We start from the raw sequence: 68,897 nt of genomic DNA, 5'->3' as shown, positions 1-68,897 counted from the left end.
AACCTCGACCTCAGTCTGAAATGGCGATTCTGCCTCCAGGAATCTCAGAATGAGACTGTGTGTTTGAGAACTATCTCCCCCCATTTTATACTACTCTCCAGGGCTGGGATTAAAGGTATGCACCACCGTCATTAAAGGCATGCACCGCCCAGTTTCTGTGGCAACTAGTGTGTCTACTGAGATTAAAGGTGTGTGTTACCATAATCTGGTCTGTAAGGCTGACCAGTGGGACTGCTTTACTCTCAGATCATCAGGCAGTCTTTGTTTATTAAAATATAATTGAAATGCCACTACATGCCGCCATGACTTCCCTGTCATGGCACAAACTGAGTGACAAGAATGCTGACTGAAATGACAGGGGAAGCCGTCTCAGAAGTTGGAGGGCTGGAGGCCATTTGTATGATATTTTAGCTAAGAATCTGGCTTCATTCTGCCTGTGTCCTGAGAACTTAATAAAGCTGGATTTGGGGGAAGTGGGCTAATTGTTTCTCAGAGGCAAAGTATGTGAGAAAGATTAGGGACCCAGTGCTCTGCACTGGGACAGTAGCAGGGGATGCCTTGAGGTTAAAGGCTTCAACTCATGAAAATACAAGATCGCGTACAAGGAGAAAGCCTGGGCTGAGACTGGGTCTCAGGGGAGTCTCCCCGCCCCTCAAAAGCAGCTCTAGGTGGCTGTTTCCCTAGGGCCAGAACACAAGAGCTCCTGCAAACTTCCTCCAAGGCTCCCAGATTCCATCCCAAGCTTGCAGAAGAACCTGGTAGTTTTTTCCAAATGTTACTGGTTTTGGAGTCAGAAGCTTCTTTTTTGTTTGTTTTGTTTTTCAGGAGAGGGTCTCTTTGTGTAGCCCTGGCTGTCCTGGCACTCATTCTGTAGACCAGGCTGGTTTTGAACTCACAGAGATTCACCTGCCTCTCCCTCCTGAATGCAGGGATTAAAGGCATGTGCCACCACCTCACGGCAAGTCATGAGCTTCTTTTTTTAAATATTTATTTATTATGTATACAATATTCTGTCTGCATGCATGCCTGAAGAGGGCACCAGATCTCATTACAGATGGCTGTGAGCCACCATGTGGTTGCTGGGAATTGAACTCAGGACCTTTGGAAGAGTAGGCAATGCTCTTAACCACTGAGCTGTCTCTCCAGCCCCAAGTCATGAGCTTCTATCACCTTTCCCCATCTCTGCTGTAACCCACTTCCATTCCTGGTCTTCATCCTTCGTCACCCTGACACATGTTGACACAGATTCTGCAGAAGGGGTAGTGACATTGGTCACACACACTTGGAAGGTGTAGACCCAGGGCCTCCGTTCCTCGGAATCTCATTTCTCATCTGAGGTGGGAGGCTGGTGTGTTAGGGAAGTGTGACTCGTGGGTAATCAGATAAGAACACTGGGGAGAGGCCCTTCCCGCACCTCTAGTGTCTAGGCACCCTTTCTCTTCCACTCATGGTGGGGGAGGAGACTTTGGCACCTGGAGATGCCCCAGAAGGCATTTCTACATGACCTCATCTCTGGGCCAGGCTCTCAAAATTCTATCCTAATCAGTTCTCCTCATTAAGCGTGGAAAGAGGGCCGGAATTCCAGAAGTTTCTTGTCACGTCTCAGTTTTTAGTCAGTTGATGCTGGAGAGTGAGCATCCTTGACCAGAAAGCTTCACTAAGGGTTGGGGGGGAGGGTGGTATTAGAGAGTGAGGTGGGGTATCTATCAGAGTGGTATGTGAGCTGCCTCACGTAGATCCTTCTGGCCCGGTTGAGCAGAGATAGAGAGCGCGTGTGTGCAGTTCACTCGCGGCGATCAGAACCAAGGACAGCTACCAGGGTGCAGAAGCGGTGCAGCCCAGACGTCCAGTCTGGAAGCCAGGCAGGGCGGGTTCTGAGGACACTCTCCCCGGAAGGCTGGTGATGGTGGGTGTTGTCTGGGAGTGTATTCAATGAGTCACCCATAAGCCCCACACTCGCCGCAGGCTGGGGAAGCTGGGGCTCTCTCTGCCATCTCCAATAGGGGTGGGGCAGAATGGCTGTAAAAGGCCCTCAGATTGTTGCAGGAAAGGAGGGACCAGGAAAATAGGGACGTGCTAGTGTCCCCCGCACACCCCCACCCTAGCCCGGCCCATTTCTATACAAGGCCCGCTGTCCTCAGCCTCCACCCACTACGAATACTCCACACAGGCACAGAGGGGGGAATTCTCAGGCCCTGAGTTCAGCAGGCAGGAATGTGACTGATAAATCAGAGATAACCCCACCCCCACTCCCGTGAGAGGGCTGGCCGGCCACCCAACCCTGGGGATAAAAGGCAGAGCCACTCGCAGCTGAAGAAACCAGAATACAATCTGCTTGAGCAGGTGGGACCAGAGAGAGAGAACAAGCCACTTTTGCAGCAGCCTGGCCCGTCACTTCTGCGGCATGGATCTCCAGAAGGTGCTGTCCAGAATGGTTCTTTTCCTGCTTTTTCTTTATCTGTCACCGCTAGGAGGTCGCTCTCACCCTCTGGGCAGTCCTAGCCAGTCTCCGGATCAAGTCAAAATGCAGGTGAGCACTGAGGGTCTGCATAGACAGGTAGGGTCGGCCCAGAGGGTTTGGGCAGCAGCAACGAAGAGGCCTCCTGTCCTTTGGGAGCTAGACTTGTGAGGCTCGGAAGCAGCAAGATTGGGTAACAGGACCTTTAACCCATGGGCACCATGGAGGAGTGGGAGAGCCAGGTGTGTTTCTGAGGCATGGGTTCCCCATCTCATCACAGACGCTGCTGGACCTGCTGAGGGAAAAGGCACAGGAGATGGCCCAGGGGCAGCTCCTGAAGGACCGAGATCCCACAAAAGCCCCTCCCAAAAGCACCCTTGCATCTCAAGACAGCACCCTCCAGGACCTGCAGAGACTTCGAAACACCAAGAAGATGCATAATTCGGGCTGCTTTGGGCACAAGATAGACAGGATCGGCTCCGTCAGTCGTCTGGGCTGCAATGGTGAGCTCCTACCTTGCCGTTTCACTGCAAGCTGCACCCCAGCACCCCACCCTCCCATCCGCATGCACGCCGCCAGCAGAGGCCCCTAGGTTTGCTACCTGGAGTCCTTGCACAGCCCTCCACTTTGCTGACAGTTTTCAGAACCAAGGCAGCCTGTCAGGAAATGTCACATGGGAGTTTCATAACGTTCTCCCAGGTGACCACCTTCCATCCCAGGGGTCAGATGCTCCTCAGGGTGCAGACTGCCTGTTGGTTGACCACCCCTCCATAGGGCAAAAGGAGTTCTGAGCATTTCCCCTATCTCCCACCCCCTTTCTCCAAACTGAACTGTCAACGGCAAAGAGCACAATCGACCTCCTTTACAGTAGAAACTAAGTCCCAATGAGGTAGCTTTTTTCCAGAGCCGTAAACGTCAACTCCCTCTGGGGACCGCAGGTGGAGGTGGTGTGTGGTAGAAGAAGCTCAGCCTCTGCCTCAGTTTCACTCCCATGCCTGACATCGCCTGTCTCTTCTCTCCACAGTGCTGAAGCGGTATTAGGAAGACTCCCGGCTGCAGATACCTGCTTCTGACTCCACCTGGGGCTCTTCCCCCAACTCTGGGACCCCTTTTTGAAGTGATCCTATTTATTTATTTATTTATTTTTATTTATTTGGTTGTTTTCTACAAGACTGTTTCTTACCTTTGAGCACAAGCTTTCCATGGCGTAATAAACACAGCATTTCTTGCTTTTGAAAAGGATTTGTCTCTCTGCGTTTTAGTCTCTCGTCTTTTTTAGTTTGTAGGGTTTTTTTTTTTTTGTGTGGTTTGTATGTTTGTTCGTCCATTTGTTCGTTTTGACATGGGGTCTCTCTACAAAGACCTGGCTCTCCTGGAGCTCACTCTGTAGACCAGGCTGGACCTGCACTCACAGAGATCTGCCTGTTTCTGCCTCCCGAGTGCTGGTATTAAAATCGTGCACCACCAGGCCTGACTCCAGTCTCTCATCTTAACAAGAAAAGAAATAAACCCCACAAAATATGCATTTTCTGCAAGGTCCCAGGGCATCTTAATGGCAGGCAAGCTGAGAACACAACTCAGGGGCTGGGCCAGGGAGATGTCCCGGCTTTCCTCTTCTTCCCGGTTTTTACCATTGTGAGATATCAATCCACACCAGAAACACTTGACTCTTCACAGAATCTGTTTCTCAAAGTGTGTGTTTGATTCCTGGGCACAGACCAATGGGAGGGCAGGCATCACAGTGCTTGCCCCCCTCCCTTGCCTGGAATTCCTTCATCAAACACTCTGTGTTTGATGTGTCAGAGTTGAGAGTTGTATGTGTGTGTACATACATGTGTGTGCTCAAGGGCTTATGTTTGTGTATCTGTGTGCACATGTGTGTGTACATGCATGTATGCATGCATGTATGTCTACAAATATGTGTGTGATGCTAGCTCACAGCCTTCCTGATGGAAGTGAACCCTCCATCCTATCTTAAATCTCAGCATCAAACCTCCAGTTCCTGATGATGTCATCTGAGAAAAGAGATTTCTAAGTCTGAACCCAAAGGTGCAGGGGCCTGACGGGGGCCCAGCCTTTTGGATGCTCCTCTCGTGAAGTCACAACATCACTTTTCTGTTACCATACAGAGAGGAGACGACCCTCAGAATTCTAATGTGTGAACTGGGTTGAAGTTGTGCCATGACTACATGGCTGGCACATGCTAATAATCCCAGCGCTTGGGAGGCAGAGAAAGGAGGGACCAGGGGTTCAAGGTGATCCTCAGCTATATAGTGAGTTTGAAGCTAGGCTGGGATACATGAGATCCTGTCTCAATTCCTCCCCTCACCCCAAAGAATCCTAGTGTGTGGTCTTACTTGGCAGGGGCAATGCTATAATAAGTAAACATTTGTATGCAGGTTTTATTTGGAGATCCACCTGCCCCGTCCCCTCGGTACTGGGATTAAAAGCATGTACCACTGTGTCCCCGGCTCCTCCCAAACCTTCTCTTCCTCTTCTTTTTGTCAGTTCCCCCAATCCTCCTCCCCGTACTCCTGGAGCTGAAGACCGAACCCAGGCGGGCCCCTTTCACCCCTGAGCTAAATCCCCAACCCCATCCTCCTCTTCTTTTTAGATTACCTTTGTTTATTGGAGTGGGAGAGGTGCAAGCTACGCATGCGCCATAGCGTGTGTGTAGAGGTCAAAGGACAACATGCAAGAGTTGGTGCTCTCCTTCCACAAGTGGGTTCCAGGCTTCTAACGCAGGTCCTCAGTCTAGCGGGCAGGCATCTCCACCTGCTGGCCTTGGTGTCATCTTTTCTATGTGTCCTGTGCCTCCACCATATGTCCTGGAACCTTGTCCTTTGAATGCCACCTATCATCTGTTTTATTTGTGTAAGTGTTTGGTCTGCAGGTGTATACACTTAGCACATGCATGCCTGGTGCCCACAGAGTCAAAGGAAGGCACCAGGTCCTCTAACACTGAAACTATTAATGGTTATAAGCCAGGAAGGGGCACTGGGACTGCAACCAGTTTCTCTGCAAGTGCTCATGACTCCCAAACCATCTCTCTAGCCCTGCACTCATTTTTTAATGTGGGAGCTGCGGCTCAAACTTAGATGCTCAGGCTTTGTGCCGCAAACACTTTTCCAACTGAGGTACTGTCCCAGCCTCATGGGGGGTGGCAGTTCACAGGCTGGTCTCGAACTCTCTATGTAGCTGAGGATGATTTTGAGTTTCCTGCCTCCACCTCTGAGTGCTGCGATTCTAGGCGTGAGCCGCCATGCCTGGTCTGTGCTGCACTTGGGATCGAGCCAGGATTTTGTGCGCGCTAGATGGACACGCCACCAACTGAGCCACATCTCTACCCAGCCTTGCACTTTGGGCCGGAGGATTCCCCTGGCATTCAGAGCGTACTTGACTCTCCAGCAGCAGCCGGGAGTACAGGGAAGTGACATCGACTAGTTCAGGTGACCAGCTGCTGAGAGGCAGCACAGGTTTTGCTAGCGTCTAGAGTTGGGGGAGGGGGAGGGGGAAGCCGCTGCTGTCCACAGTGGTTCTGACTTTGCTCTAGCCCTCCATCACAGCCCTCCTCGCCTGTTGCCGCTGCCTGTAATCATCTCCAAAATAAACCACTCGTGTTTGAGTCGTTTCCTGTTTAGGAAAGCCTAGAGCGAGAAACTCCCTAGTGATTAAGCTTTTGCCCAGGACCACACCCTTGATGAGGCAGCCTTTAGAATCCTTGGCTGGACCACCCAAGCAGGTACCACTCCCACTGGCTGACTCCCTCCTTCCTCCTTTCACTTCTGGTCCTGGTTTAGGCCCTAGGACCGTTTGGCTGTACCCGTGTCCGACATGTCTCTGCCCTCCCCGGGATCTCCCATCAGCTACTTTGGTCATCAGAGGAAGTTGACAACCTTCACACTTCAGCCAGATTGCCTCTAAGGAGGCATTTGGGTTTACACGGGGTGGGGGCTGGGTAGAGGAGTTAGAGCAAACAGTCATTCAGAAAGCATTTTTTAAAGAATCAGTGTGTATACACTGTGTACTCGGTGCTAGGACACAGTGGAGTCTTGAAGCTAACTCCTACCTGCTCCGCCTGCCCAGCCTCTGGTTTTCTAGCAAATGTTGTAGCTGCTATGGCATTCGGGTTGCTATCACACTGTCCACATACCAAAAAGGCCCCTCGGTTGACCTCCTTGTCTGATGAGGAGAAATTGATGAGTTAGCTCACAGAAAGAGCAGACCCAGCCAACCCCTTGATAACACAGACTAGGATACGGGAAAGTCAATGGTCGTGGGTAGATGTGAGGCTTCCACCAGCAAGAGATGAAGACAGGCCGGGCCCTGCTTAGACAGCTCCCATTAGAAGTTAACTACCCCCCAAAAGAATATGAAACGCTTCATACTCTGAGTCTCTGAGTGTGACCATAATAGGCAAAGTCTCACTCTAGTATAACTAGTGGCATAAGGTGGGGTCCCAGGATTCTGACTGGTTTCTGGCTGAGGATGTATCCAGAAGGTAGATTGCTTGCCTAACATGCAGGAAGCCTTGCGTTCCATTCCCAGCACCAAATAAACTGAGCAGGGTGGACAAAAGTCTGTGACTTAAGACTGGCATGGTAGAGGCAAGAGGACGTGGAGTTTAGGAGTTGAAGGTCATCTTTGGCTACACAATGAGTTCAAAGACCAGCCTGGGATACGAGAAGCCTTATGCCGCTTACATGCACACACACACACACACACACATGCACGCACTGGTGGCTTTGTAAGAGGAAGAAGACACAGAGGGAAGATGACAGTGTCAGAGGCTGGCACAATGCAGCCAGAAACCAAGCGCAGCCGGCATCTGGAAAAAGCATGTTTCTCTTACAGGTTCCAGAGGGAGCCTGGCCCTTGCAGCACCTTTGTCGCAGGCCCCCAGCCTCCATAACAGAGACAAGAGGTTTCTGCAGTGGTTTCCAGCTTCCATGCTTTATGAAGCTCTCTTGGTTCAGCCTGGGGAAACTGAGGCAGCACTGGACTCCTTCAGGTGCAGCCCTCTGGATTCAGGAGATGCCCAGCATGTTTGCCCAGACACTAAGGAGATTTTGCAGGGCTATGGCCATCCGGGTCACATGTTACTTGACATTTATTCTTCCTTCTTTTTCCCCCGAGGTGTGTCCCTTCCCCAGGACCCTTCAGCTCCTGAGACTCAGACTTTGCTGTAGTTCCTCTTCTCGTAGACCCCAGACAGGGCCTAGAGATGTCAATGGAATACATCACAAGGTGACAGACGCCACTTCTAACAGGAGGCTACAAAGGAGTTGTGTCTTCCATGACTCTTCCCTCTCCCATCGTTTCTCTCTCTTGCTTGAGTCGACGGAACCCCATTGCTTCTGGACAGAGAGGTCCAGAGAACAGGGAGCTGATGTCTCCAGGCCACTGCCAGGGGACAGCAAGGATCTGAGGCCTCAAAGGCCACAGGCCAGAGTTTGAGAAGAGACATTCCCCTAGCAGGTTTGCAATGACAGCAGCCTCAGTCAGTATCTCCATTCGTTGCAGCTGTGGGAGTACTAAGCCACGGACATGCAGCCACACAGCAGACTCTGCTCCTTCACGCAAAGGCTACCCACTTCCTCCCTGCTAACTCTTGCTTCATGGAAGTAGTAATATTATAAAGTTGTCCCAGGTCAACTCCTGCCTTGGGAACTTGTCCCCACTGCCAACTTCTAGTTACCTGAATATTCTAACAAAGAAATGAAATATTGCCTGCCTGCCTTCCTTTCTTTCCTTTGTAAACATAGGATAAGCCTCTTTCTTTTTTAAAAAAAGATTTCTTTATTTTATGTGTGCTCTACTTACATGTATGACAGAAGAGGGCATCAGATCCCATTATAAATCATTGTGAGCCACAGTGTGGTTGCCGGGAATTGATCTCAGGACCAGTGCTCTTAACCACTGAGCCATCTCAACAGCCCCTTCCTTCCTTCCTTCCTTTGTGTGTGTGCACATGCACATGTGGGTGGTGGGCAGAGGTTGACTTGATTACTGGCAATGTTATGTATTTTTAATTATTACTGTACCTGGGCATGGTGGTGCGTACCCTTCCCCCTTTTCTCCTTCCTTCCTTCCTTCCTTCCTTCCTTCCTTCCTTCCTTCCTTCCTTTTTTTTCTTTCTTTTTCTTTTGGTAGTTTTGAGACAGGGTCTCACTATATATCTCTGACTGTTCTAGAACTCACTACATAAACCAGACTGGCTTTGAACTCACAGAGATCCACCTACCTTTGCCTCTTGAGTGCTGGGTTTAAAGGTATGTGCCATGATGTCCCACCAATGGTGAGGGTGTGTACCTTTAATTCCAGTACTTGGGAGGCCAAGGCAGGCAGATAGATCTCTGTGGGTTCAGGTCCAACCTGGTCTACATAAGAGTGTTTCAGGCTAACCAGGACAACTCCGTGAACACAGTTCTCTCCTTCCACCTTTATGTGGTCTCCAGGGACCACACTCAGGTGTCCAGGCCTGTGTGGCAGGCACATTTACCTGCTTTAATGTTTGAGATAAGGTCTCTCAATGAGCCTGACTTTTACGTGGGTGCTGGGACCCAAACTCATATAGCCTGGGCTGGCCTTGAACTTGGTACACAGTGATGACGGCCTTGAGCTCCTGACCCTGCCCTCCCAGCCTCAAGGTGCTGGTATCACAGGTGTGCACCACAAGGCCCAGCAAAACCATTGATTCCTTGTTAGCAACAGCCATCCCTAAAGCACAGGGAGGCCAGAGGAGAACATGAAATGCCCTGTTCTAAAACTCTGTCATAGTCTCATAAGGCAGTGGTTCTCAGCCTGTGGGTCACGGCACCTCGGGGTGGAACAACCCTTTCATGGGGTCACAGATCAGATATTCTGCACATCAGATATTTACATTACAATTCATAACAGTAGCAAAATTACAGTTATGACAAAGCAATGAAATAATTTTTTTGGAGACAGGGTTTCTCTGTGTAGCCCTGACTGTCCTGGAACCCCCTCTGTAGGCCAGGCTGGCCTGGAACTCAAAGAACCATCTGTCTCTGCCTCCCAAGTGCTGGGATTAGAGGTGTGCGCCACCACACTGATTGCAATGAAAGAATTTTATGGTTGGGGTTACAGTATTAAGAATGCTGAGAACCGGGGGCTGGAGAGATGGCTCAGAGGTTAAGAGCATTGCCTGCTCTTCCAAAGGTCCTGAGTTCAATTCCAAGCAACCACATGGTGGCTCACAACCATCTGTAAGGGGGTCTGGTGCCCTCTGCTGGCCCGCAGGCATACACACAGACAGAATATTGCATACATAATAAATAAATATTAAAAAAAAAAAAAAAGAATGCTGAGAACCACTGCCATAAGTCAGGGTCTCTCACTGAACCCAAAGTTGGGATTTTGTTTTTGTTGTTTTTTTCTTGGCTAGGCTGGCAGCCAGTAGGTTCCAGGGAGCCCCATGTGTCCATCTCTCAGCACTGGGGGAACAGGTGCAGGGAGCCGTGCTGTGAATAGCTGAGGATTGAGCTTTAGGTCCTCACAACTGCACAACCAAGCATCTCTCTAGCCCCAGCCCCCCACATTTCTTTTTATCATTACTAGAACTAAGGCTGGATGGCTTCTGGACACCCCAAAGTGGAGTAGGGCCAGAAATATGGAAAGAAATGTCGCATTGAGTTGCCTTCCGTTTGGGGCTCAAATCAAAGGCTTAAGGATTGGGTCAAGTAAGTGCTGGGCTCCTCCGCCTGACAGACACAGAGCACACACAGTGTGGAATATGGTGGCACAGAGGTATGGAGAGCGCTCAGAGCATCCTTCATCCCTGCCCTTTAATGGAACCGAGAACACAGAAACCCAGAGGATGACACTCATGTCCTCTCCGGTTCCACTCTGGAAAACTGACTTTAACCAAAAAGATGGGCAGAACTTGAAAGTGCTGTCCTGGAGCGCTGGTTGGAACTTTAGCTCTGCTAGGGCCACCTATGGACTTCAGATGCGGCACAAGACAGGAAAGTGGCAACAGTCCTCAGGGGCCACCTGCCACAGCCGCTCCTCAAGTCTTCGCCCGATTCAAAGGGCATTTCCAGGAGATAGGTCATGTGATGCACACAACAAGGAGCCCAAGTCCCCCCAGTAGGGATGCTTGCTGAGTCTTCTTTGCTAATAATAATTCACAGCCACACAATTAATCAGTGAGCACATCCCAGGGGCTCATCCGGAGGCGACAGTTTGAACTCAGCTCCTATGTAGGCTTGCACTGACTTCAAATTTCAAATAGAGATTGGCCAGCCCAAATTGGTAGTCTGCAACTCCCAGCTTTCTCAAAGGGCTCGCTCGCTCTTTCTTCTGGCTTAGACAATTCACCACACACACACACCCAGCTATGGTGGCCACATGACAACTTCATTAGGCAGACCCAGGGTCGGCACGGCTGGGGATGAAACTAGCCAATCTGAAGACAGCCATCCAATCCATGAATGCCAGGACTGGAACACGTGGGGATGGAACTCAGATGTGCTGTTGCCCCAGGCAGTCAGAAAGGAGAGAGTAGTAGGAAACACACGTGCTTGTCAGACACACAAAACATACACAGTGTTGAATTGTGGTCACATTGAAGCAGAGAGAGCAATAAAGACTGCCTATTCACGCTCCGGAGGAGGCCAGAGGAATCAAAGCCTTCATGGCTCACTTCCTTGGCCTCGGAGGTTGTGAAGGACGTTATGAACTGTGTAAGCCCCTTCAATCCCTTCACCTCCCACCCACCCCCCTCTATTTCCCTGGGACATTATACACTTCACACTCCGAGTCAGAGCTTTTGAAACCAGCGAGGCTGAGAAAGAAAAGTAGTGGCATCCTTCGAGCCTGTGTGTCCCCTTGCACCTTGGACGCAGTCTCGGGAGACAGGAGCAATGAGCTTCAGAGGAAGCAAGCTCTTCTGACATCCCTTGGTGCTTACACTCCAGCTGCATTCTTGGGGCCTGTATCATGTTGGCTTCCTGGCTGACTTCAGACTCTAAAATAAAACCACTCTTTCACCTGACTGCTTGCAGGGACATCTAGGGTGGGGGAGGGCTGTCTGGGGCCAGAGGTCCACCCACGAGGCCGATGAATCAGGTGTGAAGCTAGCTCCAGCATGTGTACTCCCTAGCCATCTCGCTGGCCTCCCAGCTGCCTGTCATGTCCTCCCCTCCCGCCCTTATTTGGAGCCCCTGACAGCTGAGCTGCAAGAAGGGGGAGCTGGGTGCAGGCCAGCCGTCACCCTCTGCTTCCCTGCATGGGTCCTGTTGCCAGGGAGAAAGAATCCTGAGGCGTGCGCCCCGGGAAGATAACCAAGGACTCTTTTATGCTCTTCTCACACCTTTGAAGTGGGGGCCTCTTGAGGCAAATCAGCAAGAATGTGGCTCTTGCAGCCGAAGGTCCGGGGGTGGGGGGGCATTGGAACTGCTCAAGGCGAAGGGGCTGTGACCAGCTCTGCTGAACTGATAACTTTAAAAGGGCATCTTCTGCTAGCTCCTCACTATCCATCGCTTTATCACTGCAAGTGACAGAATGGGGAGGGTTCCAGCCTTCCTGCGTTCTCAGAGAGCTGGGGGGCTATAAAAACGGGAGGCACTGGGCAGCTGGGAGACAGTGACGGGCAAAGGCTGAGAGAGAGAACCCGGAGAGGAGTGAGCAGAAGCGACAAGCATCAGATCGTGCGACCCACGGAAGCATGGGCTCCTTCTCCATCACCATGGGCTTCTTCCTCTTTCTTGCCTTTTGGCTTCCAGGCCATATTGGAGCAAACCCTGTGTACAGTGCAGTATCCAACACAGATCTGATGGATTTCAAGGTAGGGTCAGGAAGTGGGGTACAGACTGGGTCTCTTTGGTACCGAGTCCATTCCTCTGAGACATTACCCTTTCCCTGTGTTTGTTTTGTCCTTTGTAAAGAACCTGCTAGACCATCTGGAAGAGAAGATGCCGTTAGAAGATGAGGTCGTGCCCCCACAGACCCCGAGTGAGCAGAACGATGAAGCAGGGGCCGCGCTTAGTTCTCTCCCTGAGATACCTCCCTGGACAGGGGAGGTCAACCCACCTCAGAGAGATGGGAGTACCCTCGGGCGCAGTCCCTGGGACCCCTCCGATAGAGCTGCTCTCTTGAAAAGCAAACTGAGGGCTCTGCTCGCTGCCCCTCGGAGCCTACGGAGGTCCAGCTGCTTCGGGGGTAGGATCGACAGGATTGGAGCCCAGAGCGGACTAGGATGCAACAGCTTCCGGGTAAGAGGAGCTATGGATGGAGATGAGATGGGGGTCAGGTGGGGTCGACAAACTATGATCTTGCTAAGGCTCAAACCTTGCCAAGGGATACTAGTAGGGAGCATCTCTGGTAGCCAAGAGACCAGTGCCAGTGTTGATTCCTTCTGAGAGTTCTGCCCCACTATGGTGGATGCTCCCGAAGTTTTGAGACAATACCACAGCTGCTACAGTTGCTGAGCCACAAGCCGGGAAATCAGAACACAAGGCCAAGCGCCTTTGCATTGCCGACTGACCAGCAGCTAGTGTTCTTCCCACAGCTGTAGGAGCCTGGTGGATTTAAACAGAATGGACTAAGACTTGTTTGCCAGTTTATGGCATTGTGGCTGGTGGGAAATAGCTCGTCACTGTCAAGCTGAATGGTTTAGCATGGTAAAGCCAGATCATCAGACCAACATATTTTTCTCTTTGTAGTACCGAAGATAACAGCCAGGGAGAAAAACCAGTCAGATTCACTGGGGCAGAGTGCAGAAGACCCTAAGCCCCTGCGGTGTGTCTGTCACGCTTGGTCTCATTGTCACTGAGGTGTGGTGAGCACCCTGCTGGAGCGGCTGCTTCCTGTCTTCATCCTTCACGACTGATGCTAAATGTAGATCAGTGGTTCCAGGGGGGCCTTCCCCCTCCCACCCCGCATATTAAGGTAGAGCCTCACCCCTTTCGGGAAAGCAGCTGGAAAAAATTTTTTTGAATAAACTTCAGCACCAAGGACAGAAGCCGAGGTCTGGGTGCTTTCTTTCGCGTCTGTCCCCAGTCCCTGGTTTCCCCAATACCCTGTCCTGTTATCTCTCCCTCCCTGACTCTTCTTGGTGAGTCAGGGGGACCTCGAGACGCAGTGCTCACCGTGCTCGGCCGCTCACTCTAGCCCAGTCACGGGAGGCAGAAAAGCCGCCCAGACTGAAGGTCATTTATTTTCAATTCCTGAAAAAGAACACACACTTGCCTTTTCCTGATGACGCTTGTGCTCAGGGGACACTTTTCTTGCGCCCATCTCACTTTTTGGTTGCAGCTCTGAGAGGACCAGGGACTTCTCAGATCTTCCCTGAGCACGAGCTGCTGCAGCCCCATGAACTACACTTTTGGTTTGGGTGAGAGTCCAGTGGAGGGCGGGTTGCACAGCTGAGTGCAGGGAAGGACGGGTTACAGGTTCAAATGCTCTGTGAAATACCACACTGGGGCGTCTAGATCCATCATCTGTGTCCATCAGTGCCAGAGATCAAACTCAGGGAGCCAAATGCATTTATAATACAGTCATGGCTTCCCTACCCCGGGACTGTGGCGCCTGGATTGTACACTGCACGCAGGTGATAGCCACCAGGAGACAGCTTATTAATTTACTCATTTTTGGTCTCACTATGTAGCCTTGGCTGGCCTCAAACTCAGGGAGCTCTGCTTGCCTCTGCCTGGCTGCACTAGGACAGGACACCAGGTTTCTTTTCAACAAGGGAGGACTGCTATTTTCTCACCCGTTTCCCTGGGCACACACCTCAGATTCCCACACCGACACCCCCTTCACCCACACACTCACCTCCAACCCGGGATGCCACCCTCCGGTGCTCCCTGCATCCTACCTATTCAACCTAAGTGGGGACACCGCTTCTTCCCTGAAGTCCCAGGAAACAAGTGACATCACAGGTGCATCTTCTAACTCCAATAGGACACAGTTCTCTGTGTGTGTGCTCGTGTCCCAATCCGTGCTGGGCACATTGTACAGAAATGGGGAGAGGAAGCCAAGTAGTAAGTGCACACGTGGGTAGGTGGGTAGGCAGGTATCTGTGAGTTCAAGGCCAGCCTGGTCTACAAATTGAGTTCCAGGACAGCCAGGGCTGTTACACAAACACCATCTCAAAAAAATCAACTAACCAAACAAGTAAACAGAATTAAAAAAAAAAAAAACCCTCTTATCTGGATCTCAAATCAGTAGGTGAAAAAGTGAAAAACAACAACAAAACCAACCAACAAGAAACAGTCGGTGGGGAACAACTTACAAGAACCAGCGTGAGACGGGAAAGCATCAGCCTGTACTTGGGAGTCCCAGTGCTAGGGAAAAGGAATGGGCTGCTGGGGGTGCCTTCCAGTGTTATGGCAACACAGGGTTGCCACTGAGTGGAAGGGACACAAAGGAACACGGTACAAAGTGCCCCTAGGACCTGGTGAAAGCCGAGGCAGAAGGGGCCTGGTGGGCGCTGTCTGTGACTAGAGGCAATGATAGCACAGTCACAGCGAGTGGTATTTCTTATAAAATAAGAGACAAGTGGACAAAGAGCAGACAGATGCGGGCACGTGCGCATGTGTACGTGCATTTGGACACACACACACACACGAGAGTGGTGAGGGCTTCCCCTCTTCCAGCTGCTATCAAGCTCCTGACTGTGGGCTGAGTCCTAAAGCAGGCAGGCAGAACAGACTGTCAGCTCTTGCCGTGGTGCGCTGGCAGAGAGAGAAGACCGACAGAGCAAAGGGCCAGTGTTCACAGGTGAGTCAAACCACAGAAGTGCCAGGTGCCGGGGAAGAGCCTTGACAGGTATGGGGACAGGAAGTTACAGGGTGGGGCCAGCAGATTGCCTTCTGGCTGGGCACGATGGCACACGTCCCTAATCCCACACTTGGAAAGTAGAGGACAGCTCAGGTCATCCTTCATGACAGTGAGTCTGAGGGTAGCCTGGGTTACACAGGGTCTGTCTCACAAAGAGACTGCCTTCCAGCACCCTAACTCTTCCCTACCTGAAAGGGGGAGGGAAAATGAAAGCCTAGGAAGAGAGCGCGGTGGAGACAAGGTCTACGGAGAAGGAGCAGACATTTTATTCTGACTTCGTAAAGTTACCACAGAACTTCCTCCTTCCAAAGGGTCAAATAAAAATAGAGTTTTACAAATTAAAAAAGATACAGTTCATCTCCACAGCGGACCCAGCTAATGTCACCACATAAACAGTGCAAACAGAAAGGCGGAAGCTGCAACTGGACAATCACCGAGGTCCATCGGAGCCAGGGCAACACTGCGTGTCAACACTGCAGGGCTGGCTTTTCCGGAAGCTTTCTTGTCACCAAGGTCTGCATCAAAATGTCACACGGCTGGCTGAATCAAGCTAACGTCCATTCCAGCTGGAACTGCTTAACCAAGGTCACATGCAGACAGCTCACACAACACCAAACTCCCACAGCAGGACCAGAGAGCCAAGTAATGCCCAGGTGCAGAAGGCAGGAAAACTGCCTCGATCCAACCTCAGACGGTCCCTCAGGGGTCCCTCCCTGGAGCTGTGGTGACAAGGTGCTGTGGCACTGGGGGGGTCACTGAACTGTGGCAGGTGAGATACTGTACCACTGGTTCCAAGGGGCAGCTGTGGGGAGGGGTCCTAGGCTTACCGCTCTAGTTTATAGGTGGAGAAGCTGTTGTCTTTGGGCTTTTCTGGATAGGCAGGTTGTGGGGAGGGACACAGGGGTGTCCTAGAGGGGCAGAGGGGCAGAGGGGCATGGGCTCCAGCTCCAGGGTTACACTGGCGGGGTGAGTCATCACACACGTGGGATGAACAGAATGCAGTGGGTCATCAGGGCTACCTCGGGGGCAAGTTGTGGACTCAGGTCCTCGGCAGGCTGCTATTCTGCAAACCCACAGGCTGGGAAGAAGATTCTGTAGTGTGTCAAACTTTTCTCTTGGTGTGGGCAACTGGTTTCCTTCCCGATAGAAGATACAGCAGGGCAGACACTCAAGTCAGTTGTAAAATGAAGCTGGCAGTTGGCCACACAGATCCCGGCTTAGAAGGGCTATTTTCCAACCAGTTTCAATCCCCACCCCCACCTCACAGGCCAGAATCTGGAGAACAGATTGTTCTGGTAAAAAGATAAGTAAATGGGGAAAACGGAGGGCCAGGGTCACAATCAGACGACAAGACCCAATGTAAGCCCCGACTGAGGTCATGGAACAATTCCTCACATGTTGATCAGAAGACTCTGCCAGGCCCAGAGACCCTGATGCTAGAAGCCAGACCCTGGCACAAATGCCCTCCAGCAACTTCCATGATTTAAAAAGTATCTTAATGCACCAGGTAGTGGTAGTGCACATCTATAATCCTAGCATTCAGAGGCAGAGGCAGGTGGATCTCTGAGTTTGAGGCCAGTCTGGTCTACAGAGCGAGTTCCAGACAGCCAGGACTACACAGAGGAACCCTGTCTCAAAAAACCAAAAAAGAGAAAAAAAACAGTATCTAATGCAAATCAAAGTCCCATGGTATCCAAGGACAGCCACCACAGGGGCCCGAGGGTGCCAGAAAGTGAATTCTGATGTTCCCTGAGGTACCACCCAGAGAGGACCAGCAGCCGTGAGGCACAAGGGGCAAGAGCATCCACTCCCTCCCCAGCCCCAGTCCAGCAGCTGCAAAAGCTCCTCTCCAAGTCCTCAGGAAGAGGGCTGAGCAGGGAGTGGCGTGGGAAGCCAGGAGTGAGCAGTGACCAAGAGAGGAGCCACCAGCTTCCTCCTAAGGCCGTACCTTTGATTGGCCCTGGCTCAGGGCCGCCTGTTTGCCGGCTTGTAGAGCCATTCCAAATCCTCTAGGGCTTGGGGTAGCGGTTCTGTGGAGGGGGTTCCTCAATTTTGGTTAACTCTGGGAATGAGTCCAAGACACAGCTGGGGCTGCACCACCAGAAAGACAAAAATGAAGGCTTGGAAAGTCCAGTGGTTGGGGGAGGAATGGACTGAGAGTGGGCAGAGAGCACGGTACTGAAGACCGGGTGTAACGGGTGCTGGGACTACTGAATGCCTACAGCGAGGGGAGAAGGTGCTGTCCCCATGATGGGATTTAACGGCTCAAAGGCTGTTAGCTAGGGTTTTAGTGCTTCATGGGTCTGATCAGAACTGATTCTAAGGAGACCAAGTCACAGGGCAAGCACATGCCCACTCCCAGGAAACAGAATGAGAAGGCCAAAGGAGAGGCAGAGAGCTCTAGAGGATCTGAGGTCCCGGGCTTGATCCTATGCTTCCCTGAACATGGGGAACTGTTCTCAGGCCCAATTCCTGAATTCAGTAATGAACATGATATGCAAATAACACCCCCGATGTTTGCCTCTGCCCACCCTTCCTAGAAGGGTCTGGGCAACAGCTGGGTTCTCTGAGAAACAGCAACAGAGAAGCACCAAGTGCCTACCCAGGACCCAGCCTGACTTCTCCCTGATGTCTCTCCACGGGAGCCTGGGGAAGGAGAAACAGAAAATTCTTGCTGAGAAGTTAGTAAAACTCCAACTTTCTGCTCAACACATCACTGAAACCTTTGACCCCAATCCTCCAGGACTCCAGGCAAGTGGGTGACCGGGAGTCTTCATGCCAGCTATGGGGGCCAGTGTGTGAGCAGGCCACCTGCAGAGGCATCTCTGGGAGAGTGGGCTGGTGGCAACCAAGCTCAACTGTCAGAGGGTCTGGTAATGCTGCCGAAGCCGGGCCTGCAGGAACTCATACGTCAAGTTGTGTCGAGTGATGATCCCCACAATCTAGGGAGGGAGAAAACACCCAAGTCACTAGAGCGTACAACCCACATAAGGACATGTGTGAAAAGAACCGTCTCTGTCAATGTTCCCCAGGATGTAGACACAGAAAGACAACTGGGGCAGGACAGGGTTAGTGTGTCCATGGCACAGACTGCCTACTTTCAGAAGGCATGGGGACAGATAGAGCTGCACGAAAGGAACCAGTGAGGCCCTGCAAGGGGAGTGAAGTGGGAGCAGAGAAAGAAGGGGTGACTAAAAGGGGACCCTGTCCCTTTGGAAGGGACACCTGCTTTCTCTCAGCACAGATCTATGTGTGGTCCAGACCTTCTTCTATTGTTTTTGGCTTGGGTGGAGACAGTTTCATTTACAACATAGCCCAGGCTGACTTGAACGTACCATCTTCCTATGTGCTGTGCTGGAATTACAGGTGTGTGCTACAATGCCTAGCAGAACTAGCCATGTTTTATTTTGTATACTTGTTTATGAATAATTCTAGGCACACGCTCTATCACTGAGCTGCACCCCAAGGTATGCCATGTCCTACCTTAGGGTTTCTATTGCTGTGACAGAACACCATGGCCAAATTGGGGCGGAAAAGTTTATTTTAGCTACATCATTATAGTCTGTCACTGAGCACAGTCAAGACAGGAAGTCACACAGGGTAGGGACTTGGAGGCAGAAACTGATGCAGAGAACATGAGGATTGTTCTCTACTGGCTTGCTCCTCCTGACTCACTCAGCCTGTTCTGTGATAGCACACAGGACCACTAGCCCAGGGATGGCACCATCTACAATGGGCTAGGCCCTCTCACATCAGCCACTAATAAAATGTACTACGGTTTTGTCTATAGATCACTAGTATGGAGGCATTTTCTCAATTCAGAGTCCCTGTTCCCAAATGATTCCTCAAGTCAACATAAAACTGGCTGGCGTATATCCTTAACCAGGGCACATGCCTATAACAGCACACGACAGGCTGTGTCAAGAGGAAGGGAAGGATGGAGAGAAGGCAGGCGGTCCCATAAAGAGGTACCACTTCCTTACAGGGTCATTCTGGTGACATGTACTGAAGCTCAACTGGAAGAGGAGGGCATGGGCCACACAGCCATGAGGCCTGACTGTCACACAGGTGGGTGGAGCGTTGTAGTTCAATGGTAGAGTAACCTCCTAGTATGCCTAAGACAAAACAACAAGCAGCAGAGCCGAGCACCTACAGAAAACCCTCGTGAGGACCTCTAGGCACAGAGAACCCACACACAGGGAAGGTGACAGGGCAGCGACTTCAGCAGGGCAGGGGGCAGGGTTTATTTTTATTTGTTTTCTTATTTTACTACAATATAGTATGATAATGTAATAATAGCTATGTAATTAAAAAAAATTAAGTTGGGGACTAGAGAGATGGCTCAGAGGTTAAGAGCACTGGCTGCTCTTCCAGAGGTCTTGAGTTCAATTCCCAGCAACTATGTGGTGGCTCAAAACCATCTGTAATGAGATCTGGTGCCCTCTTCTGGCCTGCAGGCATACAAGCAGGCAAAACACTGCACACATAATAAATAAATAAATAAATAAATAAATAAATAAAATCTTTTTAAAAAGAAAAAAAGTTAAGTTGAGCTGACAAGCTGGCTCAGAGGGAAAACACGCTTACCATGCAAGTCTGGTGACCAGAGTTCGATTCCCAGCTACTGAAGGTGGAAGGAGAGAACCAGCTCCACAAAGCTGGGCTCACATCCACCACAAATACAATTAACTCGGAAAAGAAATGATGGGAGAGCCCACGAGAATAATCACTGGGTGTGCTACTTTTTAAAACCCTCTGAGAATTTCGCCTTAAATTCTATTAATGCTACAGATGCCCGGAAGAGGTAGGAGCAAGGAACACAGACTAGGGGGAGGTAAGAAGCCCTAGAGCTAAAACAAGAGCAGGCAATGGAGGAATGGAAGGTAGATCACAGGGCGCCCCCTGCTGGACCGATGCAACAGACAAGAGACAGGGTGGGTGGACAGAGCAGAGGCAGTCAGGGACACTGGTCTCCACCCAGATCACTCACCTCTCCCACCGCATTCACCACAGGCAGGTGGCGCAGGCCCATGGTTCTAAACAGGTTGAAAACTTGGGAAACATGGGTGTTGGGGGAGACAGTGAATGGTGAAGGGTTCATATATGGGGTGACATCCTGCAGAAGAGAAAGCAAGGATCACCCACAGCCTGGGATAAGCATGGGCATAGCACGTGGGACAGCCCCGAGGGACAGCCCTCCTCACCACAATCATCCGGGGATTCAGCAATGTGAGATCCAGGTCATGTATGTCCGGATACCGCGGGTAGTCCTCGGCCATCTCCGCATAAGAAAGGCGTGGCTGGCTGGCACTCTGCAATTCCAACCAAGATACACAGCAGCCTTGCAACACAACAGCCGCCAGGAGGGTCACTCTGACAGTCCCTCCCCAGTTCTGCTAGCTAGTGTCTTCCAGTAACAGGGGCCACAGCGGGTGCTAAGGACAGACACCCTGATAGCAAAGCAGGTCCTAACAGATGAGAAAACTGCTAATAGGGTTATGGGCTGAGTGTGTCCCCACAGACAGAGACAACCTGTAAACCTATCAGCTGTCTTTACTGGAAACAGTTTCTCCTGATGTGCTTACAATGAACTCACACTGGACTAGGGCGAATTCCAGCATCAGGTATCCCTACAGAATGGGGATAAGAAGAGGAAGAGGGAGTGGAAGGGGGAGCCCCGCGCATGCACAGAAGTCAAACTGAAGTGGTGTTTGCAGGCAGCAAGGCCAGGAGTTGACAGCACCAAAGGGAATGGAGGAGGCCGGGAAGGCCCCTCTCCTAAGGCCTTCAGAGAGCTGCGCCACACGCTCTCAGTCTGGTACTTATGGTCTTGAACTAAGATAAATCCTGCTTCAAGCTACCAGGCTGATGGCAGTTGGATGCAGCGGCTATACAGTAGGGTCCCATGGGGTGCTATCACCACCCCTCGATCTCACTGCTGTTGTCACAGGGCAGGGAGGTCAGTGCAAGGGCTCACAGGACAGCAGAGGAGTCACAGTGCCGGTTGGCTATTGTCCTCAGTGGGCCCCGCTCCCTAACTCCACTCTGCCTTCACCTGGCTCATAGCTGGCTCCACTATGGGGGAGTCCCAGAATCTATCTGCTTTAGTAGCCAGGCAAAGTACTTCAGGACCCAAGCTTGGTTGCCACTCCAACTTCCTTGTCTCTAAGGTCCCCACGGTTTTCTCTACCCATGCAAACCAGGCTGGTCACCCACACTCCACCCAGGCCCCTGCCAGGGTAACAGCTCTTCTGTAGGCTTAGCAGACCACAGAGGGGCTCAGGGGGCTACATGGTAGAAACCCCAACTCCCAACATCGGCAGAGTCACTCTGGAAGCCAGGGCTCTGGGGGACTTGCTCAGCCTCCTGCTGAAAAGAAGGTGTGAAGGGCATGGACTTGGGTGCCATGGGGATACCCTAAAAACCAAATGAAAGAGAGAAGGTGGCTACAGCAGAGCTGGCAGGGGAGGAGGTACCTGTCTTCCACTAGGAAAGCGGGACAACAGGAGTCAACTAGTTCTCACCTCCCTCACCTGGGGGCTCACACAGACCACCTCTCCCTCAACAACAGGGCCTGCCCATCAAATTCCTGCCTTGCAGGACACCAGGGCCCAGACTTACAGATTGACTTTCCGAATAACACACTCCTCGGACAAGCAGGGTGACGAGCTGCGAGCGCAGGACGAGGCCATGGAAGGTCAGCGGGCGGAAGCGCTCCTCCATGGTCCAGTCTTCACTCGGGGACTGGTCAGGGTATAGGTTGGGGTAGGGAGTGTATCTGTTACACAAAAACCAGATGCTGCCTCGTATCCCTCAGCAGGGTCACGTCTGCCACAGCCTCGTCACCTTCCCATGATCCCCAGCAAGCTCAAGGGCTCACTCTCACCCACTGGGTGCAGAGTGCTCCACCCCAAGGCTGCAGAGTGCGAGGACCTCACCTCCTCTCCAGCATCTGCTGCAGTAGATCCTCCTTCTCTGCGGGCTCCTCTGAGGCCACATGCTCATCGCACACATTTCGAAGCTCGCTGGAAGGGTAGGATTTCATGGACTGGCCCCGCTTGCGCTGCTCACCGGCACGAGTGAGGATACTGGATTTCTGTGGATGGGGTGTGGGGACAATGAGTCCTTACAGGACAGGGATGGTGGTGCTGGGCACACAAACACAGGAGCACCCACGGGATGATGGAAAAGAGCACTTTCCATGGAGCTCAGCAAGCCTTTCAGAGGTGCAGGTCAGCCAGTCCTTGGATTGAATACAAAACTGATAGGGAAGCCTCTACCACTGCACTACAGCCCCAACTCTGCCCAGCCCAAGGTGTAGTGATATGGAAGCAGCCTCTGGGTGTCTGTTTCCATAGGACCAGACCCGGAGGGCTTTGACCTCACAGATGGATGAAGAGGAGAAGCTGGGGTCTGGCTGGGGGAAGTAGGGTCACATGTATATGCATGCATGTCTGTCTGGTTCTCGGGGCCATATCTTGCCCTGGCTCCTTCCTGTACTCGTCTGTCTGCTTCCTCCCCACCATGCTGTTGCTATTTCCCCTGCACATCTTCCTGACCCTGACGGACAGAAAGACATCTCAAAAGGAGTCCTTCGAAGTGGTTTATTTATTGTTTTGTTTTTTTGAGACAGGGTTTCTCTGTGTAGTCCTGATTGTTCAGGAACTTGCTCTGTAGACCAGGCTGGCCTTGAACTCAGAGAACTGCCTGCCTCTGCCTCCTGCGTGCTGGGATCGCAGGCGTGTGCCACCACCGCCCGGCCTTTCTAGTGGTTTTATGCCAGACATTTTGTCAGTGATGCAAAGTTATCTACTGTACCCAACCTCATGGCTTTGCTGGCCTAAGACTCCACCTTCTCTCATTTGTAGAGGCACCCCTCAATTCTGCAGAGGGAAAACAACTTTCCTCTTACAGCCTCTTGGAGGGACTGTCAATGTGTGTCTGCCCTTCCCAAAGACAGCAAAGGCAATGAAGGCCACATAGTCTCCATGAGGGATGGGCCTGGGCTGTGACCTCAAGCTACCCAAGGGCAGAGACCAGCCAGTGCCCCATTCCTCTGGGTACCCCAATGGCATTAGGAGGCCAGTATCTGCATCCCTAGAGCCCAGAGCTATGTCTACAGCTTCTAGTCAATTTCTTTCTCATTCTGTCTGTGGTTTATTGAGACAGGGTTTCTCTAGGTACCCCAGGCTGGCCTGGAGCTCTCAGGGATCCTCCTGCCTAGGCCCCCATTTTCCTAAGTAGGTCAGAGTCCATTTGTGTCAGCAACTCTAGAACCCTCCCAGATGCTTGCATATGGTAAATAATTAACACCAAGCCTGCTGGCTTTAAAAGGGGGCCCACCCACCTACTTCCTGCTGCCCACTGGGTCACACAGGAGGGTGCTACAGACTTTCCCTAGACTGACAGAGTCCGCGTCCACTACAGCTTCAGAGGCAGTATTACATAGTATGAGTGTTAGGCCACATGGTCCTTCCTCACTGGCCTTCCCTTTGGGGCCATTTTTTTTTTTACCTTGAACTTAATGTTGTTGCTGATGAGCTGATTGCCCTTCATGAACTCCTTCTCGTTGCCCCGGTTCTCCGTGACCACTGGGAAGGCATGGTGGACGGTGGTGCGCAGGATGCTCACCAGAGACTGGATACGCGTATGTGGGTAGACATACGTCAGGTTGGGCTCCATGATGTCACTGGCTCTCAGCCTGTACAGGAGGAAGCTGTAACAGCCTCAAAGAGACACCACCACCAGGGACAGGCTGGACTGGGCAGTGCTGCTTCTCCATCTCCACTTGGATCACTGAAGCCTGTCTTCCTCAAATTCCCACCACCATGCCTACTACACTGCTCCCCACTGTGTCATGATATGGGGTCACTGTTACCTCTCCACGAAGCCCTTCCGCTTTCCCAAGGGTTGGCCACCACTCCTTGAAACGCCACATCACATGCCACGTATCACTGCTAGTATCTAATTATCTAGACCAGGACGACAAGCCAGAGCTCATGGCTGTAGTGACAGCACTGTGGGGCTGACAGGCTCACAATGCTGAAAATGCTTGCTGCAGGAAAGGCTGCTGACCTGCATTAGCTCATTAGGCCTGCCCGATACCCAGATAAGCGATCGGAAACACCTGTGGACGTCCCAGTCGAGACACTGTGGTGCTTGGTGGGGTGTGTGGGTAGGCTGGTGCCACTGCCAGGACTTTGTACAGTCTCAGTGTGGACATCTAGCCAAGTAAAAGCTTGATCCTGTTCGCACAATTTACTTGGCCAGGACACTAAGGAGCCAAAAACTCACAAAGCAGCCTTGCCTCCAGGTCCCACCACGCTACCCAGCCTGCTCTCCAGACCCCTAACCAACTCAAGCTGCTCAACATCCCCAAACACACAGGGGACGTGAATGTGCCTTCTTCTAATCTGAGCAATGTGAGTTACCGTTACCCACCCTGAGAGGCTCTATAGCCCTGAGCTTAGAGACTCTGGTGCAAAGATGGATGAAGTGGCCAGCTCTTACTTGTCCATCTCCACCTCTGTCTCCCACTCCAGAAGAGGCACGCCACGCAGGCCCACGTGGATGTCATAAATGCCCTTATTGAAAAAGTCCCCCGTCCACTTGGCCACCTGGAAAACAGAGCAGACACCTGAAGACAGCCCTTGAGCTGAGCCTGGCCTGAAGCCCGCCAGCAGCTGGGGGAAGTGCTCACCATCAGAGTGATCATAATGGGAAGCCCGTATGTGATTTCATTGGTAGACTCGATCAGGATGACTGTGAGACTGATGGTCATTCTCACAACCCCACCCAAGAAAGCTGCTGCACCAATTAGGGCAAAGGTCCCAGAATAGATGTGGCCCAGTCCAATGTAGCTGGTAAGAGAAAACAGAACCAGGCTTAGACTCACACTGGTGGTGTGCGACCACACTTGTAAATGGGAGCACACATACACTCATTACCACACTACCTTTTCAGGATGTTGGCAACTAAACGTCCAAAAGCTGCTCCACACAGCAGGGAAGGCACGAAGAGGCCGCTGGGGACAGAAGTGCCAAAAGTCCAGCATGCCATCAGGAAATAGAGGGTGAAGAACAAGGCCAAGGTGATGGGGCTGAAAGTCCCTGCAGGGGAGAGCAGACCGAGTCATACTAGTAGATGCCTGCACAGGCCCAGAAGTCTGCAGTGGGTCCCCCCAGGTCCTCTGCACCCCAGCCTAGTCACACCATCCAACACTGGGCTGCCGTTACAGAGGAAAGCCCTGCACAGGAGCTGACACCCGCAGCACCTGACACTCACCGTCCTGATGGAAGAGCTGCAGGATGGCAGACTCCTGGGAGTTGAAGAAGAGTGTGGCCATGTCATTGTACGTATCATTGGGACAGAAAAACGTCTTGATGGTAGAATTCACATCTTCTGATGTGGCCTAAAGAGGGGGATCAAAAAGTCAATAAAAGGCACCTGACCGGGACATACAAGTCTTCAGTGCCATTTCCTATGAAGTCAAGATGTCGGGCTGGAGAGATGGCTCAGAGGCTAAGAGCACAAGCTGCTCTTCCAGAGGTTGAGTTCAACTCCCAGCAATCACATGGTGACTGGACAGCTCTACCTACGGGAAGAGCTGGGGTCTAGCCGGAGGAGGTAGGTATCCATCTATGCATGGACGTTGGATGGCTACTACGAGGCTCGGCTCGTGTACTCTGAACGTGGAGTGAAATAAGCAGGGTGAGGGTGAAGGCCTTGCTCATCCACACCTTTTTTTTTTTTTTTTTTTTTGAGACAGGGTTTCTATGTGTAGTCCTGGCTGTCTTAGAACTCAATATGTAGACCAGGCTGGCCTTGAACTCAGAGATCCACCTGCCTCTACTGCCCAACAACACTTTTTAAAAAGTATTTGTGGTCGGGCAGTGGTGGCGCACGCCTTTAATTCCAGCACTCGGGAGGCAGAGGCAGGTGGATCTCTGTGAGTTTGAGGCCAGCCTGGTCTAGAAGAGCTAGTTCCAGGACAGGAACCAAAAGAAGCTACAGAGAAACCCTGTCTCGAAAAATCCAAAAAAAAAAAGTATTTGTGTATGTCTGTGTCTGTGTGAGTGTAGGTGGAGGTCACATGACATTGAGCTGGGGTCTTATTCTGCGCTGCACATGCCTGATGCCCCCACTTCCTGTACGCACCTCCCATCTTGCTGGAGCAGCACTAGCACTACAGACACCAGCTGCATACAGCTTTTCTATGGTCATGGGGATCTGAACCCAGGGTCCTGAACTTGTATGGCAAGTGCCATACCCGCTCAGCCACCTCCTCGGCCTCATCCACACGTGTCACTAAGCACAATAACACATCCGGGGTCACTACAGACTTGGTTTCCTCCTTAGTGCAGATTCTGAGCTAAGAGCTCAGAATGAGAGCCCCAGGGACTGTGGGGTGTTGATGCACATGAGAGAAAAGTGGCTGGCCAGGTCGTCACTCGACTTAAAGCCCCAACTTTGGTTCCAAATAAAGAAAAAAATGCTTTATTCTGGATTTTCTGCAAAAGAAACCAACCGCAACATGCAGCCTGGCAGCAACACCATGATCCTGGCCACCTTCCCTCCAGTGCCATAAAAGAACACAACCAAACAAGGAAGAAAAGACTCTTTCCTAATGCCGCAGGCTTCACATTCTTGACACCCTGTGTCAGCACGGCATCTAGTGCCACCCGACTTAGGAGCAGAGGCAGGGCATCTGCAGACGGACAGTCCTGATTTCTGGTTGGTGCTGAGCAGTGGCTGGGCTTCACCTCACTGCTGTCCCTGTGGACATGGACATTAAGGATACAGGATCACCCGAATTCTACTTCACTAATGATGCTGCAGAGATGCCACGTGTGAACACTGTAGCACTGGAGAATGGTGTCTATAATCCTAGCAGGTGAACCCAGCCAGGCAATACAGCAGGATGTGGACTATACTAGGAGGTAGGACAGCACCCCCTGTTGGCAGAGAGGCATGAGTGGAAGGGAACAGTGGACACTTTTGGCTATGACTTTAACGGACACATTCAGGGTTTCCCAAACCATGTCTGGAGGGATGTCAGTCCCAGAGGTTCTCTGGAAAAGATACGAGATCAGCTGCACTGCTGAGAGACCACCTGCCGGCCAGCAGAGAACAGACCACAAGACCAGATTGTTTCAAAACTAACTCTGCCACTCTCTAAAGACCCTGGGGAGCTCTTTTATTTTGGAAACTTAGCTTTTCCTCATCTATAAAATGAAATAATACCTTCCCCTTCATGCTGCATGTTACCAGCTGAGGGATATTGGTCAAGACCTCACTTTGCCTCTGTTTTCTCACCTGAAAACTGGGGATACTATCACCAGCCAGCACAGTGAACAAGAATAAAGGCGCGAGTGCTGTCAGGACACGTGGAGACCCGAGACACGGAGCGCACGGGCTTCACTAGTACTTGCTGACCCGCCACGGGCCCCAGGAGTCCTCCAGTCAAGAGGACACTTCACTCTAGGACAGCCACCCGCTTCTCATTTCAGTTCTCGCTTGAGCACAGAACGTCTTTTGTTTGTCTTATTATTAGCAATTCTATAACAAAATACATTTTGAGAAGCTTGGTCTCACAAATAAAATGTCAGCCCACTTCCTCTACGCTGCCAATCACACAAAGCCTGTGTGGTACCTCTTGTCCCAGGCATCTGAAAGGTCACCCTTTGCTTGGGTGCTGCTGCCAGGGCCAGATGAGACCCTTGCCTGTCATGGGCCTCTCATCTAAAACACCCTAGGGCTTCACAAACTGCTTCCTGGGCACTGAAGAGTCAGCCTTCCCAGACAGGCTCCCAGGGGCTCCGAGAGCTCCGGGCCGCAACTGAGAAACAAAAAGAAAGAGTTCACAGACGTTCAGCAGCTTCCGCCTTGGTGACCAGGCCACATGCTGCCTCCTGGATCATCAGAGTGGACCAAAACACGAAAGTAGCGTGCACTCCCATGACCCCCGAAGGCTGCAAAGGACAAGTGTAGAGTGGGACGATGCCAAGGAAAGCAGCCACGCAAGAGCCAGACGCCGGGAGGGGTGTCAGCATCACCCCACAAGTGACTCTTGTGTCACTGAGGCAAGGTGGTGGGTGTCATGGCCCTAGGCCAGTGTGTTCCTGCAGGCCTGAAGAGGGACGAGCGGAAAGGGGTCTGTAGAAGTGAAGAGTTAGCTACTGAGCAAGGTTCCCATGAGTGTGGTTCCCTAGAGAGTGGCCAGAATTTTTGACAATGTAGAAAAGACAAGGCAATTGTGCACATCCTCCCAGCTAAAGGACCACGGCACATTCAGCTGCAGGCATGGAACAGCATGGCTCCAAAGAGACGCACGTTTCTGGAGAGAGGATGAAGGCACCACGTTTGCTGGGGTTACCTGTAGCTGGAACGAGCCATTACCAGTTTGACTCGCAGAAGACAGCTGTCGGCATTCTCCTAACACCATGGAGGCCACGAACACCAGCACAGTGGTCACCAGGGACACCAACAGGCTCTCTAAGACTCTGGAAAGCAGAGCACAGCTGTCACAATTCAATCAAAAGATGTCTAGGCTTGAGCACGCACAACCACCCTATCTGCCCAACACCCCTCTCCCAACAGGGCAAGCCTGGCAGCCCTGGTGAGGGCACATGCATCCAGAATTCACTCCAGACTTGCTCCATCTAGCTAGCTGCAATAAAGGGCAGGCAGCGGAAGCAGGGAGCTGCTGCACACACATCACTTTTCTCTAAGGAGCTAAATGGCTTCTCTTCTCTAAGTCCAGGGCAAGGGCAACCCACGACAGACAGGTCTACAGCGGACTTGCTGACCCTCCTGACCATGTGTTAGCAGCAGGCAGAAGAGGGTGAATCACCCAGTAACTGAGATGTAAACTCGGTGGCAGCTTCTCTGGCCTTCATAGGGCATATAGGGCATATTTATGAGCCTGTTTATAGGCTTAGTCTGGGAGGAGAAACCGAATATGAGAAGCAGGGACTGTTCACAGGGCCATCTTCCTTGGGAGAGATGGCCTGCCCACAAGGGGCTCACTGTAGGTACCTGACGAGCTTAGGTTTCGGGTGCACGTTGCGCATACGGTACTTTGCAAGCCTCTTGTTCAGACAGTTGAATGTGGCTCCCAGCAGGCCCCCAATGACCCCCATCACGACGAAGAAACCCAAATCCATAGCTGTCCAGAGGTGACATTTTTTATCAGAGTCAGAGCACTGAGAGAAGGGGGAAGGGAGGGAGAAAGAAAAACCAGAGTGGCCATGAGAACAGGAAGGGAGAGGAACAGAGACAGGAACAAGAACAGAAAGCCTCGCTTCCCTGCTGAGGGTTCAGGCTGCCCAGGCACACTGCTCATGGGAGCAGTTATGTGTGGGAACCATAGCCGTTCCAGGGGCCACCTACGCCTCTGATGTTTACTCCAGAGCAATTTTTATGGGTCACGTAAAGCATCCTGGGAGGAAGGATAAGCCATACCTTAAATTCACCAAAGTTCAGCAATCCGGGCAGCTGGAAAGAACCCCAGCTTCCAAACTGAATCCCAGAACGGAAGAAGTTGAGGGTGAAGGCGGCAGACATGGAACAGAAGAGCTAAAGGATGGGTAACAAAAAAGCGAGAACTCTGGTGACATCACCCTCTCTCCTCGACAGTCATCTTACAAGTATCTGCGTATGTGGCAGTCAAAGGACAACTTGCGGCAGTCAGTCCTCTCCTTCCACCATGGGAGTCCCAACACCAGCCTGGTGCAGCAGCAAGTGCCTCTACCCACTGAGAACATCTTGCCAGCCAGGGAGTCCTTTAAAACCCATCACTCCCCTTAAAGGGCAGAGATCTCTGTGAACCAGCATCAATCTGTCTGATGCTGAGCGCTCCCTACAGAACAGGCCCTACGCCCAAGAGGAAAGAGGCCACAACAGGTGACAAGATCAAGTCACAGTCCTGCCATTCCTCCCTCCCCAACAGAGACTTGCACATTCTCATGGCAGAAGTTCACAAAGACAGAATAGCAGCTGTCTGGCATGCAGTGTACAGTTGGGGGTGGGGTGGGCTCACAGCAAGAGCACAAAAGCCCACTGTTTGGAGGCTGTGGCTGCCACGACAGGGAAGTCCACAGAGTCAGCCTGCCAGCTCCAACAAAAGCACAGTTACATGCTCCAAGTGATGTCCAGGTACACTCTGGACTTGTGCTTGCGTCCACGGACAGGCTCCTTACCACTTTCCACGTGAGCCCCTGATTCCAGAAGGACGAGCCCTCCTCCAGACTAAACAAGGTGCCCCCTATAGGGGCCCCAAAAGCTGCAGCAACTCCAGCAGCTGCCCCCGCTGATACAAAGTCCCGCTTGTCTCTATGAGGAAGAGGAGGGGAGGGGGAGAGAATGTGCCTGTTTATTTAAGAAAGAGCCTTCAGAACATGTCTTTACCCATGAACCTTCTCCCCCACAAAAGAGCAAGGTCCTGGGCAGGCAGTCATAGCTGCCTGTGAGCCAAACACACCCCACAGGCTTGAGCTTGAAGGTGAGAAACTCTCCAGTGTGTTCACGGCCTTAACCCTGAGGCACTGCTGGAAGGTGGTGGAGTCTGAGAAACAGGAGTCTAGTCGGAGGAAGTTAGGTCAATTGGAATATACCAAGAGGGTATTGTGGCATAACCACCCCAAGCCATAAGATGAAGGACACCAAAACCTTCAAAACCGAGTGGAGAGTAAGTCTTTCACCCCAGGGACTTGAGGTCAAAACACTCATCCCATGCTTTCAGGGCTAACCTCTTCACCTGAGACCAGGAGCTCCCTGACCTGAACATCCTTAGGAACATGGAACAGGGCTCCTGGTTCAGGGAAGAGGATGTGACATCCAATGGATGCTACTGAACCACGTTTCTCCACCAAAGGCAGAGTCCCGTGAGAACGGGCATGCCTTGTGGGAATATAAAAATGAAGGTGTTCCATAATGTTACGAGGGGAGCAGGGCAGGACAGCGACACACAGACCCACAGGGCTACGGAATCTATCTGGCGGGTGCCCTTCCTGGTCTGGGTTTTCAGTCTTTGGCCATCATCTTTGCCTGAGCACGGTCCTTTGGTTTCTCATTCTCAGGAGAAAAGCAGAGGCCTTCCTTTTCTGAGTCATAGGGAGCCAGGCTAGCATGGCGTGAGGGTGTGCTGCGCCTCCCAGAGCTTACCTGTCACTGCGAAAGTAGGGGAAGTTGAGCTGGATCTTCCGTAAGGAGATGCTCTGAAACTGAAATGGGGGAAACAAAGTCAGAGAGGCCGCGAGGGCAGAGCACAGGAACCCATGGTCCCCAGGGAGGCCCGCCTGTCTGCACAACTGCACAGGTGTGGTCCCCAGGGAGGCCCGTGTGTCTGCACAACTGCACAGGTGTGGTCCCCAGGGAGGCCTGTGTGTCTGCACAACTGCACAGGTGTGGTCCCCAGGGAGGCCCGCGTGTCTGCATAACTGTACAGGAGTGCTGCAAGAAGAAGCATCCAGGACAGTAAGCTGCAATACAAGAAGTCACCTAGGGTGTGGGAGCATCAGGATATGCCCTGCGCACTGTCAACAAATCAGGAAAAGGGGGACAGCAGAGCTGGGGGCTGGGAGGGACCTAGACCTGCTGCACAGGATGGCACTAGCTCTTTCAGGGAATGACATTGGCGACCTAGATTCTCACACAGGCCCCCAAGCCATGTTTGGCCTCTTCCCACTTCCAGGCTCATTTCTGAGAGGCCTGGTACTTGAGCAAGACAGCAAACAAGATGACAAATGGGCCCTGGAGTGAAGGGCCTTTGTCCTTCTCCCACAGCTCTCTTCAAGTCTCTTTCTTGGAGCAGGGAGCAAAAGGGTCCACAAGCAATGGTCCTCAGGGGACCGAGACTTCTCAGACAAAAGCCCAGGTATCTAAAAAGCCCTTATAAATATGAGCTTTGACCAGGTGTGATGGCCTACAAGTAGGAGGCTGAACAAGAGGCTCTTGAGTTCAAAGCCAGTCTAAATACCTAGTGAGACCCTATCTCAACCAATCAATGAATGAAATCCAGTTTTTTCAAAGGAGATATTGAGTCCTGAGCTAGCCCTTCAGCCTCCTCATCTACACTTAGGAGACTAATCAGTTATGTAACTACAGGGAAGAAAGGAATTAGGACCCACAGCCCAGTGCACAGGTGACACCTGCCTGGCCCTGAGACTAGGGGTTGCATCACTGTGTAGAACGAGCAAGGTGAGCCTGAGATGGTGTCAGTCCACTCTTCCAGCCACACACACTTGTAGCGTGTCAACCCACCAGTCACCCGCTCAGTTCTTCCTCTCCTTCCTGTTTCTGTTCTCTATACTTTGAAGAGAAACAGGTGCTTTGCTGGGACAGGCCACACAGTTTTCACCTCAACTCCATAAGGCAACAGGTTCTGAAATTGCACCTGCTGGGCTTACCCAGGAGGCCCATTCTGATGGATGCATACCCTGGCCCACCAACCCTTACCTGAGGGAGGCCAGCTCCTACCACTGCACCACTGTGGATCATGGGGCCTTCCTTGCCCACAAAGAGCCCTGGGAATGGGGAGAAAGGAAGGGCACAGTCAGCAGAGGGCCTCTGGCCTGGACTTTGCTATGTAAACCTTCCTCTCAGAAACTAGAAAACACAGGCAAGCATATGACTGACTCTAATGTAAAAGCAGAGCCAGGGAGGAGACAGTTCAGTCAGTGAAGTACTTTCTGTACAAGCTTAAGAACCCAACAGAAAAACCCAGAAACAACAGAGTGCATCTGGCCTCCAGCACTGGGGCACTGAAGGCAGGACCCCCAGGGCTCCCTGGTCAGCAAGCCTAGCTTAGCCTAACTGGAAAGTTCCAGGTCACTGAAGAGATCTTGTCTCAAAAAAGAAGCTGGGTAAACTCCTCAAGGCCAACATCTAAGGTTGTCATTTTGTGGTTGTTGTTGTTGTTTACTCCGAGCTCCACCTCTGTCCCACACACCTGGGACAAGTCAAATTCCCTTCAAACAAAGGATAATAGTTCTTATCTTTAAATTCCAGTGCCAGGAAACCACGGTCTGTAGGTGAGGCCCACCCTACCTGCTGACTCCCTCACTATTTACTGATGGTGCTGTCAATCAAACCCAGAGCTTTGGTATCCTGGGCAAGTGTTCTTCCAGAGCCCTCTATCTGCTAACTTCTGGTTTTTGAAGTACATCTTACTATGCAGCCATGGCTGGCCTTGAACCTGCTATGTAAAACCAGCTGGGCTCAAACTTGAAGCAAGTCTGCTATCTTTGCCCCAGGAGTGCTGGGATTACAGTTATGTGCCACTGTAAGGCATGGTTTAGTTTGATTTTTACATAGGGTCTCATTATATTACCAAGGCTGTCCTTGAACTCACTCTGTCTCCTAAGCAAGCACTGAGTTCACTCTGTTCTTGAATGTTGTGAGATATTTTGATTGCACTCTGACATTCCTAAGATTGCCCAAAAGTTTACCTTGAATCAGAGGGTGGAGCCAGCTACTTGCTGACCAATATTAGCCATAGAGGTTTTGGAAGATGAGGACATATAGAGATGTAAGAAGTAGTAGAGATGGCTTCATGAGAGACTTGTGGCATTACTTAGATTAATAGAAATGGGTTAATTTAAATGTAAGAGCTAGCTTGTAATAAGCCTGAGCCATCAGCCAAGCATTTATAATATGAAGCCTCAGGAACTGGCAGGCAGGAGAGAAATGTCTAGTTATACTTCAAGGTGGCCCTTCAAAGCTTAATCCAGCCTGGCTCCTGCTTCCTGATGCCCACAACATACTCCCTCTATCATGAACTGCCCATGTCTTTCCAGATATGATGGACTGAAATCCTTCTGAAACTGATCAAAACCAACCTCTGCCTCCTTTGAGTTGCTTCTGTCATGTACTGGGTCACAGAGACAAGCAACTAACACACACAGTAAGTACAGGTACCAGGTGAGGAGCAGCCATGAGCCTACATCTAATCAATGCACAAGATGGCAAGAGTAGAAAGCCTCTCCTCACCTCCAGCCACACTGAACAGCACCCCAAAGACTTTGCAGAGCAGGGTCCGGAGCCGGACGATTCCTGGCACCTTAACGCCATTCAGATAGCACTTGATCTCAGGGATTCCAGAACCCGCTGCCACTGGCTGTCGGGGAAGGAAACACACAAACAAATGAAAAACCCACTCTGCTGCTTACACCCAACAAGCCAGGGAACTAAGCAGGGACACCCACTGTCGTCCTCTCGGCACCCGCTCCCGAGGACTTGTTCAGCTACAGACGCTCGACTGCAGCCTGACCTCTGCCTCAGCGTTTTTTTTTTTTTTTTTTTTTTTTTTTCGAGACAGGGTTTCTCTGTGGCTTTGGAGCTTGTCCTGGAACTAGCTCTGTAGACAAGGCTGGCCTCGAACTCACAGAGATCCGCCTGCCTCTGCCTCCCGAGTGCTGGGATTAAAGGCGTGCGCCACCATCGCCCGGCCTGCCTCAGCGTTTTAACAGGTTCCTGCCTGTGGATCTAACCATGCGGGACCTTTCAACAAAACTGCAGAACCACTCCCCAGATTCTGATCTACACACCAGTAAACTGCTCCCTAGGGGATTTCAGGGTGATGAGGATGAAAAGCAACTTGACCATCCATGCATTCCTCATTAATCTCACCAAGCACCAGAGGCTTTTCTCCTAGAAAGACCTCCAGGGGAACAATAGAAAATTTCTACAAAAACCTACAAGCCAACCTGTTTCCCAGCATGTGGCTGAAGAAGATTAAGTGCACAGATCCAGCCAGCCTGGTCTACAGAGTGAGTTTCAGGACAGCAGGGCTACACAGAGAAACCCTGTCTCCAAAACAACAACAACAAAGTACATACAATGCTCATAGTCAATTTCCAAACCACCTCACCTCTATCAGGACGAGAAGACTCGCCAGGAAGACAAAGGTCAAGTTAAAACCCAGGAGTTCAAGGAGGGACAGGGCAAGGCAGCCTTTCCGACTGCACTCCTCCACCGCTAGAGGCTGGGTCAAGGAGAAGGCTCTTGGACACGTGCCCACGGAAGCGGGGCAGCCAGACAGCTGCTCAGCGCATACCTCCCTGTGCCCCACATACAACTTTTAAAAATTTACTTGTGTGTGTGTGTGTGTGTGAGTGCACGCGTGGATATGTTGTAATAGGTGTATATGCACTTGTGTGCAGGTGCCCAAAGAGGCCAGAAGAAGGTGTTGGATCCTGGGAGCTGGACTTACAGGTGACAGTGAGCTTGTGAGGTGGTTGTGAGGTTATGGGTACAGGGCACGAAACTCTGGTCCTCTGGAAGAGCAGCAAGTGTTCCTGAGTGCTGGGCCATCTTTCCAGCCCCTATAACAACAACCACTTTAACTGGGTGCAGCAGTGCGCATCTTTACTCCAAGCAGAGGCCGGTGGGTCTCATGAGTCCAAGGTCAGCCTGGTCTACATAGGCACATTCCAGGACAATAAGGGTTAAACAAGATCCTATCCCAAAACAAACTAACAAGAGTCACTTTAGGGGCTGGTCAAATAGCCCTGTGGGTAAAGGTGCTTGCTGCTGGGCCTGACAGCCTGTGTTTGATTCGAGACACACATGTTCCTGAGATGACAAGTTGTCCTCTGACCGCCATACACAACACCATGTATACATCCAACCCCATACACAAAATAAATTAAAAACTTTAGCATATGGAATTCCCCATCCCAAACATTAAAAAAGTGACCAACCCACCCCCAAGCCCAACTTGAACAAACCTCAACATGACACCCTCTACGGCTTTGGCTATCACTAAAAGTAAAGCTATACCCCTCAAAGCCTCCTCTTCCTCCCTCCCACTCAGGACGCCACTAACCTGAAACTATTGTGCCCCACTTGCCGAGTGCCTCGGGTCCCCACAGCTCTCCACTGTCCCGTCACACGGTGTCTCTCAGTGCGACACTGCCTGGGAATTAGCCATGTTGGTCCACACAGCTGTGGCTTGTTTAGTTTAACTTCCGCATACAATTACAGTGTATGAATGAACCATAATTTCTCCTTCCCTCATCTGGTGACGCAAACTTCAGCTGTCACGAAAGCTGTCTTTAATGAATATAAAGTCCACATCGGAGAAGGGATTTAACAGCCACAACAAAGGGATGCGAAAGCTCCTGATCCTTGCCAGTTTTCTGGCTCTTTCATGTCTTCCTCTGGACACTCCTGGGAGGGTTGATTTTATTGTGATATGATGTGGGCATTCTTCTAGATGTGTGGAGAGGAACTGTCTGCCTGTCTCTCTTGTGTGTACCAGGGACTGAAAAGAAGTCTCTAAACCGGGTGGTGGTGGTGCGCGCCTTTAATCCCAGTACTCGGGGCAGAGGCAGGTGGATCTCTGTGAGTTCGAGGCCAGCCTGGTCTACAAGAGCTAGTTCCAGGACAGGCACCAAAGCTACAGAGAAACCCTGTCTTGAAAAACAAAAAAACAAACAACAGCAAAAAGAAGGCTCTATCCATGCTATACCCAAGAGCTCTCCTACTGTTAAATCCCTAGCCCTCTGTTCTGCTTTTCATTTTGAGACATGGTCTACATTGCCCAGGCTGGCCTGGGATTTGCTTTGTAGCCCAGGCTGGCCTTGAACTTGCACAGCTCCTGCCTCAGCCTCCCCAGTAGCTAAGATTACAATGCACACCAAGAGGCTTAGCTCTGCTTCTTAATGCAGGGAAAACCTACCCCAGGCTGTGAACCTGGGTTTTCCTTGATCTACAGCATTTTCTTGTTGTTTGGGAGTTTCTTATTAGATTCAAAGATCGAGTATTTACTTTAAGTTAGAGTATTTACTTTAATGTGGTCAAGCTTTAAGATCAAGGAAGATGAGGTCTTTGTCTCCGACCTGTGCCTCTCAAGTTTTAAGAACTTACACCTGCCATCAACTAAGTCTCTTGCTTTTCTCTTTTACATCTCCAACCCAAAACCAGGACAGGTGGTGCGGCCTGTAACGTAACCCCAGCATTTGGGAGGCTGAGGCAGGCCTATCAGGGGTTTCAAGCCAGCTTCTGCCATACAATGAGTTTGAGGCCAGCCTGGGCTACAAGAGACCGTTTCAAAAACACAACTAAACTAGAAGACAACACTGCCCTCAGTCTATCTGGAATTTAGCTTTATGAACAGGGATCTACAATCTTCCATGTGGACAGTGACTACCAAGGCCCAGCAGCCTGTATTGAGCATCCAGGCCTTTCCCGCTGCTAACCTTGACTCTAGGTCTCTACACTTCAACCTGCGCGAACTGCGCTCTGCCTCTCTAGCTGGTGTTCCTGTAACAACAGGCAATGTTTTGTTGAACTCTGTTGTAGTAGGATTGCAGGCCTGCTTGTTATTCAAACTAACTCAATGACCTTGGCTTCTTTCTGAGGGCTGTAAAAAGAGCAGGGCTGAGTTCTGTGAAGAATTCTCGGGAATTCTGATTAGAACACTGAATGCAACATGGCCTTGGGAGCAAAGACTTCTCTGGGCATTTATGTCTTACCCGCCTAGAACATCAATACACTAATTAAAGTCTTTCTTTCCTAAACTGGACATGGTAGCGCACACCTTTAATTCCAGCACCTGGAAGACAGAGGCAATGGCAAAGACAGAGACAGAGGCAGGTGGATGTAAGAGTTTGAGGCCAACCTGGTCTACATAACAAGTTCCAGGACAACCAGGACATGAAATTCTGTCTCAAAAAGGCCATGCTCTCCTGTCCTTTAGTGAGAATTAAAAACCTCTTGGCTGAATAGCTAAGTCTTTCAAATACCACATTCACTGTTAAAGTGAGTCTCAGGAAGCCATGGGCCTGAAACAGTGGAGCCGTGGAAAGGATACAGGTTTGAACCACTCCGAACTTGAGCTGGGTGAAGAGTCGCACAGAGAAGTCCACAAAGAGACCCACCTGTGAAGAGGAAGAGACAGTCACAGTCTTCACCACTCCGCTCTGGTAAGAGCCTCACCTTCCCTCACTGCACTCCCAGCGGTTGTTCACTGCACCAGCAGCAGGGGGTGAGCTCTCTGCTTGTCCCAGATCTGCCCCAGTCTGGCCCCACTGCCTCTCCAAAGAAAAGAGGAAGAGGAATAGAGTAAAAGAAGAAGGTACAGAAAGGATGTGGAGAGTCACGCGGGGAGCCAGTCACTCAGCAATGTTGGGAGGATTCAAAAAAAAAAAATAGCCACAATGTCTTCAGTGGTGCCTAGCTGGACAAGCATATCGCTTCAAATGCTACTTAAAGGACATTTACTTGGGCATAGGTGATTTGGTATTCTTATTTTCTAAGTCATTATTTTGACTGAGAATCAGTATCAGTCGCTGGCTACCGAAAACCTATACGCTACTATTCCACTGCACAGTTTAAGGGAGGCCCAGGAACCTTCTAACTTGGGAGAGCGGGAATCAAAGGCTTCTTGCTTAAACTCTGTCCTCCCTCCAGCTAATGCCTAGAAGGAGAAAGTGGAGACAGATCAAAGGGTGAGGGAAGGGCTAGGGCTGCAGCGGCTACAGAATAGAGGAGGCTGCCTTCTTAGCGCCTATGGGGATGAGGATATTGATGAGGCAGTCAAAAGCCTAGGACAGTCACAGGAAAAACTACCATCTGCATACAAATGATGCCACAACTGGAAATACACAGGACAGATGCTTTTGTTCAAGTTCCCACCCCCACCAAGCACACTGAATTATATAAAACAATTAAACCAACCCAATTCCATCCCCCATGATACCCTTAGAATATTAGCAAACAGGCCTCCCGACTATTGCTGCCACTAGATGGTCTGTGTGAGTTCACAACAGTAAAAATCTCATGGGTACCACGTGAATGGAAGCTGGTTGTCCCTTAGGACTGTGCGACATGAAACATGTATACATTACCTAGGTGTGTCATGGAGAGTTAAGCCTTGTGGCCAAGACCTGAGAAAGGCAGTAACAAGGCTGAGCCCCTCTCTGCCATTTTCCTGACAGACTTGGCATACGTCTTCCCGCTGGATGTTGACTTTTCCAGCTTCTCTTCTTTGGTTTTAGTGATGTTTTAAGTCCATAGTCACGGTCCCACACGTAACTGCTACCATTATCTTGGTGATATGCCCAGCTTTCCCTGTCTGTGATCCATCTGTGAACCTGGGGAATCCAGGAGCCCTGTTCATCCTGCCATACCCCTTCACCTACCACGGCCAGCACAATCGTGAGCTGGGCTCTATCTGCTATGTGCTACCTGCCACCGCCTCACTTAGCCAGATTGGGTCATGCTCTATAATCATATCATCGACAGTAAGCTCTGACCAAGCAAGCCTTGAGTGCTTTGATAGCCCGGCGCCTGTGACTCATTTCTGTAGCCCAAAGCAAAAAGTAATGTGAAAAACCAGAAGGAAAATTAATCTTCAAAAGAACAAGGAAAAAGGAAAGGCAGTCCACCAGGGTGACAACTGTCCTGATGCTACAAATGTCACAGTGACAGATGGCAAGGGGATTCACCAAACAAGGCTTTCCCTCCGATCCCCCAACCCGCCCAGCTTGCCATCTCCCCACATCCCACTGCTCACCAGCCCGGTGCAGACGCCAATGGCAAACACCACCATCCATTTCACTGCCTCGTATCTTCGCGCTTTCTGTTCACAAGGGAAAAGAACAGGTCCATTAGTGACAGGAAAAGGATGCATCTTGGCTAACCAACTCTAGACTAAATCTACAGAGACAGCAAGCTTGGTGAGGAAGGACAACCTCAGGTGCCTCACAGTAACACTGATGAATCCCACTGGGCTTCATATACTGACTGGAGGAATACTGGATGGCAAGAGGAAGTCTAGGGATTTTGGATATATGGGTGGGACACACAAGTGCCACCACTGTGTGTGTGACCATCTGGGTCCTGGGGATCAAATGCAGGTTGTCAGGCCTGGCAGCAGGAGCCTTTTCCTGCTGAGACATCTCAGCAGCGGGGTCTAGACATTTAAATGCCCCTCTTTCACAAGAAGACTTAAAGAAGAAAGATAAAGGACACTTACTGGGTCCCAGGAGGACAGAAAAGAAGCTGTGAAGACCTCTCAGCCCTAAGAGACCAAGAGTTGTGGGCTCACCTTATTATCCATGGTCTCCAACACCTCCAGGTAAGGGTCATTGATGCAGCGGTCATAGTCCAGACTCTGAAATTACAGAGTGATAATGGCACACACGAAGAATAGACATAACCTAACACTAGAAAAGCTCCGCTTTCCTCCTGCAGCATCTGCAGTGCCAAGGAGGGCTCAGTGGAAATGCAGGCTCTGCCCCTGTGGCAAGCGGCAGGATCTCCGCGTGACTGGGATCCCCAGGTGAGGCACATGTACAGCGAGACCCAGCACACTGCTTCTGGAGAGCACCTCACGCTCCGGAGAAAGCTTGCAGTGGCACAGCTCTAGGGCCTGGGAGGTCATGCCCCAGTGGTAGGGTAGGGTACATGAGGCCGTGTGCCATCCCAGCACTGGGAAAAAGAAAAAGGCAGACTTTCCTGTTTCTACAAAACAGTTAAAGATCTTCAGCTATCACCAGGCTTGTCCAACTTATTCCTTAAGAGTGAACAAACTTTCAACTAACAGAACCAAGTTAACCCAGACAAACTAATTCTAATTCTCTTCATAGGTGGCTTCTATGAAAACAAGGCTGGCCACAAGGCAGACCCAGACGGGCTATCTTTAAAGCAACCTGTCAGTTATGTCAGAAGAGGCCCAGCTTCAGCCCAGCTCCTCCAATTTCTACACCTAAGGCAGTCCTTCAGCCATGCTCCAGAGACCAGACATCTCTGACCATGAGCACCTGCGCTAAGGACAGCCTGAGCGACATCCAGAGGGAAGGATGACTTCATTCTAGGTACCGCAAGAGAAGTGGCGATCTGTCAACAAAGAAAAAGCCCAGCTGTGCTCTCCCCTGCCCTCAACCACCTCCATGGCCACATCAGCTAATAAGCAAGTGGACATTGGCCTGCGGTCTTACTCCCAGGCGCGAGTTCTAGATCAGTCAAATAAAGGAGTGATGTGTAATAATTTAATCCATCCGTGACTGCTGGGAACAAGTCCAAATTCCTTTTTTTGTTTTGTTTTGTTTTTCTGAGACAGGGTTTCTCTGTAGCTTTGGAGCTTGTTCAGCAATTCCCTCTGTAGACCAGACTGGCCTTGAACTCACAGAGATATGCCTATCTCTGCCTCCCAAGAGCTGGAATTAAAAGCAAGCGCCACCCCGCCACACACACACACACACCCAAATTCCTTATAAAAAGTTATAGAGTAACAACAGATAACTAGTAAATCAATTATCGTACATCTCAAGATTGGTAGCAATCAAACCATTAAAACAAAGTCATTATCACCAGATATGGAAAATGTTCAGACTCATTAAGGGGAAAAGAAGTGATTTAAAAAAAGGCAAGGTGTAGAGGCTGGAGAGATGGCTCAGCAGTTAAGAGCACTTGCTGCTCTTGAGGCCTGAGGTCAACTCCCAGCATCTACATCAATAGCTCACAACACCCTCAGCTGACACTACTCTTACATACACAAATCTATACATATACACATAACTTTTATTTTTTTATGTAAAAAATTTTTTAGATTTACTTTATGTATATGAGTATTTTGCCTGTACATATAAATATACATAGATATACACACATGTATGTATATGTATGTGTGTGTTGTACCCATGCACAGGCCTGGTATCCTTAGATGTCAGAAGTGTTGGATCCCCTGGAACTAGAGTTTCAAATGGTTGTGAACCATCATGAGGGTGCTGAGAACAGAACTCATGCTTTCTGTAAGAACAACCACCGAGCCAACTCTCCAGCACTATATATATAATTAAAAATTTTTCTTTAACGCAAGAAAAAAACGGGTGTGGTGGCACATGTATTTAATCCCAACACTTGAGAGACAGAGACAGGCCTCTGAGTTCAAAGCCAGCCTGGTTTACATTGTGAGTTCTAGTCTAGTTTGGGCTACATAGTGAGACCCTCTCAAAAAAACCGAACAAAAAAGCAACATGCAGAATAAAATGTATAACCAAGGGCCAGGGATGTAGCCTAGGGAGGTACATAGAGAGGTTGGTTATTCAGCGCCATGAAAACAAATCTAAAATGTATGACACAACCGTATTTTGATTTAACAGAACTAGGCATACGGAATGGGAAAACATCTCAAAACAGGGTTTTGGACATTCACATCTGGGTACAGAAATTCTCTTTTGGTGTGTGCTTTTTTTCTTAAGACAGGATCTCATGCAGCTCAGGATGGCCTCAGACTTACCAAGTGGCCGAGGATGACCCTGAACTTCTGCTCCTCCTGCTTCTTTCTGCCAAGGGCTGGGATGACAGGTGTGCACCATCATGCCTGGTTTGTGCAGTGCTGGGATGGAGTCCAGGACTTTATGTATGGCCGCTCAATCATTCTACCTTATAAACTCTAGGCTGATTGGGTTTTATATCAAAAAAGATCACTGGGACTCAGAGAGATGCTTCAGCTGTTCAGTGCACTGGCTGCTCTTCCAGAAGACTCCAGTTTAGTTCTCAGCATCAGTTTAGTGGCTCACAACTGCTAGTAACTCCGGTTCTAGGGGACTTGACGCTCTCTTCTGGACTCAGCAGGCACCTGCATTTGTGTGTGCCTACCCACACATTAAAAAATCTTTATAAAGCCAGGCAGTGGTGGCGCACGCCTTTAATCCCAGCACTCGGGAGGCAGAGGCAGGCGGATCTCTGGGAGTTCGAGGCCAGCCTGGTCTACAAGAGCTAGTTCCAGGATGGGCACCAAAGCTACAGAGAAACCCTATCTTGAAAAACCAAAAAAAAAAAAAAAAAAAAAAAAAAAAACTTTATAAAGTAATCCTTTTCTGATTAAAAAACAAGAACAACACAAGAAGAAAATCTGCAAGGAAAGTAGATTCATTCAGGAGAGACTAAATGTATATACAGACTTACGAAAACACATACAAACTGTCTTAGGGCTTCTCTTGTTGTGAAGAGACACCATGACTACAACTCTTATAAAGGAAAACATTTAATTGGGGTGGCTCACTTATAGTTCAGAGGTTCAGTCCGTTATCATCATGCTGGGACATGGTGGCATGCAGTCAGACATGGTGCTGGAGAAGCAGGTTAGAATCCTACATCTTAGAGGCAAAAGGAAGTAGTCTGAGACACTTAGCATGGCTTGAGCATAGGAGACCTCAAAGCCTATCTCCACAGTGACACGCTTCCTCCAACAAGGCCAGACCTACTCCAACAAAGTCAACACCTCCTGATAGTGCCATTCCCTATGAGCTTATGGGGATCAGTTACATTCAATCTACTACACACACTCTAAGAAAGTCTATTAGAGTAACTACTTTCTAGGAACAAACAGGAAAATTAAGATGTTGTAATCTATCAGTCTCTTCATGCTACAGTGAAATGCGAAAGTGGTCTTCAGACCCTTGGATCTCCAGTATGTGAAGAGTGCCTTCTGGATGCTACTGCAATGACTGAGCTAAGAGCTGTGCCCCTAAAAAGAACCAGGATGTGGTTGGTCACCACAGAGACTGAGACATGATTACAAAGTTCAACTTTCATACAGGTACATACCTGCAATACAGCACTCAGAACAGTTTAAGGCCAGCCTGGGCTACAAGGCAAGACCTAGTCTTGCTTAGCTTTCTGTTTTTCTCCCTATCCTTCCTCCTCCTTTTGTTGTACTGAGATCAAACCCAGGACTTTGCTCATGCTAGGGAAGTATTCTCCCTCTGAGATATATTCCTAGGCTCTGTGACCCTGTGTCTCAAAGAGAAAAGAGAAGGAAGGGAGAGAAAGTTTCATTTCTAACCACTGACCTCCGGGAGAAGAGTGAAGACTAAGCTGCTCACCAAGGATGCCACCAGTCAACCTATGTCACACGATGATGCTTGAAGGGTGGCTCCCCAGGAGAGGATGAAAGCTCCTCATACCTTACCTGTATACCCTCTACCTGCCTGTACGTCTATACCTTTTATTATACCCCTTGTTAATAAACAAGTTGATCAAAACCACGTTTCCCTGAGTTCTATGAGTGGCTCTACCAAAATATCAGATTGGGGCAGTGGGGCAGAAGGACAACCTGTCTGTCTCCTGTCTCTCTCTCTCTCTCTCTCTTTTTTGCTTTGTTTCTTGAGACAGGATCTCAGCATGTAGCTCTGGCTGTCCTGGAACTCACTCTGTAGACCAAGCTGGCCTCAAACTCACCGAGATCCACCTGCCTCTGCCTCCCAAGTGCTGAGAATCCTACCACTTCCAAAGGACATCTGAAGGGAGGCAGTTGTGTGGACTCCTCAACCTGTGGCAACTGTTGTTACCTCCACAGTCAGTCACTGTCTGCTGGAGAACTCCTTGGTGTGTGGTATTTAAGACTCGTGTATCTGGTGTCAAGATGGGGTTGGGTGAGAGTAAGAGGAAGCGCTTTCTCTGAAGCCTCTGTCTACCAAGGGCAGGATGTGTCACAAGCAGTCAAATGCTGGGAATCCCTCTCCAGAACTGTCAACAGGGGAAGATGACGGAGTCTTAGTCACAAGGCAGGATGAAGAAAGACCTAGCAGATAGCCCCAACTTTGTCCCAGACAAAATTTGTCTGTTCTTCAAACTCAGTCATCTGTCTCACCTGATATCCATGTGCAACCCAATAGAGATGCCTCTATTTTAAATGTCAATTAAAAAAAACTAAAATCAAATACTCTCTTCTGAAGGTGCCTATCCATCCTCCCTCTCCCCTGAGGAGAAGGCTATCTTATCTACTTTTCAGTTGTGCCTAGCTCCTTTTAATCCAGTCGTGACCAGTTTATTTCCCTTCAGGGAGGAAAGGGAATGGTCTTTGTCCCATATCAGGGCGCCACAAATAAGTTTCAGTTGTCTAGAAGAAGCAAATCTACTGAGGCAGAAAGATTAATGGCTACATAAGCTAGGTGTGGTGCTAATACTAATAGATTGCTGAGCTGAAGGCCATCTAGGTCTGCAAAGAGTGACCCTGTCTAAAAAAATAAATAAATAAAACCTGGCCAGGTGGTGGTGGCACAAGCCTTTGCCTTCAACCCCAGCACTCAGGAGGCTGAGGCAAATGCCTGTGAGTTTGAAGCCAGCCTGGTCTACAGAGTGAGTTCCAGGACAGCCAGGGCTGTTACACAAAGAAAAACTAGTCAAACAAACAAACAAAAAGCTGACTAGATGGCTCAGTGAGTAACGTGTGAAGAACTGACTCCCCAAAGCTGTTCTCCGACCTCCATCTGACCCTCAAACACAGCACCTCTCGGCAACAGCATTAGATTTTATTTTTTATATGTGTGAATGCTTTGCCCGCATGCACATATGCGCACCACACATGCATGCCAATTCCCCAGAATCCAGAAGGGAACATCAGATCCCCTGGAACTGGAGCTACAGTCCGTTATGAGCAGCCATGTGGGTGCTGGGAATGGAACCCAAGACCCCTGGAAAAGTGCTCTTAACTGCTGAGCCATCTCTCCAGCCCCTAATAATAAATTTTAAAATTTAAAAGAGAAAAAGGAAATGTCATTCCCCACCCCCAAATAAACATAGCAGCTGCTCCATCAGGGGCAAGAGGAATGATGTTCAGTGATTGTTAATGAGTATGGGTTTCCTTCTGGGATGACAACAATGTTCTAAAATTGACGAGTGACCATTGTATAATTCTGTAGATACACTAAGAACCACATGGAATGAGCTACGTTTTTGTTGTTTGTTTTTTGAGACAGGGTTTTCTTTGTATAAAAGCCTTGGCTGTCCTGGAACTCATTCTGTAGACCAGGTTGGATCCACTTGCCTCTGTCTCTGGGATACAGGCGGGCGCCACCATGCCCAGCTGGAATGGTCTACTTTACTGGATGAACTGCATGACCTGTGCCTGAATACCTCAGTCAAGCTGCCGAGGGGAATTAGAAGCAAGGGCAACCCCAGGGAACCTCAGCTGGTCCAAGGTACTGGGGAATCTATGACCTTGTCCAGCAGAGGCTGTTCTGCTCTGCTGGGACTAACCTTTTATTTCTGCTATATATATTGTTCTTTGGTTTGGGGAATGAACAACTCCCCCATCTCCACAGTTGAAATCGTCAGTATTTTGTTTTAATTATTTTCATTCATTTACATAATATATTTTAATGATATTCAACCTCCCATTATCTTCTTTTGTTCCCTGGCAACTTTTTTCCAATAAGCTTTGTATAGCTTGTCTTGCTGTTTGTGGCTATGAATAAAAAGTTTGACGCCAGCCTGGGCAATATGAAACTTTGCCTCAAATTTAAAAAAAAAAAAAAAATTTTATACACACACACACTTTTTTTTAACGAGAGTTTTGGGTTTTTGTCTTTTTTTTTTTTTTTTTTTTGGTTTACAGAAATATGCCACCATAGCCAACATTTCAACAGGGTTTTCCAGTTGACCCTTCGCTGAGCAGACTTTCCTGATTAAGTATCAGAATGGATTTGCTCTTGCATACACAATGCTCTCCACAGCTGATATGTTTAGATAGTCAATTGGGAAATAGTAAAGATTTGCTGGAAAAAACATTTACCTATAAAATTCACATGAGGAGGCTATCAGCCTAAGGCAAGTGAGCTACAGATAGGAGTGACAGTCTTGGTAAGGACAGGGTTGATAAAGCACCTTTGTGGGTTCCCAGAGGGGGTCTTCCCCCCTCAGACTCTCAAGCCCAGTGCTGGACTAAAGAGGCACCACAACACTGGCCCCACGCTCTTAAAAGTCCCATACCTGAAACTGGAAACTATAATCAAGAACAGGTCAGAGTCCGGAGGTGGTAGCACACACCTTTAATACCAGCATTTGGGAGGCAGAGGCAGGCAGATCTCTATGAGTTTGAGGCCAGGCTGGTCTACGGAGCGAGTTCCAGGACAGCAAGGGCGGTTGTGCTGAGAAACTCTGTCTCGAAAAACCAAAAATTAAAAAAGTTGGAATGAGCCAGGCAGTGGTAGCGCAACCTTTAATCCCAGCACTTTGGGAGGAGGAGGCAGGTGGATCTCTGGGAGTTCAAAGTCAGCCTGGGCTACAGAGCGAGTTCCAGACAGTCAATGCTACACAGGGAAACACAGTCTTAAAAAACGAAACAAAAGGCCAGAATGAAGAGAAGCAAGGCCTCCTAACAGCTCGCAAACACGCCTCTGTCACGAGCACTCACAGTAAAGAGCTTCAACCCTGGGATAAAAGTTTAACAGCAAACACGCTCCGTATCCAGGCATTAACACCAGACCTGTGTGGGGGTTAAGGAGGGAATGAACTTGCTAGGTGGCATTCCCAGGTCAGTTATCTCTGCCCCACTCACACCTGAGGACAGAAGGTCAAAGAGCATCCCTGGCTGGAGGTCTGAAGGGGCCAGGACTCTCACTACTTCAGTCACCCAAGACAGCATCCAAATACCTCACCTCGTAGTCTTTCCTCGGAAGGATCTCATCCTCCTCTTCCTGTGTCTCCCCAAGGATAGTCTAGAAAAACAGATGCACAGGATGGAGACCTTTGACTGGTTACGGGTGGAAGGAGGGAAGTCTTACTAACATCCAAGTCAGCGGGAGCCATCATCAAAGAGGAACAAAATTTCAGAAACACATTTGGGATGGTATTTAGTCACTAGCTGAGCTCCACATGTCTACTGATTGACACATTCTCCCAATCACAGCGCTCACCTTCAGGACATCTGAAAGATGTCTGATGGCAGCTTAGTGAGGACAAAATTCGGGTTTCATTTGACAGCACACGGAACATGAAATCAGCGGGAACGTGTCAACTCTGAGAAAACAACTCAAGTTTTCCCAGGTTGCTTTGCAGGGGAAAGCCGGATCATCAGTGACCCAGAAAGAGTGGAGGACAGAATAAGAAATGCCTGGAGAAACTAAACCAGCTGCACAAGCATCAAGCCCTGCAAAAGGCCTCATTCTCAAAATGCTTGCTTCATTCAAAACTCCTTTCCGATGTAAATAAAAGAAAAACACGGACGGCATTAACCCAAGCTGGCCGAGATCCTCCCTCAGACTCCAGTGAGAGGGGATGAGAAAAGAACTCGGACTCGAGCACGCGAAGCAAGGCGGATGCTCGCAGAGCCGAGGCAGCGGTCCCCAGGGCCCCACCCGCAGCCACCTGCCGGCGCGGTTCGGCTCGGCCCCACCCCCGGCAACGCCTCTTGTCATCCCGTAGCGACTGACCCCTCCCCAGCCCCGCCGCCGCTCACCAGCTCCTCGGGGGTGCGGCTCTCGCGTTCACCGCAGCAGCAGCACCACCGGCAGCAGCAGCACACAGACCCCCTGCACCCCGCCATCTTCCTCCCTTCCTGCCACTCCGGACCCCCTAGGCCAACCCCCCTCCGACCCAGGATCTGCGCCTCACGTGACTGGCCCCGGGAGGGTCACGTGGCCGTCTCGAGCTTAGGGACGGGAGACAGGGAGTGGCTGCAGACGGGTGGGGCGAGAGCTCGCGTCACATGACGCAGTACTAAGCCGGCTTCCCAAGAGACCGCCGGGCGCGGCCATGTTGGGGCGGGACTTCCTGTCGCTGTCTTTGAACTTCCGCCTACCTCTTGTCCTGTTTCCCTTGGCAACCGACAGCTGCGCCCCGCCTCCTCCTCGTGTGCTAGGGAGATGGCGCCGCGACCGCCAAGGTTCTGACAGGACGGTGAGTGGCTCAGAGGCTTGGGACGCCACGGAGGAATTCGCCGATTGGAGAAATGTGTCACTTCGCCTCCTTGTGGGCCGGCAGCTGGGGGCTGGCCCGTCCTGCGCTCTGCTCTTGAAGGTTCCGGTCGCTCCTCCAGCCTAAGGCACCTGTAGAGGCTGTCATCCCAGCCTCCCTACCTGCACGAAAGTATCCCAAGGTTAAAGGAGTCCTGGATCTGAGGCAGTGATCCGGCCTCCGGAGCCGTCTGGGACTCGCATACCCATCCAGGCCTGTGACCCACTGACCAGGTGACCCGATTCTCGTCCCTCAGGCCACCCAGCGCCAGGGTGGTTGGTTGCCAGCCATAGTGTCTGTCTGTCTTCTGTCTAGCTCTATCTGTCTGTCTTTGTTTTGTTTTTCGAGACTGGGTTTCTCTGTGCAGCCCTGACTGTCCTGGAACTCTCTGTAGACCAGACTGGCCTTGAACTCAGCGCTTGCCTCTCCTTCCTGAGAGCTGGGGTTTAATGTGTGCGCTCCCACACCTGGCTGCCAGTTTCTTTTTTTCTTTTTGATTTTTCGAGACAGGGTTTCTCTGTGTTGCTTTGGAGCCTGTTGTGGAACAAACCTGTAGATCAGGCTGGCCTTGAACTCACACAGAGATTCACCTGCCCCTGCCTCCCTGATGCTGGGATTAAAGTCGTGTGCCACCACGGCCCTGCTGGCTGCCAGTTTTTTAAAACCTGCCTCCCTGACAGGATCTGGAGAGGAGTGGTGAACCACTGGCTTTGTCACCCAGGTGCCCACAATGTCCTCCAGTGCACGTATGTCCATTGCAACAGTTTTGGGAGTGGTAGGGCTGTTAAGTCAGTGATTAGTAGGTGGTAGAAGGGCGTCTTGAGGCCAGTGTGGAGGCCCTGGCCATTAGGACTCAGTGAGTACTGGCTGTCACTACTCTACCGGGCACTGGATCCCTGGTCCTGGTCTCAGGCAAGGGGCCAACAGCAGAGCAGAAGGCTAAACAAACTTGTTAGGCCACAGTCTCAACCTTGTGTTGTGGGAGGCCAACTAAAGGGTAGTTGGTGGCTGTTAGTTGAAATATGGCACAAATTAGAAATGCTTAAATCAGGCAGAGGCAGGCGGATCTCTGAGTTCAGAGACCAGCCTGGTCTACAAGAGCCAGTTCCAGGACAGGCTCCAAAGCTGTCCCCAAAAACAAAAACTTAAATCTTGGAGAAGTTTGCTGTGGGAGTCAGTCCGTAGGATTTGTTTCAGCCATGAGAATGAGGAGAAAGGTCGTGGCTGACATGTAAGGTTACCTTCTTCTTCCTCACTCTCCATGAGAACCTAGCGGTTTTAGGTCAGAACAAAACTGGCCTAAACACACAGGGGATAGCACTGGCACTAAGCCAGGGCAGAGCTTTTAGAACTGGCTCCTTGACGTGTCTTCTGTGCCTTAGGAGAGGAAGGAGACGTGAATTTTTTTTTCTTTTCTGATTCTCGAGGCTAAGACCCAAAATGGTGCATTGACTTAGAGGTGGAAGTTTCCGGCTGTTCCTCTGTTGCTCCGCGTCGTCGCCGCACAGATCTCCACTGCCGTGTTTGCCCACTACTGTGCAGCAGTCGTGTTTGTTTTGTTTTCAGACGTCTGTCATTTCCTGACCAGACTGCAGTGTGGCTCCCTGCCCTGTCAGCCGGGCTGCGACTGCCGTGACCAGGACCGCGTATGCGGTGGCACTGTGGTCACTGATTCCTTTGACCTCAGGAACATACGGGACAGCCTTTGTTCAGAGCTGGACACGAATCCCTAGCCTTAGTGATTTCGGTCAAGTTCTAGCTCACAGCACAACATTGCTTTTTGGAGTATCTTGAACTCGGGAAATCTGGCTGCCTGGCCATGCTGCTCACAGCCTCTACCGCGTTCCAGGCGGGGCCAGCGGCTGTGATCTGTTCTTTCTTTGGAGGGGGGGAAATCCAGTGACCCTGAACGGCTAGTGGCCTAATCTCCACCAACCCCTGCAGTCCCAGCCTGCCCACATTCTCCCCTCCCCCCACCCTTCAGCGGCTTCTTTGACTGGCGCCTGAGCCTTCTCTCCGCTCTAGAAACCTTACTCCCGCCCCTTTGCGTGGCCCCAGCTTTAGCTCAGGGCTCTTTGTCGCAGCTCCGCCCACTTGCGCACACCCTCCAGGAAAGGTTCCCTGTTCCTTCCCCACTCACTCGAGTCTAAGCTGACTGAAATGAACCATCGCAAAGCCAGGGTCCTCCCTGCTGGCCACTGTTACCCATCCCTAGGAATGTGGGCCTCAGAGGCTGGCCGTGTGTGGCTTTCTGTGCCACCCTCTATCAGGTAGCTGTCACCAAGGATTCCTGAGCTGGAGGATCCAAGAGCGAGTGGCTCAGTGCCTAGTGGGAGGTCATCACACAGAGAAGCCAGACGACAGCAGGGGGGCAGAGCGCATGGAGCCTCTGGGTAGGAGCCGTGTGAGCTTCGCCCTTGTCGGCTGCCTTCCTGTGTTGGGCAGCGTAAGACACTGGAGCTGCCTACTCAGGAGTTGGGTGTACATGGGGTTTGGCGACCAGCCCCCTGATGCCCCCGGCCCCCACCCTGTACAGCAGGAACCCAGCCATGGTGAACGAGGGCAGCAGCAGTAGCAGCGAGAGCTCCAAGGACAGTTCAAGATGTTCCACGCCCAGCCTGGACCCAGATCGGCACGAGAGACTCCGTGAGAAGATGAGGCGCAGGATGGACTCCGGTGACAAGTGGTTCTCCCTGGAGTTCTTCCCTCCTCGGACTGCTGAGGGAGCTGTTAACCTCATCTCAAGGTGAGTAAGGAGGGAGGTTAAGTAATGGGGGTCGGTGGAGGGGAACATGAGCTGCCCTTTAACCCGGCAGGAAAAGGCACTGGAAAGGGGAGGCAGGAAGAAGCAGAGGCGAGACAGGGAGTTTTAACTTACAACTTCTTGTCTGCAAAAGTCCCTCTGAGGCAGCATCAAATATGTTTGGACACACTCCTGAGCAGGCCAAAAATGTTCATTCCCAGGCCACATTCTTTGGCAGAACGTGGGGCTGGCTCACAAGGAGCTTAGGAAGTCAACAAACAGCAACACAGGGATTGTGCTGAGCTAGCTGGACACAGGGCGTGTGTTTCCAAATCAGGAAAGGCACGCTTCGTGGTGGCACTCTTTGAATTTCAGTTCCTTTCTTCAAGTCGGAGAGTGCTTTGCTAGGCCCCTGTGCTTTGTCCCCAGCGTCACAAAGAGAAAGGGAAGACAGGCATAGCGGTGCTCAGAGGCAGGAGGATGACTGTGAGTGCAGACCAGCCAGGGTTACATAATGATAACCTGTCTTCACTGGGGGTGGGTAGGGAGGATGTAGCTAAGTTGATGGAGTGAGTGTGTAGCTTGCAGGAAACCCTAAGTTTGATCCCTAACACAACATAAGCAGGGTTTTCTGTGCACCAGCTCTAGCTGTCCTGGAACTCGCTCTGTAAACCAGGCTGGCCTCGAACTCACAGAGATCCATCTGCCTCTGCCTCTCGAGTGCTGGGATTAAAGGCCACTGTCCGGCTAAGAAGGCTTCTTTTGAATCTAGTTCAGGAACCCAGCCTTGCTCTGCAATAGAGGAGAAAGCTGCATCTGCTGATCTCTCTCTCTCTGCCTTTTCTTTTTTTTTTTTTTAATATTTTATTTATTTATTTGTTATATATACAATATTCTGCCTGTGTGTATGTCTGCAGGCCAGAAGAGGGCACCAGATCTCATTACAGATGGTTGTGAGCCACCACGTGGTTGCCAGGAATTGAACTCAGGACCTTTGGAAGAGCAGGCAATGCTCTTAACCACTGAGCCATCTCTCCAGCCCCCTCTCAGCCTTTTCTTAAGTGAGGCCCTCTGCCTGCCACTACCCTGCCAGGATCCCAAACTCTCAACTTTCAAGACCCTAAACTCACCTAAAACCAGTGAGTGTGCTCGCGCTCTAAGAAGCATAAAGTTGTTCTCCGCCACTCACTGAGCTCAGGCTCTTCTCTGAGTGCTGCACAGCCCTGACCCAGTACCTTCACAGTAAAGGAAGTCACTGTGGCTCAGGGCGATTATTAGGTGATGCTCCTGGGAAGTAAACAGTGCTCTGAGAGCAGCTTGCGGTCTGTGCTGCTCCAGCTCTTCCCCCACCCCAGGGAGGGTGAGTGAGCCTGCTGTTCCCCCAGGAACCCAAACTTAAGAAAGAAATCCCCTACAGGTTTGACCGGATGGCAGCAGGGGGCCCCCTCTTCCTAGACGTTACCTGGCACCCCGCTGGAGACCCTGGCTCGGACAAGGAGACCTCCTCCATGATGATCGCCAGCACAGCAGTCAACTACTGTGGCTTGGAGACCATCCTGCACGTGACCTGCTGCCAGCAGCGCCAGGAGGAGATCACGGGCCATCTGCACCGAGCCAAGGAGCTCGGCCTGAAGAACATAATGGCACTGAGGGGAGGTGTGGCGCCAGCACCCCTCCTTTCTGGGTTCTTCCTTTCCTGAAGGCTTCTCCTGTCCCCAGAAAAGTTCTTATTTCCCCTGGGAAAAGTGTACACTGTAAACACATTCGGGGTCTGCTGCTGCAGGAGGATCAGTGAGCATTGTGGGTAATGAGTCCACCATGGGCTTCCGCCTTTTGACCTGGATCCAGTTCAGTCAGGATGTGGCTGGTGCCTGATAACCCTCTGCACCCACTACACAGTGCCATCAGACTCTGCCCTGTCTGGTCTGGCCATAGTGTGCTGTGCTGGCATTTCCCAGGAGCACCTGGGTGCATCCTGTCTTCAGGCCGCTCAAGCAGTGGGAAGTGGGAGCCTGGTGGTCTGTGACCTCTCCTCACCACAAGACTCCATGAGTAGAAAACCCACCAGAATCCGGAGCTGAGAGAGCAGAGGGATGGGAGAAGGGACCTGAGCACAGCTGGCATCAGGGCCAGGCCAGAGCCCCTGACACTCCAGGCTCAGTGGAGAGCCACACCTCCCCTGATCCCATCACCCACAGGGCCACCTGCAGAGTCAGCCTTAGTAGACAACTGACCACCACCCCCCACCTTCTGCTTGTCAGGTGTCAGGCTAGACTTGCACAATAGAGAGTCTCTGTTTTTGAGGAGCCCACAGCCAAGTGTAGGGGTAGGTGGAGGGAACGAGAAGACTCTGGAGGTCAGGGGACACCCAGTGACCGTGACCTCCAGCAACCCTACAGACCCCATAGGTGACCACTGGGAAGCAGAGGAAGGCGGCTTCAACTGCGCCACAGACCTGGTGAAGCACATCCGGAGCGAGTTTGGCGACTACTTTGACATCTGCGTGGCAGGTGAGTGGGGACAGAGATGGGACAGGATAAGCAGAAAGCCAGCCAGAATTCCGTTCAGGACGTGGGGATCGGGTAGATGCAGATGGGGGAGCACAGAGGAGAACCAAATGGTACTGTTCTTGTGTGCATCCTGCCACCCGCTGCCGGGCACACTGTTCCCACTCCTGACGCTTCCCCTCCTCCCCCTCCTCTGCCTTTCATGCCCCACCTTCTTACTGGTAGAGAGAGAGAGAGAGAGAGAGAGAGAGAGAGAGAGAGAGAGAGAGAGAGAGAGAGTGTGTGTGTGTGTACTCCGGGGCTAGGGGATTCATTAGGCCCTGAAAGGAGTCAGGGACTGAGGCCCTTCTTCATTCCCTCTGTACCAGGGTCCAGGGGCTGACTTTTCACTGTGCATCTGCTGTGGGAGCCGCCCTCATGGACACACTGCCCTATGCATGAGTCCTGCTTCTGTGTGTGCAGTGTCAGCTCCAGACACCCCCAGCCCTGACTGTTCTCAGTGTTAGCTCTGCGTTCATAGGAAGTGAGGCTCACACTGGCTCAGCTCTGATCCTTCACTAAGGGATGGGGAGGTGGGTAGAGGAGGAGGACAGGACAGGAGTTCAAGGCCAGCCTGAACTTGTCTTAGAAACCCAGAGCTGGAGCTGTAGTCTGGTGGAGAGCTTGCCTTGTGTGTGTAAGTTTCCTGGTTCTGTTCCAGCACCAAGAAAATAAGCAGATGAGTGCTTACATTGTAGAGTAATATACCAAGTAGTAAAAGTTATTTTATTTACTCTGTGTGAGTGTACACACTAGGAAGGTGAGAGGCCAGCTCTCAGAAGTCAGTCCTCTTTCCATCATGTCGGTTCTGGGATTTAAACTCAAGTGGTCAGACTTGACAGCAAGACTTTCACCGACTGAGCCATCTGTTGGGCCCTTAATATAATTTAAAATAAGGTTTTCAGCTTCAAGAAAATTGTCCTGCATGACTTGGGGCTCTCTCCAGCTCCCCTGCAACAGTGTCTGCATGTGCTCCTCTCAACAGGCTGCATAGCTGGCTAAGACTGGGAAACACTGCTCAAGAATTCGGGGGAGCAGGCACTGCCAGCTGTTCTGATTGCCACTGTCCCTACTGGTCTGAATGCAGATATCTGGGGGCTGCGTAGATGTGCACTAGCTGTGGGTGTGAGGTGGTGGGGAGCTGTCACGTGGTCCTGTGCTTTGCCTGTTGTAGAGTGGTGGAACTGGTGGGTGAAGAGGGAACAGACTTGGAGCTAGAGTTCAGGGGCTGAGTGCTTGCTGCTCCAGTAGAGGACCAGAGTTCTGTCCCAGCGCCCATACCCTGGGGCTCACAGACACCCGTAACTCCAGCTCCAGGGGATCTGGTGCCCTCCCCTGGTCTCCACTGGCACCTACACACATGGCACACTTACACACAAAACTAAAAGTAAACAAATAAAAGACTTTAAAACTACCAAGCTGGTCATGGAAGGAAAAGAACATAGCAAAGTGAGCAAAGCCCCAAGTCTTGCAGGACAATTTTCTTGAAGTATGGATTTCCCCGGCAATGCTCAGCTGTGTGGCTTCGGGGTTTCTCACTGGAGAGAGAGCTTGTTCAAAGCTGAAGTTCTGCTGCCTGATCTCCTGGTTCTTTCTGTCTTGAAACAATAGTTTTTGGCCGGGCAATGGTGGCGCACGCCTTTGATCCCAGCACTCGGGAGGCAGAGGCAGGCGGATCTCTATGAGTTCGAGACCAGCCTGGTCTACAGAGCTAGTTCCAGGACAGGTTCCAAAGCCACAGAGAAACCCTGTCTCGGGGGGTGGGGTGGGTGGGGGGGGACGGACAATAGTTTTTGTATCTGTCCTTGGTGGCTGGTTTCCTAAGAACCAAATGTCCTTATCACAGTAAAGCAGCTTGGCTTCCAGACAGCTCCAGTTCAGGCTAGCTCTCTACGCAGCTCTGCTCCTGGTGGAGCACAGGCAGAGGGGCTCTCAGTCTCTGAGGTTGCCTTCATGCTGTGCCTTCCTGCCTGTGCAAGGCTGCTAGTGAGTTTGGTCATTGAGAGGAGGGGTCATAGAGTTCACAAAGCCACCAGTGGGCTTAGAGAACCTCTGTGAAATTTGGGAACCCCATTTTCTGCATGCTCAGCTCATGGTCATCCCATTGTCCCATCCCCCACACCCCGGTGTAATCAGACTGTAGGAGAAAAAAATATTTTGCCTCTTTATTTTGTGAGTGTTTATATGTCTATGCAAACATACACAGGCATGGAACATGACATACACAAAGGATAACTCTTGGGTCCTTTTTGTCTTTTCTTTTTTATTTATAACGATTTATTTCTTTGTTTATTGATTTTTGTTTTTTCCAAGACAGGATTTCTTTCTTTTTTCTTTTGTTTTGGTTTTTTGAGACAGAGTTTCTCTATGCAACCTTGGCTGTCCTGGAACTCACTCTATAGACCAACCTAGTCTCAAACTCACAGAGATACATCCTCCTGAGTGCTGGGACCAAAGGTGTGCACCACTACCGCCCGGCTAAAGGACAACTCTTAGGAACTTGTTCTCTCCTACATTGTGAGATCTGGGGATTGAACTCAGGTCATCAAGCTTGCTTGAAAGTGCCTCTACTCACTGAGCAATCTTGCCAGCCCTACAGGAAGTTTTTTGTGGGACTGAAATTGATGTGTATTCTGCCTTCAGAAGAGGATGGCAAGCAGGGTATGCAACCAAGTGAATTCTTTCTGTGATCTTTGGACACTGGAAAGTAGTTATTATAGTCTGTCCTTTGTTTTTTTAAATATATTTGTTTAATATGGTGTTTAATGTTATGTGTACGTGCACCATATGTGCACAGTGTCCATAGAGGTCAAAAGGTCTTGAGCCATGATAGAGGTGCTGGGGAAAAACCCAGGTCCTCTTCAAAAGCAGTAAGCACTCTTAACTGCCGTGCCATCTCTCTAGTTCTCTGTCCATTTCTTGAAGCAAAATGTCACCTTCTTAAATTCTTATTTATATAATGTGAGTTTTTAAATTATTTTATATGTATGTTTGCCCTTCCTGCATGTATGTCTGTGCACTGTGTGCATGCCTGGTGCCTACAGAGGCTAGAAAAGGGTCCTCTAAAAGGGTAGCCAGTGCTTCTAACTTAACTACAGGACCATCTCACCAGCTCCCACAAGTGCTGGGATTAAAGATGTGCCATTGCCTAACTTCATACTTTTTTTTAATTAAAAAAAATGTTAGCACTTGGGAGGCAGAGGCAGGTGGATCTCTGTCAGTTCGAGACCAGCCTGGTCTACAAGAGCTAGTTCTAGGACAGGCTCCAAAACCACAGAGAAACCCTGTCTCAAAAAAAAAAAAAAAAAAAAAGTTAGGACTGGGTACAGAGGCTGTCAGTCTCTTTGAATTCAGGATCAGCTTGATCTGCAGAATTCCAAGCCAGTTAAAGCTACATAGCTACATAGAGAGACCCTGTCTCAAAGAAACAACCCCCCCTTCACCCCCATCTCTGTTACTCAGAGGAACTAGAGATGAAGCTCAGTAGTTTAATGCTTGTCTAACATGCATAAGATGTTGGGTTCAATAACCAAGCCAAAACAAAATAAAACATGAACCCACGCCTTCTGTCCAGTGCTCCAATGAGTTAAAAGTCTGGCTCCCTGGCTCCCTAGAAACAGTCCAGTTAGTGTTACTATTGAATGTGGCATTCGGTCTGTGGCTACAAAGTGCAGGCCTAATTTGCCTGAGTGAGGCAGGAGAGTGTCGCATTTGGAACAGTCTGCCCCTCTCCTGGAGGGCTCATCTACAGACTCTGTGGCACAGCCGTGGCTTGGACAACCACAATTAAGCTGTCTACACTGCTACTGGGGGGCATGCATGCAGAGCCTGGGCTGAGGACTGTGCCAGGCCCCAGACACTCTGGTGTCTTCACTCCTCGAGCAGGTAGGCTGAGGTCAATCTCCTCTCTCTACTGGTAGGTTACCCCAAAGGCCACCCCGAGGCCAAGAGCTTTGAGGATGACCTGAAGCACTTGAAGGAGAAAGTGTCTGCAGGTGCTGACTTCATCATCACCCAGCTCTTCTTTGAGGCCGACACCTTCTTCAGTTTTGTGAAGGCCTGCACAGAAATAGGCATCTCCTGCCCCATCCTGCCTGGGATCTTCCCTATACAGGTGAGAGGCTCAGGAGGGCCTGGTTCCCTCACTCCAGGGCACTGTCCTGGCCAGGGCTCTGGCTCATGTGAAGTCCTTCCTCAGTCGTGCTCGATGCCCACCAGGCGTTGTCCACATGCTGCATTTGGTCACCTCAGTTGTCACCCCTAAGACACATGGGGTGTATAAAGGGCTTATGCTTTGGCCTGCTGACAGATGTCCTTGAAAGTAATTACAACTCTCATCAGAAATTTTGGTTAAGCTGACCCTGATGGTATACACTTGTAATCCCAGCATTCTGGAGATGGGATCTGTAATTTAAACCTTAAAGTTTGGCAGATGACTGGCCAGTGAGCTTTGGGAATAGCTGAATTGGGTGACCACTGTTGGACCCAGGGGCTGCCTGATGGCAAGAATGCTGCAGGCAGCTCCCAGAGTCTACAAAGGAGGGAGAAAGCAGGGCAGGCCAAGCATGGCTCCGGATTACCACCTGGCTTCCCCAGGTCTCTGCATGAAACTAATTCGCCAGAGACTAGAAAGGGAATAAGCTGGAAGACGGCTAGAGATGGCCCCACACCTCTTGTGTCTCGGACAGGGCTACACCTCCCTTCGGCAGCTTGTAAAACTGTCCAAGCTGGAGGTACCACAGAAGATCAAGGATGTAATTGAGCCAATCAAAGATAACGATGCTGCCATCCGCAACTATGGCATTGAGCTGGCTGTGAACTTGTGCCGGGAGCTGCTGGACAGTGGCTTGGTGCCAGGCCTCCACTTCTATACCCTCAACCGTGAGGTGGCTACCACAGAGGTGCTAAAGCAACTGGGCATGTGGACTGAGGATCCCAGGTGAGAAGTGGAAGCTGGAGGAATATTCCAGGGGAGTAGAGCAGCGATGTTGCAAAGTAACCCTCCAGTGGTGAGGAGGTGCATAGGCGCAACAGCTAGCAGGCCACTGGGTTCCACCTCCACCTCAGAGGGCTTCCAAGTGTAGTGGAGGCTCAGAGTGAGGCTGAGTGACCAGGCTTGGTGACCTCCTCTAGCTCACTCTACTTAATCTCTTGGCTTTTACCCCTTCCTTCTCTCCAGACGTCCCCTGCCCTGGGCTGTCAGTGCAAATCCCAAGCGGCGGGAGGAATATGTGCGCCCCATCTTCTGGGCCTCCAGACCAAAAAGCTATATCTACCGTACACAGGACTGGGATGAGTTTCCCAATGGCCGCTGGTGAGGGCAACAGCCACTCCTTGCTAAAAAACCGCTGGTGCCTGGAGGGTGTTAGGGGTGGGGCTCACAGGAGAGCGCCCTGACCCCGACACTCTTGCCAGGGGTAATTCCTCCTCGCCAGCCTTTGGGGAGCTGAAGGACTACTACCTCTTCTACCTGAAGAGCAAGTCCCCCAGGGAGGAGCTGCTGAAGATGTGGGGTGAGGAGCTCACCAGCGAGAAAAGTGTCTTCGAGGTCTTTGAACATTATCTCTCAGGAGAGCCCAACCAGCACGGCTATATAGTAAGTGGGGTGGGACGGGGTAACCGGGGTCCCCACCCCAATCTAGTCAGACTTGGGCTGTTTCCTCGCCTATGGGTGTGCACCTCAGCTGAGGGAAGGGGTAAGAAGTCCCACTGAGGAGCCCATGGAAGCAAGACAGACTGGGTCTCCACCGTGACTGCAGGGGCGAGAAAACCCAGGCCCAGGCCCACGGGTGCCCTAGCTCAGCTCACCTTGCCCTGCAGGTAACCTGCCTGCCCTGGAACGATGACCCCCTGGCAGCGGAAACCAGTCTGATGAAGGAGGAGCTGCTACGGGTCAACAGGCTGGGCATCCTCACCATCAACTCTCAGCCCAACATCAATGGGAAGCCGTCCTCGGACCCCGTTGTGGGCTGGGGCCCCAGTGGGGGCTACGTCTTCCAGAAGGTATGCTACTCGTCCTGACCAGTGCTTAGGGCACCCCAGAAACTGCAGTAGAGCCCTGGCCTTTCCCTCCTGGGCCCTGCAACAAGTAGCAAGTAGCAGATCACCCGGGTTCACCAGTCGCTGTGTAAAATGGAGGAGGGGGCATTTTATGTTTTGGGGACAAAATATAATAAAGCATATGAAGTGTTCTCCCTGGAGGAAGAACAACGAAACAGCTCTCAGAGCTCTGGCTGCTAACAAGGTCAGCACTTTAATCCCAGGCCTGCCAGGCCTAAGTGACACTCCGCAGCATGGCCTGAGCCTTGGACTCAGAAGACCTGGGTTTAGATGCCAGCTCTGCTGTCTCCCTTGATGCAGCCCCAAACCTGGCTTCCTCCTCTGGGCAAAAGTACCCACTTTACAGTATTCTGAACATTCTAGAAAATGAAGGGAAAGAGGCATCTGCAGACAGAAGTGCCTTGCCCGGCCCTTTGGTGGCACTGTCACCCAATAGATGGAGAGGCTAGCCTGTGCCAGCCTCCTCCCTCAGCCCAAGCTTGTCAGAGTGGCTCTCTTCAGCTCCTCACACCTTTATCCAACGGCTGGTACCTTGGGACCAATCCAGACAGAGAAGCCTCTTTCCTTATGCGCTCACCCAGACTCCACAGTTCATCCTGGTCCACAGTGACACCTCTAATCCCAGAGCTTAAGTGACCTACACTCGTATGAATGGGGTCCTACACTTGGAGGATAGCATCTGGCTTGACGTGATGGGCGTCTTCTCCCTTAGGCCTACTTAGAGTTCTTCACCTCCCCTGAGACCGTGGAGGCCCTTCTGCAGGTGCTGAAGAAATACGAGCTCCGGGTCAACTACCACATCGTGGATGTGCAGGTAAGCCAGCGCCCAGCTTAGATGGCGGCAGGGCTTGAGAAGACCCATGTTTATCCTGACAGTCCCCAGATGCTCAGGCCAGGCTTACTGTACAAGGGGACCAGATGGAGGCAGCCCTCCTGAAAGAGCTCGCAGGCTGGGAGGTACATGAATATATGCAGTGACAAGTCCGTGTAGGCAGGAAAGGCAGGTTCAACATGGGATGCTACAGGATCCTGAGGAGGGTTGTCACACCTGAGAGGTCCAGGGTTTCTAGAAGGGATCCTGTGTGGGCTGAGTCTGTGTGCAATTGTGTATGTGTGTGTGCACACACACATGCACATACACTCACCTGGGGGCCAAAGGAAGATGTCCTGTGTCCTCTATCACTGTCTGCTTTGTTCCCTTTAAACAGCATCTCTCACTGAAGCTAGAGCTGTGTTGACAGCATGGGCCTCTGCAGTCCTCTCTCTACCCCATGCAGGCACACGCAGAGCCATGCCCGGCTGCTCACATGATACCGGGGCTAAGCTTGTGCAACAAGTGCTCTTACTCATTGAGCCACGTCCCCAGACCCTTGCCTGAATCTTTTTAAGGACAAAGAATAAACAAAGGGCAAAGGGCATGCTGGGGAAAGGGCAGAAGGCAAGGCTCTGGCTGCACTGCCCTTGGAGAAAGTACAAGTAGGACATGGCAGTGCTGCACCGGGACCAGGAGCTCTGGTCCTGCCTGAGGCCTGGAGACTACCCAAAACAAGGAAGCCTTTTCCCCAGTGGCAGAGTGCCTTGCCTCCGTTTCTTTTTACAAAGATCACAGCATGCAACTGTGAGGGTGGCAAGGACCAGGGAACATTGTCAGAGGCCCTTGTAGCCCAGGAAGAAAGCAGGACCGCTGTTGTAGGCCTGGGTGAGAGGCAGCAGCAAAGCCAGCTGTGGCAGCACACGTCTGTAACCCCAGCATCTGGGAAGCTAATCGCTGGAGGATCTTGAGTTCAAGGCCAGCCTGGATTATAAGCACAGGAGGGGATCAGGGAAAGGAGAGTAGCCTAGGATGCCTCTAAGTCTCTGGTTTAAGTAGAGGGCAGACCAGGAGGGCAGTATGGGCTGGGTGAGGTTGCCAGCAGTGGGGCTGCAGTCGCCCTGCCTCTGTTCCCAGGGGAAAAACATCACTAATGCCCCTGAGCTGCAGCCCAATGCCGTTACGTGGGGCATCTTCCCTGGTCGCGAGATCATCCAGCCTACTGTGGTGGATCCTATCAGCTTCATGTTCTGGAAGGTGAGTAGGTGGGAGGGTGTGTACCCTGGCTACCTTGAGAGCCCTGGGCAGACACTAGTCCGAAACACGCACCCTAGGACCTATAAACTTGGCCTGGGAGGCCGCAAGTTAGCACTTATTTCTGGGCCAGCTGGAGTGGTACTGCCTTGCTCTTCCCTGGGTGGCCCTCAGGGAGACAGCGGAAGCCAGGACCTGGGTGTGGTAGCCCTGTTGACCCTGCACACATGTGTCTGTGTCCTCATGTAGGATGAGGCCTTTGCCCTGTGGATTGAGCAGTGGGGCAAACTGTATGAGGAGGAGTCCCCGTCCCGCATGATCATCCAGTACATCCATGACAATTATTTCCTGGTCAACCTGGTGGACAACGAGTTCCTGCTAGACAACTGCCTGTGGCAGGTGGTGGAAGACACATTTGAGCTGCTCAACAGGCATGCCACAGAGAGAGACGCGCAGGCGCCCTAAGCCTCCTGGAGCCCCCTCATCTTTCCACACATGACAGCGACAGACTGGCCGGAAGCAGCCAGGCTTTGACTGGATCTGAGATGCCCCATTTAGAAGGTTCCTGCTCTCTGCTCAAGCCCATGAGATGAGATGCAATTCACTGAGCAAGGCCCAGCTATGCTCCTTCTGCGTGGGCACTCCCGCCAGCTGCCATCCTCTCTGTTCGGCCTAGCCTAGAAGCTGTCCCTGGCCCTCCTCTCCAGTCAGCCCTCAGGCCTCGCTGCCTGGGATAGTGACTGGCAGGTACAAATGGCTGCCCCTGAGGCCTGGCTCCCGGCCTGCTGGTCCTGTTTGAGTCAGGGATGGGGAGGAAGCTGTCTATAGAGCAACTTAGATAGAGCAGGGGATTCCCTCTCCCTTTGTCCCCTAGACCCAGATGATGACAGTGGAGAGCAGCCTGGAGGAAGGGATGTTCTTTTATTGTGCCCCCAGAGCTCTGGGAGCTGAGCCTCCAGCTGTGGGCCTGGCCCGGTTCTGTTTGTTTCTCGGGCGGCGTAGCTCACAGCACAGCTGCTGCTGGGCCCTGCTCTGCTCCACACCTGCTATGTCTGGTTCTTCTCGTGGGCTCTTGGCTACCAGGCGCCGGTACCACTTTCCAAAGGCCTGGAAGCAGGGAGGGACAAGAAAGGACATGTGTCTCGGCTCCCTCCAGGGCCTGACTGGGCCTGTCAGACTGACACCTGAGCCATGTTCTTTGTATCTCAACCAGAGGCTTTTTCCTCTGCCCTCACAGCCGGGTCGTGGTATCTCAGCCCAAACATACAGGCTCTGGATAGACTGGACTTGTGGCCTGGGAAGCTGTGCCCAGTGACCTGCAAATGACCCAGACCCTGCAGGGACCAGCATGGGTATCCAGTGTCACCAACAGCCTGGTCTCAGGTTGAGTGACTGATACTGGGCTGGGCTTATGGCCACCAGTCAAGGGCTCTAATAACCATTGTGCACTGTAACCATGGATCAGCTTAGTGAATGAGGAAACCTGGGGGTGCTGAGCAGGGACAGCCCCTCCCCTCTCCCTGGCTCAGCCCAAAGGTGACACTGTTTGGAAGGCAGGCTAGGCGAGGTGAGGTAGAGCCACCTGGGAAAGGACCCAGCTCTCTTCCTGCTGGAGTAGCCGCTGAGCCACCTGCAGCTGAAGGACCCTTTTCCGCCATGTCCTCCAGGCCTGATCCAGGCGCCACTGTCTGAGCTACAGAGAGAGTTGACAGAAAAGACTCTGCCGTCCTGGCAGCCGTAGCCCTTGTGCTTCTGCCGCCCCAGGGAGAAAGGGAAGTGACACGAGGACCGTCCTCTGACAATGTTAGCAGACGAGGACTCCTGACTTTGGTCCAGAGACCACAGCAAGATTTGTCTAGAGTTGGCCAAGGGATGAGATGAATGAGAGAAGCTGCTCCCAGGGCCTCTGCAGGATGGAGAGGAACTAAGCCCACCTACCAGGGTCCGAGACAGCTGCTCCGCCCAGTGAACATCTACCCAGAGCTGCCATGCCCTTGCCAGGTACCTGGCCCGCTGCGAAGCCTGGATCTGCCGACACTGTCGGTGCCTGTCCCTGCAGGCCAAGGACAACACAACCTCTACAAGGTGGAAAGCAAGTCCCCAGAGTCGTCCTGCTGGGGTCACCCAGTTCCACCCCTCCTCCATGATGTCACATGCACAGTTGCTCCTGCCCTAGCCACCTTTGAGGAGCCTCGCCTTGGCCCTGGAGGGCCCTGGTCTCAGAGCTGCAGCGTTTGCCTAGTCCTGTAGGGGGCTGTGCCCATGCAGGCAGTGGCAGCCAGAACTGGAAGGTTAGGCAGAGAGGCCACTCTGTGTCACCTGGAGAGGAGAATTGCGTCGAGAGGATAAGCCTTGGTTTGGGGGAGCAGTGGCCACCCTCAGGTACCCAGGTTGTAGGATGGCCCAAGGAGCTAAGGGGGTAGAAGAGAATCACCCAACAATTGTGAACCGGGGAGGCCTGAGGACTGAGACCCCGGGACTCAGCTTCTTACTATGAGCACAGAATGTGGTCTTCTGTGTGCCTCTACCAGGCTGCCATGCCAGGCTGGGCAGCACACTCGGTCTAACAGGTGTCCAGCGGCTGTGGGTCTGAGGAACAGCGGGGGAGCAAGGATCAGATGCCTTGAGCCTGCTGATCAGGAGGGATTCCTGCCTGACCCCTGCCAGAACAGACTCCCACCTGTGTGCATAGCGGGGTGTCTCACCTGTCACCTAGGAGTCCCAAGACCCACCAGAGGAGGCAAGCTGCTAGTACTTAGATGGCACTGCCACCTCTGGCCAGTCTCCCATCTGCTGAAGACATCTAAGCCGAGGCTGGTCCAGTAGTAGCTGCAACTGTCCTGTGGTAGAGCTCAGGCCACCCCTGAGAGCTAAGTTATGCTTCTGACTTAGGATACAGCTGAAGCCTTGCCTCTGAGATGTGGCCTGCCACCACAGGATGGTGCACCACTTGCACGTGGTGCCAGATAAGGGCAACAATAAAGAGAAAGACCTTGGCTGCCATTCTCAGTGTCTGCTTTGTTTCTAGACGCCCCAGTGTATGAGAGGACAGTGTAAGGGAGAATGAAGGTTTGGTTTGGTTTAGTTTTTTGAGAGGTTTCTCTGTGGGACTGTCCTGAAACTCTGTAGACCTGGCTAGCCTCAAACTCATAGCTATCTCCCTTCCCTCTGCCTCCTGAGTGTTGGTATTAAAGGCATGCACCACCACCACCCAGCAAGAAGAGAAAAAAGTATGTATAATTTTAAAGCGTGGCAGTGTCCCCCAGAAATTCCAACTCAAGAGGCTGAGTTGAAGCAGCCCGGACTATACAAGCTGGGTCTACAAAGCCCTGTAGCATCTAGAAGGAAAGAAGCATGAGACCCCGTGATCTGCTGTTGCCTTAGGCCCATACTTGGGAGTTCTGAAACCCCACATCACTATGGCAATTCTGTTTAGGAGGCAAAAGTCACTTTAGTGATTTCCTTAGACTCTTTCTAAAGTCAATTCCCTTCTTTCTAGCAATCTGAAGCAGGACTCTTGGTGATGCTAAGTTGTCATTAGGAACACTGTCTGACCTGTCAGGATGGTGGGCTGGATCTTTCAGCTACATCTCCAGTCTACTGGGCAATGCTGTTGCTTGCCCCTGGCACTTGTGATGCCCTCTTCACTCCTGCTAGGCCACATCCTCCCTCATTATTGTGTCAGAGCTAAGAACTAAAACAAACAAAACCCTACTTTCTCCTGTATTTTCTGTAATGGGTACATGGGTACATTTCATTTCTTCCAATAAAGTCAAATTGCCGCTCTCTCCATATATCCATCTTTTTAAAGGCGTGTGTGTGTGTGTGTGAACGTGCCAGTGCAAACCAGAGCAGGGACTGAGTCATCAGATGCCCTGGAGTGGAGCTTCACAGGGTTGTAAGATCCTGATGTGGGTGCTGGGAACCGAACTCAGGTCCTCTGGAGGAGCAGCTAGAGCTCTCTACCATGGAACCATCTCTCCAGCCCCAGACTGCTGTAACTGCATTTAAGGCCTGGTGATGTAACTTGGTGGTGATGTGCTTGCCGAGCATACGCAAGCCCCACGTCCTCGCAAAGATTAATGTGTGTGCTGAGTGTGGGAGGGGACAGCAGTGCACATGGTGGAGGCCAGACAACAACCCGTGGAGTTTATTATCTCCTTCCACCTTTACATCAGGTCTGAGGGGCAAATCAAGCCACTGGGCTGGCGTGGCAAGCACCTTTACCTGCCTAGCCACCCCGCTGACCCACAAACACCGTTTTGTTTGGTTTTTTATTTGTCTTTTTGAGATACAGAGTTGTACTCTGCATCCCTGGCTGGCTTCCAACTCAGAGATCTGTCTGCCTCTGCTGTCCTGATGCTGGGATTGAAGTCATATACCGCTATGCCCAACCACAAACACTTAAAAAAAAAACAACAGTGTCTGTTTCCTTAATAGACAAAGCCCTCTTGTAACCAGATTTGCACAGGGCAGTCACTAGGAGGTTTACTGATGGGCCCTGCTTCCACCCTGTTGTCAGCCACTCAGAGCTGGGTCAGGTGGTGTCTGTAAGTCTGTTTGTCCCTGGAATCACAATCCCATCATGGGCAGAAACCAGCTGATTTTAAGACTGGAGAAGTGACTCCCCACACAGTGCACACACGCCGGGGCCCACCTCACCTGTATCAAAAAGTTTGGGGTGTCCATCAGTTGCAGGAGATGCCCTCTGCTAAAGTTCATGCCCTGTGCCTGGGTCTGTCTCCAGTGAGTTGATCGCCACTGATCCCAGTATGTCCTAAGAAGACACAGAAGCCTCTGCCAGCAGTGGGTGACGCCAGTGTGCTGGGCGTGACCCCAGACTGCTAGCTGCAACCAGACCTCTAGGACCCTGGAGAAGAAGGAGGTGCCCATTAGAGCCAGAGTTCTAGGGCTCTGCAAAAGGCAAATGCCCAGGTCCGGGCCCCTCCCCCCTCCCCCCCTATTCTGGATAATCCATGAAATACGCATGTACGGTATTAGAAGTAGGTAGACTGCCACACACATCAGGGGCAAGCATCTTGTTTAAAGGACAGGGAGGACAGTCCTAACTGACACCTTATATTCTGTTCCCCTCCCCTGCCAGTGCATTGCCCATTTGCTGTCTTGAGCACATGGGCACACTTGGCAGGGCTGCAAGGCAAGGCGGTTAATGTCAGAAGCTTTTCCAAGGATGGGCCATACTAGAAAGTGACACAACTGGGACCCATGCCAAAGATCAAGATGTCTCTGCCCTCTTGCCACCCAGACACTCAGCAAGCACCACTCAGCCACCCACTATGCCCCACCCTTACCAAACAAAACCTGACCTGGAAGCAACAGTCTGAGGCTGCCCTAGGGCCTTGGGCACTAACCTGGTTGTCAGTGGCTGGGCAGCATGAGCTTGGTGGATGTGGCCTAGGTAGGACTTGTGCACCCACAGGACCCCGCACAGGGCCACCTGGACTGCGGTCAGGACTTGAACTCTCCTTCTTCCCTGTTGCCGGACCTCACAGCACTGCCCCAGGGTGACTCTCCACACCACAAAAGGCTGCTGGGCCTGGGCCCTTCTCAGCTGTCTGTCAGTTCCACACTGCTGAGGAAAGCTTCTCCAGCCTAGGACAGAGGCCTGGGCCACGCACCGATCCTGTGCCAGGGGCCCCGCTCTGCAGGCCTCCTGTGAGCTAGCAAGTGTGGCCCCCAGGCCTCTTCTCAGGTCATCCTGGAAGGCTTGTCCTTGATGCTGGCCCTGGGACGCTTCTACATCCCTCATGAGTTCACACCAGGCCTGGAAATAGCTGCAAGGGGGCAGGAGCGGGGCACAGGTCACCTCTCGTTTGTGTGTTGTGTTTATTCAAAGCGACACCTGCGGACATGCCTGTTATCTCAGCGCTGAAGTAGGGGGAGCTCTGGGGCTAGCCTGGGCTAGCTTGGGCTGGAAAAACCAAGGGCTGGGGATCTAACTCAATTGACCAGCAAACTGTCTCAGTGGGTGAGGGCATTTGCTGCCGACCCTGACAACCTGAGGTAAATCCTCTGGAATCACATACACGATGGAGAAAATCGGACGTCCACACAAGAGCTGTGGCATATGCACAACCAATTAACTAGTTCATTAATTAAAACAAAACCATATGTGGGGGCTGCGAGTGTGACTCTGAGCGTGGTTCTGGAGTGGACTGGATGGAGCCTTAGCCCAGCATGCCAAGACCTTGGATTCTATCCCCAGAACTGAAGTTAATTAGTTACACAAAATGTTCCAGTGTTGGGGCTATTTGTTGCTCAGCAAGGGGTGGGGGCCTCCTGGAGATGGGACCATAACTTGGCTGGGGTCAAACTCAATACAAAGAGAAAGGTCCTCCTTTCTGCTGAGCCAGAATCCTGGGAAGCCAGCCATCCCCTTTCCTTTCCCAGACAGGCTCCTCTCCCAGGCTGCTAGCAGCAAGCCCGTTTCTTCCACCTAACTAGCATCATGGCCCTGAGAGCACCAGGACTCTGTCTTCCTGACCTCAGAGCGCAACTCCTGGAGGC

General features: G+C 51.3%; 4 protein-coding genes across 8 annotated transcripts; 3 read left to right on the top strand and 1 right to left on the bottom strand.

The window, feature by feature from the left end:
- The first annotated feature begins 2,333 nt into the window (after positions 1-2,333).
- Positions 2,334-3,401, top strand: Nppb (natriuretic peptide B). Its single transcript, XM_057785239.1, has 2 exons — positions 2,334-2,530; positions 2,739-3,401. The coding sequence occupies exons 1-2, from the start codon at positions 2,405-2,407 to the stop codon at positions 3,048-3,050; spliced, it is 438 nt and encodes a 145-aa protein (XP_057641222.1). The 5' UTR covers positions 2,334-2,404; the 3' UTR covers positions 3,051-3,401.
- An 8,748-nt stretch (positions 3,402-12,149) lies between these two features.
- Positions 12,150-13,253, top strand: Nppa (natriuretic peptide A). Its single transcript, XM_057785536.1, has 3 exons — positions 12,150-12,269; positions 12,370-12,696; positions 13,147-13,253. The coding sequence occupies exons 1-3, from the start codon at positions 12,150-12,152 to the stop codon at positions 13,156-13,158; spliced, it is 459 nt and encodes a 152-aa protein (XP_057641519.1). The 3' UTR covers positions 13,159-13,253.
- Positions 13,254-15,515: 2,262 nt separating this feature from the next.
- On the bottom strand, positions 15,516-48,656 carry Clcn6 (chloride voltage-gated channel 6). Its single transcript, XM_057783495.1, has 23 exons — positions 48,459-48,656; positions 47,659-47,718; positions 40,320-40,385; positions 39,786-39,851; positions 38,082-38,148; positions 35,136-35,242; positions 34,256-34,382; positions 32,723-32,790; positions 31,430-31,488; positions 30,466-30,598; positions 29,729-29,842; positions 29,303-29,469; positions 28,641-28,767; positions 25,550-25,676; positions 25,221-25,374; positions 24,966-25,125; positions 24,776-24,882; positions 23,780-23,966; positions 22,204-22,361; positions 21,887-22,043; positions 20,470-20,577; positions 20,256-20,381; positions 15,516-18,207 (listed from the first exon to the last, which is right to left on the bottom strand). Exons 1-23 carry the CDS (start codon positions 48,543-48,545, stop codon positions 18,127-18,129), a joined length of 2,613 nt encoding a protein of 870 aa, XP_057639478.1. The 5' UTR covers positions 48,546-48,656; the 3' UTR covers positions 15,516-18,126.
- Positions 48,657-48,724: 68 nt separating this feature from the next.
- Positions 48,725-66,146, top strand: Mthfr (methylenetetrahydrofolate reductase). Of its 5 annotated transcripts, none has more exons than XM_057783498.1 (12): positions 48,725-49,188; positions 51,495-51,701; positions 53,116-53,354; positions 54,098-54,208; positions 58,165-58,358; positions 58,933-59,183; positions 59,424-59,558; positions 59,660-59,840; positions 60,065-60,247; positions 61,017-61,118; positions 62,253-62,372; positions 62,619-66,146. In XM_057783498.1, the coding sequence occupies exons 2-12, from the start codon at positions 51,505-51,507 to the stop codon at positions 62,832-62,834; spliced, it is 1,929 nt and encodes a 642-aa protein (XP_057639481.1). In that variant the 5' UTR covers positions 48,725-49,188; positions 51,495-51,504; the 3' UTR covers positions 62,835-66,146. The 5 variants fall into 5 exon arrangements, with proteins under 5 accessions (XP_057639481.1, XP_057639482.1, XP_057639480.1 ...); XM_057783499.1 differs by having other exon boundaries at positions 51,492-51,701; XM_057783497.1 differs by lacking the exon at positions 48,725-49,188 and adding an exon at positions 51,087-51,225 and having other exon boundaries at positions 51,492-51,701.
- The last annotated feature ends 2,751 nt before the right edge of the window (positions 66,147-68,897 follow it).

This window comes from Chionomys nivalis, chromosome 11 (assembly GCF_950005125.1).
Source record: "Chionomys nivalis chromosome 11, mChiNiv1.1, whole genome shotgun sequence".
Lineage (NCBI taxonomy): Eukaryota > Metazoa > Chordata > Mammalia > Rodentia > Cricetidae > Chionomys > Chionomys nivalis.
The sequence above is the reverse complement of the archived record's forward strand: the minus strand, read 5'-3'. Positions and strand labels throughout refer to the sequence as shown.

Bases quoted from the DNA above. Each gene is read 5' to 3' on its own strand.
- Nppa (XM_057785536.1), top strand. From the start codon at position 12,150: ATGGGCTCCTTCTCCATCACCATGGGCTTCTTCCTCTTTCTTGCCTTT. The intron at 12,270-12,369 runs GTAGGGTCAGGA...TCCTTTGTAAAG, and splicing joins CAGATCTGATGGATTTCAAG to AACCTGCTAGACCATCTGGA.
- Clcn6 (XM_057783495.1), bottom strand. From the start codon at position 48,545: ATGGCGGGGTGCAGGGGGTCTGTGTGCTGCTGCTGCCGGTGGTGCTGC. The intron at 25,375-25,549 runs GTGAGTGTCAGG...TCTCCCCTGCAG, and splicing joins GCAGCTCTTCCATCAGGACG to GGACTTTCAGCCCCATCACC. The intron at 18,208-20,255 runs GTGAGTGATCTG...CTCCCTCCCTAG, and splicing joins TGGTGAATGCGGTGGGAGAG to ATTGTGGGGATCATCACTCG.
- Nppb (XM_057785239.1), top strand. From the start codon at position 2,405: ATGGATCTCCAGAAGGTGCTGTCCAGAATGGTTCTTTTCCTGCTTTTT. The intron at 2,531-2,738 runs GTGAGCACTGAG...ATCTCATCACAG, and splicing joins CGGATCAAGTCAAAATGCAG to ACGCTGCTGGACCTGCTGAG.
- Mthfr (XM_057783497.1), top strand. From the start codon at position 51,116: ATGAACCATCGCAAAGCCAGGGTCCTCCCTGCTGGCCACTGTTACCCA. The intron at 53,355-54,097 runs GTGTGGCGCCAG...GCAACCCTACAG, and splicing joins CATAATGGCACTGAGGGGAG to ACCCCATAGGTGACCACTGG. The intron at 59,559-59,659 runs GTGAGGGCAACA...CACTCTTGCCAG, and splicing joins GAGTTTCCCAATGGCCGCTG to GGGTAATTCCTCCTCGCCAG.